The sequence below is a fragment of the Fundulus heteroclitus genome, unplaced genomic scaffold, assembly GCF_011125445.2.
Source record: "Fundulus heteroclitus isolate FHET01 unplaced genomic scaffold, MU-UCD_Fhet_4.1 scaffold_604, whole genome shotgun sequence".
NCBI classification, from domain to species: Eukaryota; Metazoa; Chordata; class Actinopteri; order Cyprinodontiformes; family Fundulidae; genus Fundulus; species Fundulus heteroclitus.
This window is the reverse complement of record NW_023397038.1, coordinates 11121-72581: the sequence shown is the minus strand read 5'-3', so window position 1 is coordinate 72581 and position 61461 is coordinate 11121. Positions and strand designations below refer to the sequence as shown.

At 41.8% G+C, this 61461-nt stretch overlaps 1 long non-coding RNA gene and 1 pseudogene across 1 annotated transcript; both read left to right on the top strand.

Annotated features, from left to right (window-relative positions):
• Window positions 1–2056: 2056 nt before the first annotated feature.
• Window positions 2057–4116, top strand: LOC118561302 (annotated as a pseudogene).
• A 21154-nt stretch (window positions 4117–25270) lies between these two features.
• LOC105937722 lies at window positions 25271–56455 on the top strand. Its single transcript, XR_002429180.2, has 4 exons — window positions 25271–25355; window positions 29118–29186; window positions 29317–29516; window positions 56309–56455. It is a non-coding gene; the product is annotated as an uncharacterized LOC105937722 (long non-coding RNA).
• Window positions 56456–61461: the final 5006 nt, after the last annotated feature.

The window sequence follows — 61461 nt, the reverse complement described above, 5'->3', positions numbered from 1 at the left end:
CCTCCTCCTCCTCTTAGAGCCAACGCAGAATGGAAAAGCCGCTCACACCTTACGCGCGCGCCCTCTCCCTCCATCGGCCGGCCTTTCACATCTGCCCAATGAATCAGGAGCGGATGCGATGTATCCTTTTTCAGCGCAGTGAATGGCCAATGGGAGTTGGCTTGTGGAGCAAACACTGGGCGCTGCGTTCCCATTCATTCAGTGCAGAACAGGCCCACAGAGCAGAAGGGAGCGCACAGAGGACACAGCGTTTTTTTCTCTCCCTCTCTCTCTATCGCTCTCTCTCTCTCCCTGCTTCTTCCTCCGCACCACAGCGCGCATTTCACTAGAATTAAAGGCCAGAGCGCAGTCGCTGCTCCCAGCAGTGTTGGATATAAGCTCGCATTCTTCCCGGACGCGCGTTTTCGTCTTCTGTGCCACTCTTTTTAAACGGGACTTCTTTAAACTGCTGCCTCACAAATCGGCCTCCCAAGTGCGTAGCAGCTCCCACGGCCACGGGTGACTTGTGTCTTTTCTTCATCAAGAACTCCGCCGTGGATTTATGCATGCGCACCCAGCGCTGAACTTTTACTCCACGCAGACACCGAAAGCAAAGGGAATAACGCAGAGGAAGGAATATTTTTTTCGAGCTTGGATTATCCATGTTATGCGCTAGGACCTCGCAGTCTGCGCTTGGACATTGACCCTTTCCCGTTTTATGGAGTTTTGCTAAATCATTTGGTTGATGGATTCCACGTTATGGATGCTTGCATATAGGTAAGCGCTCTCCTACCGGGTTTTTTTTATATTATTTGGGTGCAGTTTTTCGGTTATCTGGTGGCCGGTAAAAGCGCAGGGAGCGCGCTGGGTTCCAAGCTAAAAGGTCCGGGCACAGTTGCGCACCAACGCTCGGGAGTTTTCCGGGATATTTTCACGGTGTTTTCGGCAGAGTGGGTCTGCACGGCCGTGTCGCCCGGTGCTGCGCTGTAATAAACACCCTCCCCCCCACGCACGGCGTTGTTTTCATTCATAAGTTCCTCGTGTCTTCGAAGCGTCCTGATCTCTGCCTCCCGAGTGTTTTTTTTCTCTCTCTCTCTCCGCGGGATCTCGTGTTTATCGCTGCCTTCTGCTCAGCCAAACGCGCTCGGCGTTGATCATCCAAACGAGGTGCGCAATTTCACGCAGAAGAATAGACCATGAAAGATTGGGCTTGTTTGCAAAGCGACAGAAATCGATCTTTTTTTTTTTTTTTTTTTTTTAGTGTGCTGACTGCAGAGTTCAATAGACAGAGAGGACGCTTGGTGTGTTTTTGTGTCAGTCTTGCAGCTCTCGGGCCTCCTGCAGGTTGACTTTTGCTTCAGAACACCCCTGAAGGCTAAAACTCGTAATTCCTGCCCGTATTTATGGTGTAAACATCCACATCGAGGGGAAATATTTGCACCATTATACTCCCCAAATCGACTATGCCCGAACAAATTTGAATCCTTCATCAGTCCAAACCAGAGAGGCAGTTTGCCCTGACCTATTTATTTCAAAATGCTGCAGTTTTTGCCCCCCCATGTCTCTGGGCTTCTCCCGGGTGTTGTAATAGAATACTAAGTGAGGCAGCTCATTTAGTTCCCTTGGATCGTGTCCTCATTTCGTCGCGGCGCTGCATTTAAATGTTAACTAGTCCATAGAATGTAAATGAGGAGGGGGAAGTGTTTGTAGGGGCCTGTTGAAGTTCGGATCTGTGGTGTGTCGGGGAGGAAAAGTCTCGTTAATACTCAACTTTTCCTCCTCACGGTCACAGGATCAGAAGTTAAGGACTGTTTCAGGGATAATACAAAGTAAAGGGTGATGTTTCTGCAGGTCCCATGATACAGGTTTTGGTAACAAGGATGCCAGGATGACAGTGTTGGGTTGTCGATAACCGAAAACGATTGTGGGGTTTGTCGGCCTTTTTCCACGAGGACGGTGCTGGTTTTCCAGTTATGCCGTGTTTGAGCTTCCTCTCTCCTCTCTGATCACATCCCTTCTTACCTTCCCTCTCTCTCCTTTGTCTTCTCTTTCTGACAGGTTTTCCAATGCATGTCACGGTGAATGTCGGAAGTGGTGATCCCCCCAGATGGAGCTCCAAAGTCAACATGGCCCCGCCGGATCATTAGTGGTGATCCAGCAGCCTTCCCTCGACACCCGGCAGAGGTCGGATTATGAGCGGGAGCTCCAGCATGCCGCCATACTCTCCCTGGAACAAATCAAGGCCATCCGCTCCAGCATGAGTACACAGAGGGGCCCTCGGTGGCACGGAGGCCCCCAGCGCCCCGTGTGGCCCCCAGGCCCCAGGACAAGCAAGAACGGACTCATGAGGTCATCCTCGTCAATGTGAACAACAACTATGAGCGCCAGCCATCGAGCCATCACCACCACAGCGGGGGTGGCATGGTGGTCGTGGCTGCAGGGCAGCACTACAGTGGCCCTCGGGCCCCGGGACTCAGCCGCTCCACCAGCACAGGAAGTGCTGCAGTTCGGGGAGCAACAGCAGCGCCTCTTCGGAGCAGGGACTCCTGGCACGTTCGCCGCCGCAAAGGCCCGGGGCGAGCTTGCAGCACCACCACCGAGCAGAGCGGCCCGTCCGGACTCAGCCCAAACCCAAGCCCCTTTTGCAGTCCCCAGCAGGGACCTCACCTCCACCAGCCTCCCCTGGAGGCGCCGCTCAAGCCCCCCACCAAAGGTGAAATCAGACTTTGAGGTAGTGGCCGCTGCCGGGCACCAATTCATCTGCGAGCGCTGTGGGAAGTGCAAGTGCAGCGACTGCACGGCTCCCAGGAGCCTGCCCTCGATGCCTGGCATGTAACGGCCAGTGCCTGTGCTCTGCGGAGAGCGCCCTGGAGCACGGCACGTGCATGTGCCTGGCCAAAGGCATCTTCTACCACTGCTCCAACGACGACGAAGGGGATTCGTGCGCTGACCACCCCTGCTCGCTGTCACGCTCCCACTGCTGCTCCCGCTTCCTGTGCATGGGATTAATGTCGGTACTCTTCCCCTGTCTGCTATGCTACCCACCTGTCAAGGGCTGTCTGAAGGCATGCCAGGCCTGTTATGACCGGGTCAACAGGCCCGGCTGTCGCTGCAAGAACTCCAACACTGTGTATTGTAAACTGGAGAGCTGGGCCCCACAGAGCCAGGAAAAGCCTTCCTGATCGCTTCCTGTGTGTGTGTGTGTGTGTGTGTGTGAGTGTGTGTGTGTGTGTGTGTGTGTGTGTGTGCGTGCACAGGGCGCTCCTGATGTGGATCATATGATAACAGTAAAAAAAAAAAATAACAGTGACAGTCACAGATTAATGTTTATCAAACGTTCTAAGCACCTCCCACACGACTCCTCTCCTGGCTGCAGAACCCGAAGGAGCAACAAAGGAGTAACGAAAACCACTCGATTCTTTTTTTTTTTTGTTTTTGTTTTTGCTTTCTCTGGATCAGGACCGTGTTTTTACAGACCAGTGTTTGCCTTAATTCTTTCTCTGTCCTCAGATTCCCTGAATAACGCTATTTTTGTACTCTAGTTAAGAATGAAAAAGTGCTTCTTCCGTTTGAGGCGGGCAGCTTTCTCCCGGCCTGTGCCTGTTCGGGGCTGCCTCCCACCAAATCTGTGAAGGACGATCTGTTTAGGGCGATTATGTAGCTGTTACCTGGTGTTCGTAGCCGACAGGTTTGTTGCTGCCACGTTAAAGCTGTGGCCGCTCTGCTCGCGTTGCATTAACAAAAGCACATCCATCTCATAGTATTCTCCACTCGGATATGTTTCTCCTTCCACCCGTCTGGACTGTTCACACACACTCTGTGGCATTCTCCCATGTTTTTTTTTTTTTTTTTTTTAATTATTATTATTTGTGTAAATTGTATGCTCCGTAAGAGGAATCTTTGGCTATTTTTTAAAAAGAAAAAAAAAAATGTCTGTTAAAACATTTTTTTTTTGTTGTAAAAATATTTATTATGTGAAGCTCTATTATTTTATGATATTTATTGCAAGAGACAGTCTTAAATTTACTCATGTCTGAATATAACAAAATATCAAAATACTTACTGAAAATTAAAGGGTGGCACAAAAGAAAACTATGTTAACTTTAATGCAGAAAATATATTAATTAATGAAAAATACGGCGCTGTGTGGTGTCTTGTTTGAGAAGAAGTGACTTGTGGCTGATTTTGAAGCTGTTTTTGTGTGTGTGTGTATGTTTATGGCGTATGTGGGGAATTTCTGGCAGAGAAACAAGAAAATGAACAATATGCATAAATGTCTTGCAGCTTGAGAAGCCACCGTTTGCATCCTCCAAGAGTTGCATTGCAGCGATTCTCCTCACTAAGCTTGAAATTTGATCAGCACAGGTCACTGACATGATTAGCTTTGCATCTGCGGGATCTTTTTGTTTTATTTTGTACAAAAAGATTAAAAAAACCCAACAGGTACTCTGTGGTCTACTCACACCAGCCAAACAAGTCACCACAAAACTATGCTGCGCGGTTTATTCCCCCGACTTCAGTGCAGCTATATTGGGATATTCCCTAACTCCCTAATGGTCTCCATGTTGCAGGAAGGCCTTGCAGGAATAAGAGCAACGATTACGAGTAGCTGGAGCCACCTGTTCAAAGATAATAAACTGAGGCCATCAATGCTTTGTTTTTATGACACGGTTCCTGCACTAAAGGCAACGACAGGGGCCAATCCAGCCACTACGCAGACCCACGCACCCCCCCCTACTCTATTCTTTTTTTTTTTTCTTTTTTTTGTTAGTGAATTTATCACTTTGGAAGTCCATTGACCCTCCCACCCCCACTGACACCCACACACTTTTCTACCTCCGGGCCCCCAGTGGATGAGATCATCACTTTGAGAGTTGGTTGGTCAGGAGAAAACGGCAGCAGGTTGGGAAGCGCAAACTATGGCCTGGAGTCTGCTCCGGCCGGGACAAAGAGCAGAAATGTGCTGCAGCTGCCTTGTGACATGGAGGCGATGGGGGCCCTCAGGTGTTTCAGGAAGCAGGTCTGGGGATCTCTGGGCTTACGGCTTTAGTAATAAACGGTTCGGTTTTTTTTTTTAAGCTAAAACCCGAGCAGGCAGGAAGTGTCTTGTTTTGTTACTCAGGATCCTCCTCCCTAAATGAGCCCTTCTGTCCTCAGCATGTTTTTGGTGGAATGTACCTTTTGTTGCTCTGAATAGTTAAAAGAGTGGATTAGTGATTTGTCAATTTCCTGTTACCTTTCAGACCTGTAATTTGAGCGGCCATTTGCTCCTGGCTTCTGGATAATGGCAAACAATAGGAGGCCTCTTTTTTTTCAGGTTTCACTGTAGTTCCTCTGTATGGAGGGGGTGGGGGTGTCTAAACTGTATTCAGGAGGCACAGGGCAGGAAGTCTTTACTTGATATTTTCCAGCCTAAGTAGAAGCAGCCGTGTTTTACCTGCACCATTTCAAGAATGTCTTAAAACCGCGTGTCTAGTCAGCTGAGACGTCAACGCTGAGGAAGATTTTACTATTCCTGCAGGGGAAAATGCTGCACATTTCTCCTAGTAAATATGCTTCTAAAGAGGCTACTGAAAAATTAACTCATACGTTGGCAACTACTCCAGTAATCCCTACATGCTAAAATATTTAAAAAAATATCTGATTAGATAATCAGGTGTGTAAGAAAGTACAATAAAGAGAATAAGTCTTTAACACATGAAGAGCTCACATAAAAGCATTAAAAGTTAAGGAACGAGCTGAAACTTGTCAGCATTTGTAAAAAAGACATTTAAACATTATTATAGTTTCTAATTATTAAAATATAACACTAGAAACCTCACGATGGGTCAAAGCACAGAGCTCTCTAAGACATTCACAACCTTGTTCTTGCAAAACATTGATGGCTGTGGTTATGGATGCATTTCTAAACCTCTAGTTGTTCCAGAGAGCTCTGCTGAGTTAATAATCTGGAAGTGGGGTGAACATTTAACCATAAACCTGCCGTGGCTAGGTACTCGTTGGAAAGTCTCTGACTGACGAGTCCAATAACTCCTCAGAAGAGTTACCAAGACTCACGGAGCACTCACAGGCAGTTTAAAAAAGACATGGAAACAACATAAATCATTGTTTAACAAAAAAAATAAATTTTTAGAATGCATGCAACTGCAAATGACTTCTGTGCACTCTGACCGACCAAGACTCCACTGCTGAAGAAAAAACATGTTAAAGTTTGCCGAAGGACAAGCCAAATGAAATACTGGGAGAACAGAGTCTGGGTGAGATGAGACCAAATTGAGTTTGGATGAAGAAGAGCACTGATCATCATCCAAAAAAAACAAAAAAACAATGGGGACATCATGGTATGGGCTGTCTCTGAGCATTTGGTTCAGAATTGATATACTTAAAGGATGAAAAAGTTTTGGACAACTTGATAAGAATCTGAAGACGAAATGCAAGTTGCTTTTTCTGCAAGATAATCATCCCAAGCACACTGTCAAGAAACTCTGAAATGGTTTCAGTAAAGCTGCAGGAATGGCTCAGTGAGACAACCAACTTCAATTAACTTGAAAATAGATGAAAGAAATGAAGATCAGACGCCATAGTAAAGACCCTATGACCCTTTAAGATTTAAAGATGGTTTGCAAATGGATCCCGATCATACCTGAACAATGCATAAAATGATTGTGTCCATAAAGGAGACATTTTGAAGCTTTTTCTTTTACCAAAAAAGGCGTTTCTAACAGGTGTCAAATATATTTTAGCAAGGGGGTTTAATACTTTTTCCCCTTTGCCATTCAACTTTATTATACATAACTTAGAATTCAGAGACTAATGTGATATTTTTCTCTGTATCTGTGGATTTCCTGAATTTTTGCAGACATTTGGGGTGAATTTCATGTCACAAACCTCATTAGAAGTATCAAACGATAAATATGTTGATAAAACCATACTTATTTTCTCCACTGCATGTGAAAACTGACATGGGACTCAAACAGCGACACTATCCTCCCCTTCTTTCTGCTTTCTGCACTTGTTCCAGAGTATATTTGGCAGCGCCACACGCCCACGTAATGCTTTCAGCCTCGGCTAGTCCTTTACTGCAACTTGAGGGTTTTTTATTTTTTTAGGGGGCCTGTACAAGTGCAAGCTTGCATGACTACCAAGTGAGTCACGATGGAACCTCCAGCCCACACATCCTTACCGGGGCAGTCCTTTTCTTAGCCAGGGCACCTCTGCTGGCATGGTAGGATATAAACAGTCATCACCTTCCACAGCATTCATCACCAAAAAGGCCTGCTTCAGCTTTGCTCCCCACGCTCATCTGGTTTTCATTATTTCCACTCACAGTGTATAAATAGACATAAGTAATCAGGGTAAAAAAAAAAAAACCTGAAGATGGTGGAGATTGGAAAGGAAAGAGTGTAGTTTTTTATTTTTTACACCAAAGGTTATGGAAGTTATCTGCTCAGTTTTCCGGCTTTGGTTGAATTTAGAGAGCAAAACGTGACACACATGAATGAAGTCTGAAGAACATTGGGTTAAAAGATTTGAGTTCTAGTAAAGGTCCTGATAAAGGCCGGACCAAAAGTTCAGCTACTTTCAAACACCAGAAATTAATGCTTTGCACACGGCCAGATGAAACATCCCAAAGTATAAACACTACAAAAAGAGACACATCTTTGCTTCGCAGCTTCACTTTTTGGAATTTACCTAAGAAGATCAATGAGCCCCCACACAACCTTTCAACTACGCCAAAGACATAAAACTTCCCCCCCAACTTGAAGACTCAGTTCTGTCAGATATTATTACCACAATAAAGAAAAAAAGAGGCTTGTACATTTTTTATTCTCCAGAAGGTCTATGCCCCTGTCAGTTTAAGACAGATCTCATCATATCTGCTTTTACTCAGCCTGACTTTGACATCAGTGAGGAACTAGTATGATTTAAAGCAGACTTAAAAGCAAATAAACTCTCTTGTGTTGAGGACTTTGACTTCACTTTTAGACTTTCATTACAGAGTTTAAGCTAATGCTTCACAGGGTAAATGTGTAGCTTATCAGGCAATTGCTAAATGGGTTTTCTACATTGGTGCTTCCCTTTATTCCTATAAAGTCTAACTTAATCTAGGTAACAAGGAGGACTAAAGCTTTGTCTCCATTAACAACCAGATTAATAAGAGGCAACTGGTCGTTTGCAAGGCTTCACATTTTCTAATGTGTGCTGTCTCTTTCCTTTTCCCCCATGTTGTATTTTTGCAGTTTTGGCTGTCTGCCATGGAATATTTCATACTAATGATGTCCTTTCAGGCCTTCATAGACAGCCAACATCCATTCATCCATCCATCCATCCATCCATCCATCCATCCATCCATCCATCCATCCAATGGGCAAGAGGCAGGGTCCACTCTGGACCGGTCGCCAGTTCATCACATTAGACAGCCAACAATTTTAAACGAAAATGTTTATATAACAAATACTTTGAATTGTTGGCTGTCTAGTTTTTTTAGACAGTCAACAATTTAAAGTTATTTTTATATAAATTATGTGGCATCAGTAGGTATTATTTACCAACTGAAGGTCCTTTAAATGCACTTTGGTGCGATAAGGAGTCATGATCTGTCAAATCTCAAGTCAGTTGGCCCATTTAGTGGTCAGAACCATAACCAGTGGAAAATGTGGTGATAAACAACTGTCAAAAAATAATGACCAATAAAATATAATACTTTAGTAAGAGAAATAAACTAAGGCACAATGAGGTATGTTCATCAGAAGAAACTGGTTTGCTTGCAGGTATGAAATAGAAGTATGAAATGTTTTTTGTTTGGGGGAGGGGGTCATGACACAGAGCTAGAGTTTAAAAATGTAATGAGGACTTTATAATAAAAAAAATCCTCAAAGCAAAATCTATAATTCAGTGCTTTGTTATTTTCATAAAAGGTCATAATGTCCACTGGTCAAATGTTTTCAAAGGTCCTACAGTTGCACAACATGTCAGGGTTTAAACTTGATGGAATGATGGGAGATAATGAGATTAAAATGTACATTCTTCGAGGATATCAAACAAAAGGTAAGTGAACATCAGCAATAAATGACTTAAACCAATGAAATTTCAACATGAATCCAATCCATGTAGCAGGATGGTTCAAGCAGTGAGCATATTCTTAGATTTGGTGCAACAATTAGCTCCCAGCTGCTTCCTGTTCATCAGATGAGCAGCATGTGAGACGACAAACAGTTATTTATGCAGCCTTTTTCCTCCTCCAGAACCGTAAAGGGCCTTAAGGGGCAACCCGGTGTTTTATCAGGTGTCAGGAGCTATTTGGGACGGAGGGTTTTCACCAGGGGCTCAAGCCTATAATCATTTGCTTGTGGGTGCACACACCCACAGGAACCTAAACCTGTAAAACTGTCACACACCCTTCGGTGAGTGTTCATGCTTCATTATACCAGCCATCAGATGCCGACTTATCTTCTGAGCCTTCTGCCCGTCTCTCATCTCCGTTTGTTGAACAAAGAGCAGCAGGAGCGAATGATAATCACAGCGAGAGGTAGGAAGCCAGAGGATCAATACAGCAGCACACGACCCTCAGCAATCATTTACTGAGATCCTCCGGTAATTAATTAAAAGTTGGCTTTGCTATTGATCAGCGGCTCCTGTTTCATCACATTGATTGACTTAAAGCGTCTGCAAAGTTGATGCGACAAATGGCTTTGCCAGTTCTCAGCCGTGTTGCTGCAAGCTAATTCAATCAGTCGCCTTTATTGTTGTAAACAGCAACTTTCCAGTCATCGGCTCTAGTCCGTGGTTTCGAAGATACGCTGCCTTGATGTTCACATATTTAAAAATTAGCAGTTTATGCTACAGACCCACTCACAGTTGTGGAAGGAAAATAATGCATGGCTTTCAAATGTTCTTACCAAAAAAGTCCCAAGTTGTAAGGATGCGTGTGTACAGCTGCTTAGTGAAGGCCTCAGACGTTGGTTAGAAAACATTAGTGAACAAAACGGCGTCATGACGAGCAAAGAAGACAGTGGACAGGTCAGGGGGGAGTTTAAAGCATGGTTAGGTCATTAAGTCTATATACCGTGGAGCACCATTCCATTATCCAGGACCACATTAATCACAGAAGCAGCCAAGTGGCCCATGGTGACTCTGGAGGCGCTGCAGAGATCCACAGCTCAGGTGGAATAATCTATAAAATATTGGAAAATTAAAACCAGACTCTGATTCAAGGGGGGGCAAGAAAAATTTACATTGTTGGAGGAAAGCTGTAGCTTCAGGACAAAGCAGCTACATATATGTTAAAGAATGTGGTCTGCTCAGATGAGACCAAAACTGATCCTTTTACCCTAAATGGGTGACAGAAAACACTGCATTTCATATTGAAAGCACCATTCCCCCGATCAAACATGGCCGTGGCAGAATCATGCAGTGGAAGCTGGTCAAAGGTGACAGAAAGAAACACAGGTCAATCCTGGTCAAAGACGGCGGTTCACGAATGCTCCACATCCAAACTGACTGCACTTCAGCTGTTTTGAAAAGAAGAATGGACGGGGGAAAAAAATTCTGTGCAAAGCTGAAACACAAAGTGCTTTTGCACGCCATGCTTTTGAGATTTTTTGATTTATAATAAAAAAAGTAAAAAACCATTATTAACCTCCCTTCACAGTGCTGTGAAAATGGGGATTCTGTGTCAAATAAAATCCTGATAAAATGCTTAAAAGTTGTGATGTGAAATAAAATGAAAACTGTACAAGAGGTATTAATACTTTTGCAAAGTAATAAAAAGCTTAAACAAATAATAATCTGAGCCTCCATCACATATAAATCACCTCTCTTCCAGCTTAAAAATGTCTCTGAGGTTTTCGTTTTTTGTCGTCTGGTTCTGACAAGATCGCGTCCTTGTTCCTCTTTAACGGGCCCCCGGGGGACAATTTTTTATGTGCTCGCTGCATTCCAGCCCCCCCCCCCCCCCCCCCCCCCCCCCCCCCGCCAGCACCCACTTTTGTTCTGTTCTCTCCTTTGATATCTCAACCAGCGACAACAAGAAAAGCATCAAACATGCACGTCAGGTACACATCGAGAGAAGATACACAGATTTAGCAATGAGGAGGAGGAAGGTTGGTCTTTCTTTATCCTCTCACCCCCCACCCCTCCCCTCCCCTCCCCCCACTCCGTTCCCTCTTTTTTCTGAGATTAGACTACGCATCCAGACAGATGGTTCCCGTCTGCTGGCTTTTTTCAATTCACTTCCTCTCGTCACAGACAGCCACTCTCCCCCCTCCTCCTGCTGTCGCTCTGCCCCCCCCCCCCTCCACCCCCCCTCAACGGCTCCTCTGTTATGTGGCTGGAAATAATCTTTTATTGCCCAGTTGTTCGGAAGTGACCTCCTGCCCTTGATTAGATAGGGCCAAGTCCTATCACACGATTGTGTTTGAGCTGGCGGGACGAGCCCCCCCATCACTTCCCAACGCTCACACAAACCAAACCCACCCCCCTCCCAGTACACCATCCTTTCCCCAGGCCCCCCCAGCCCCCCATCCCCCTCTTGCTGCCAGGGACTTGGTGATCCCGTGTGAGGGGACAACAATGGGGGGCTTTAGTCCCATCCAACTCTTCTCGGCTGGGGAGCAAAAGGGTGGGGGGGTCACGAGGGACTTTCTTTTTTTTCCCATCACTCAACCAGTGACCGACTGGAAGTCCCAACCCTTCAACCCTTCGACACAACCCCCCATGCCCAGTGCCATGGTTAACCTCCCAGTTGCCGGATGCTCACCCTTCGACCCTCAAAGCCTCCTTCACCTCCCTTTCCCGATGACCCCCGCCGCCCTTTAAGAGCCTGCCCAGACACAGATAGATAGACTTTAATCTCCTACACTATCAGCAGACCTTTGAGTCTGCTGTGTGGTCCACCAACAGGTGGGCCTGCCGACATATTTTGGCCTTTTGTAGAGCTTCACATCAGGCTGGCCTTGATCCTGCTAAATGCCGAGTTCTCAACACATGCTCAGCTCTGATCCCAGGGAGGTGAGGACTCCAAATTAGTCCAACTATTTATTCCACCTGACTCGTGATCAGTTTAGGAGATAAAAAAAACTGGATTGTTATGCCTGCACGCAACATTATGCAATTTTCTTTAGGGATTTTTTTCTTTTTGTCTGCTAAATATTTTTGTTATTACCTCTATTGTTTTTCTGCCGTTGTATTTTTTCCTTTTAGGTACTTTTTTTCTATATTCCACAGTGGAAGACAAATCCTGTTTGATTTATTTATTTGTTGCTGCTATATCTTTTTGCTTTGTCTACATTTATTTATTTATTTATTTTACATTTTCCACAGCAAGTTGGATGTTGCTTTTATGAGCAACCAAAGACAAAAGGCTACTACTCCACAATCTATCTACAGTTTGTGTGCATTAACACGTTTTACTACTTCACACATTACCAAATGAACTTAAAATATAACATGTAAGCATAACTTTCTAAACTATATAGGTTTTTCTTTGTATGCATTTACCTGGTGGATTTGTCAAAATGTCAAATACTCCAGAGTTCTTCGGTAACTGCAAAATTTTACAGGCCAGCCTTGTTTGTTTCCTACAATTTCTGGCATTGCTTGAAAGTGGTAAAGTGGGGTATATAGTAGCATGTTGTACCAATGTTATACTCTATGAGTCCACCAATGTTGATTTGGGACCCCTGGGAGCTCATGTTAAACCGATGTGGGTTTTAAGATAGACGGTGATTTTAAATTTGAAAGTCAGATTCATATGGACTCATTTCAGGCCTTCCTTCTCGGTCCCTCAGGTCGGCCCAACAGCAAATTCTGCAGGCACCAAGATCCAGGAGGAAGATCAGAGAGGGCAGAACTTTTCTATTGCTGCCCCTCAACTACGGAATAATCTTAATAATAATAATAAACTTGTCCTAAAACCCATTTTTATTCTTTGGCTATAAGCATATGTGAAAGTTTGACTTTGTTTGTTTTCCATCAAGTTGCCAGTCCACCATAGGGCAACATATGACAAACAACCATGTACACTCACACCTAAGAGCAATTTTAGAGACCAAACAACCAGATTGATCTTTTTGGAGTGTGGGAGGAAGCTGGAGTACCCAGAGCAAACCGCCACATACAGAGGGAGAACTTGTAAATACCATGGAGAAAGATCCCAAGTAGGGATTTGAACTCAGGACCCTCTTACTGCAAGGCAGCAATTCTACCAGCTAACCCTGTGAGGCCCCTAAAATAGCTTTTATGTCATATTTTTCATGTTTTCTTCTTTGACTGTATGTTTATAGTTGGCAGTTTGGTGCAGCACCTTGTTTCAAGTGTTTTAAATTTCTGTTCGCTCCGAAAAAGGCCCCCAGCATGATGCTGCCGCCACCATCCTTGTCTATCGGTACAGAGTTCTTAGGTTTGTGAGCGTCACCTTCTGACCAAACAGATCAATATTTCTCTTTTCTATATATCTTTCTCCAAATTAATTTGTTTTGTCCACTTAGTTGACTGCAAATAGAAGTCACACTTGAAGTTTCTGACTTTGGAGCAGTCTCTTCCTCTCTTCTGACTTGGTGGGACCAAGGAAGAAGTCTCACCTGACAGAAGAGGCGAGTTTTAACTCACTTCTCCCTGGAGAAAGTCTTTGGTGTTCCGGGAGCTTTCAGTTAATTTTGGGTTTGAGCTTTGGTGGTTCTGGTTTTGTTCTTGAACATTCTGATAAATTCTCTCTCTTTTCTGAGGGTGACTCTGTGGGTCAGATGGTTGGAAAATGGTCACAGGTCGATGTTCCAACAATGGGGCTGTTAAGTCGTGACGTATACTTCCGGGTCCAAGCCGGTCGAATCCGTCGTTTATTCAATGTGCTGCTGTGCTTTGGTTCGTGCTGTCTTAATAGATCGGGGACAAAAAACAGACTCCAGCTGTCATTTTTATCGTTTCCCGTGCGATTAGAAGGAGAAGAGAAGATGGCTGCAGTTGAGGCTGTTCTCCAGAAAAATTATTAAAATGGTGCGATTTTGCTGACTTGCTGCATTAGCATTAAACTAACCTTTCACATCTGCTAACTGGAGTACATACAATGTTAACATTTGACATTGTAAAGCATAAATACAAGTTTGAGAATTAACCCGTGACGTCAGACTTAACAACTGGATGATCCCAAGCATGAATCAAATGTGGGCTTGGAGTGGTTAACGCAGGCTAACATCAGAGCTTCTGGAATTACCTTAAACTCAACGCTTTTGGAAACATAACGATTGAAAAGCTTAAGAAGCTTTTTTACATATTAGCAAAGCATCCACAGGTCTTCTAAATCCGGCTTTCACAGGTGAGTCAGTTACAGCTCGATAAATCCTGTTGCCTGTTGAGGTTTTATGAACTTGGATCAAACAGAAGTAGTTTCCTAATAGGATGCAATGACACGAGTTCCCAGTTTGCATCTATTTCCTCTGTGGTTTTCTTCTTTTCAAACTAGTTTAATTGATCTATAAACACGGTCGAGCAACACGACTGCCATTTTTATTAAAAGCACAGACCTCAGAAGTATGTTTCCATGTCAGTTTTACAGCAGAGCTCCAACACCAAAGGTAACACTGCCCTTCTTCTTTCCCCTCTATTTGTCTCCTTGTCCTCTGGAGTTGTAAACCCATAACAAAACCCTCGGGTGTCCAGTTTCAGTTTGGGAGTGAAGGCCAGCTTCTGTGAACAGGGCAAGAATAGACAGGAAGAGAACTCTGATTACCTCCATAAAAGAGCTGACCTTACGTGACTCTTCTTTTTCCTTTTAGGGTGTTTTAATTTGCTGCTTTTCTCGGAGTGAAAACCACCAAAATGCTCAGGAAGTAATGCTTGCAATGCCTGGTGTGTGGACGAAGAGGACCAGACCACAGATGGGGGTAGTTTTACATTAAATTCCTTTAAAAATACTTTTTATAATCGCATCAACATGTGTTTACAGACAGTCTGTTACAGCGAAGGAATCAGGCCCAGGGGAAAGATTGCATGCATCTGTTTAGCAGGGCCCCCTTTCCCTTCTTCAAGGCTCTTCAACGGCAGACCCAGAACAGGGTCCTGAACAGGAACCGTATGAGTACAACCCCCCCCTCCTTCAGCACCGCTGAGGGTCGGCGGTTAGGGGTGGGGGAGGGGGGCGGGGGCTTTAGATCAAAGAGTAGGGACACAGAAATTGCTTATCTGTTGTTGATTTTGGGCTTAAGATCAAGCAGTGGGTTCTAGACATGTGTCAAGGAATTACAGGGTTGGATCCCCGAATCTCTCTCTCTCTTTTTTTTCCACACATTCATTTCCCACCATCTTTGAACATGGGGGGGCATTTAAGAGTTTTGAGAGGGGGCTTTAATGAAACTAAGAGTGGCAAACATTAGAATGAAAACAACTCATCGAACGTGACGTAAAAATAGTTTTTTTTTTTTAATCTGTGGTGGGATCTGGAAGTTTTCCCTCTCGCTTGTCAAAAAGACTGAAGATAATTTAATCATTTCTTTTCCCACCCTGCTCGCTCCTTTACATTTCAATTTAGAACTCTGCGAGAGGTGTGATTTCTATCTCCATGCCCCACAAAGGCGGTATTATGCCAAAGGGGAAATCGGACCTTAAGGGCCGGCACTTTCCCTGCTGTAGATCTTATTAAGTATGTCCCCCAATAATACAACCCAGCTTGACTCCTGCAGACCACACCTCTGTGCAGAGAAAGACCTGTCCATCACCGGGCCTGGTGAGACCCTGACATGGCTAACCGTGGAATGATTGGCACTTTGTAGGATATATGCAGCCTCAAGGGGAAAATAGAGAAATGCTCCTGCAACTTGTAAGCTTCTGTTAAGTTGCAGACCTCTGACGCTGGCTATCTGATATCGTATATAATTATTATTATTTAGATAAGTAACTATCCAAGCTACTTTATGGGAAAGATACAGCCCCTCTGAGAGTAACAAACATCTCAGTGGACACATGTATCTAAAGTAAAATTATTCTTGGACTGTTGCATAAGCAGAATTAATATTTAAGGTGTGGAAGTGGTAGATAACATCTTTCATTCTGGTTTTCTAAAGGGGGAATACTTAGAAGAACCCCAGGAGAGAGGACTTTCAGTTTGGCATCATTTCAATAGTTTAACTTGAACCTTTCTTTAATAATAGTTTAGAAAATCACGTTTGCATCAAATAAATCTGTTGCTGCTGTATCATCAGTGGACCAGTTTCAAATCTGGTCCATTTCAGAGGTCCACTAGAGGTCTGGGATTACCACAACTATAAACACTACTTGAACATAAATCCGTCCACAGTCACTTGCCTGCTGCGGCCCAAAGGTCTTTGTCCGCTTTCTGTCCATCGAAAGCCTCTTGAAATTATTATTGTGTAAATAAATGACAGAAGTTCTCTCCTGTCCCATGGTTGTTGTTGTCTGAATCCCTCGTTTGCATCATGTGTGACATTTGCTCCTGCACATCTAAGTTGCCAGGGGTGTGACTTTGACTGATAAATGATTCTGATTGGATGAAGAATGACACAAAAAAAGCGCTGACTGGGTTTAACTAACCAATCAGAGCTCAGCATGAAGTCACATGGAAGCCAAAAGTACCAAAGCATTCACACACTTGTATGTTTGGTTTCCCACGGCCCTGAAACATCACAAATAGGAAGCCAACACTAAAAAGTAAAAAAACAAAACTTAAATAAACCCAAAAAGGAATGCGAAGGCTGTAAAATCAAAAGTCAGACACATTTTATGAGAGAATATTTGTAATAATTACTTTTTATTTCATAATGTATGTTGTCTTCCTTTTTTAGTGTGTGTTTGCCTTTTTTTCCTGCAATTTTAATGGGGGTGTCACCCTAGAACCAGCTGTCGACAAGCAGGGGGCTCTAGGTTCTGGTTCTGAACTGAAATTTCTGTTGTTCAGTTGGATAAAATAGGATCGAGTTGGACTTGACTAAACTCAGCTGGACAGTGATGAGTTGAACAAAAATGGGCTGAGTTGATTTGATCGTGAATAGACTCACCTTGTCCAGACCAGGCCAGTCAGAGTGGGTTTACCTGACCTTATGGCAGTGCACTACACATAAAAAAATGAATAAATGTGTTTGAATTCAACTAATTTACTTGCATATTTAGGTGATATCAAATCCAAACCATTCTTTTGAGAATATTTATTTAATAAAACATGTGTAGGACAAAGTTGTCACAGATGAAGTAAAAATACAAAATAAATTTGGCACAAACTTTACCGATCACTGTTACATTTTTAAAGCTCCTCCCTCCCTCTTTTCCCCCACCCCTCCCTAACTCCCACCCATCAAAAACGAGGAGAAAAAGAAACATAGAAAACAAAAAGAAAGATATTAATAATTACTGAGGCTGTAGATCCAAACTCTCACATCCCTGGAAAAAGAAAAGTTACGAAAAAGTGAATGAATCCAGAAAATGATACTTACACATGTGCAAAAGTGCTTCAAATCTGGTTAAGAAGGCAGCAAAAAGGGTAGTTTGCTCAAATCTGACATATGAACATCGCTCCAAACAGATTGAAATTCAAAACAGCTTTATTTAACAGTCTCTGTCCTTGCTAGTAACATCCCTGATGCCCACAGTCAAACATTTTAAATGCAGATTATGAGCAATAACCACAGTCACAACATTTTAGGAATACTGTATATGGTGGAGTGAAATATGTGCATTGCATGTTGTTCCTCACATAGTGAAATTAACGTTCAAGCGGACAACAAGTACAGACGGTTCGCTCCAAATGGTTACTTCCAACTGTGGCGGAGACAGGCCTCCGCGCCTGTCCCGGCGTCCGGCTCAGAGGACGGCCAGCTGTGGAAGACGTGTGAGAAGTTGAAAGGGAATCTCACAACATTACTCAGGACGACTGAAAAGAGGTGGACTTTGAACAAAAGAAAAAGCATGAGAGGAAGAGGGTGAGTGAACAAGTGAAACCAGCTGTTGGGAACTGCCTCATTTACTGTGCGCCACAGAGCAACAGTGAAGGCTGATATTCGCGTGGAAGTTTGGGCACAATCAAACGCTTAATTTACCTTTACGGGAATATCCAAAGCCTTCCGCCACGCTGATTTTTATAAACAAGGGAGGGTCAGACGGCTCTTTTATATTTGTCCTTTTAAAATATATATGAGGTGTAGCAAGTGGAGACAACAAAGGCCCTTCTAACGCTTTTCTCTCCTGAGGGGGCTAAAAACACAGTGGGCCCACATCAAGCCTGCAGACTTACCCCCGCCGTGCTGTACAGGTGCAACTTTAAAAGAGCTCTCACTGAAGGCAGACAGAATGCCTGCAGTAAAGGAAAATAAAATCTGCCTTTCTCAGCACTCCTTCCTTTTATATGATCATTTAAAGGTCGGAGTGATGTTTTGTTGCATCTGATGCCAGGGGACCAGGGACTCTGACTTTTGCATTCCTTCCTATCAGCTGCATGATGATAGTTATTAAGGGATATTGCTGTTTCTGTGCAGCGGTTCTGACTCGGTGGGGGCGATCAAAGAGAAATGTCAACGTGTTGCACCACAAATATGCATAGAATGAATCAAGCGGCCTCAATGCACAGAGAAGGCATTAAAGGGAGCATATCTGGGTTCATAAATCTATACTGGATAAACTCCGGGACACCGAGCTTCAGGACAGACCGTAATTCTGCAAATCTATAAGTGGTGCTCATAAAATATATAAATATTTCCCGACAAGTGAAGCATAGACATCGAGAGGACCTTGTGTTGCATAAATGGCAGGAATGAACTTTATCTAGAATTACAGCCTGAGAGGAACTCAAAAACAAGCAGACACAAATTACCGTCTGTCTCCCTCTGTGAGCGCTCTGCAGCTCTCCCTCGTGTCCACGGACGAGCCGGACGGTGACGTCAGTCCTGCCACTCTCAGGTATTCTTTGGACTTTGTGTCCGTAATCTGCGTTCCAAGCTGCTGATAGCGAAGTTGTCAGGATGCCCATTAAGATGGCAGTGAATCATCCTGAGCAGATGGAACTGTTGCTCGTAATGCTAAAGGTTGCTACTTCCCTCGGCCTGAGCGGCAGACATGTTGAACTACAAGTGACCTAAATAGGTCTGAGACAGATAAGCTATCTCCTCTCCTCAGGAAGTACAGCCTACAAAGAGTTTACAGTATTGCAAAGGTTGAGCCATGCTGCAGATATGAGGTTTTTCTTTTTACTGTTAGTCTTTATAAATTAGATGCAAGGAACATCACTACATGCACTCATTATCATGAATGCCATGTTAGTGATTTTTAAGTATTTAATTGAATCCTTTGTTATCAGGGTTGACGTGTTCATCCTGGTGGATATGAAACCTTTTCTTGGTAGAACTAGGTGAGTTTCATTTGGATTGGTTTGTTTTTTTGCAGAGACCCAACCTTTAGGAGGTGTGCACAGGTTTCCAGTTTGACTGTGTTCTTGGTCAGTCCAGATGTTTAATGTTAGCCTGTTTTTTTTTATAGTTTCCAGAATCAGTTTGGGATTTTTCTTCTTTGAAAACCCAACTGTGCCCAAGTTTATAAAACCTAGGCAGCTGCAACCTCCTGGGTGCACGAAGGTTATCGCAAGTTCTTTCTGCAAGCAGCTGTTAGATGTCATAACCATCGTTGCTCCCGACAAACACAACCATTCTTTATTTCTTACAAATAGTCTGTTTTTGTTTTTTTAACATTACAGATATCATTCTCTTCCTTTTATCTCCTCTTTCTTTCACCTCTACTCTTTTTTTTTCTTTTCTTTCACTTTTTGTTCTTCCTTTACTCTCTCATTGTCATGTCCATATAATTTGAAATTCTCCTTGCAGGAATCATAATAAAGCTATTTACAAGCATAAATCAAGTGGAGCACTATGGCGAAAGCTGTTTGCTCCACTTGTAAAAGCAAAATCTGTCGAGCTCTATCTGGCATTGAGATATCAATTCCTATTGCCATAGTGCTAGACAGGACACTGGGAAAAAAAAAAAAAAAAAAAAAAAAAAAAAAAAAAAAAAAAGTGCATATTTTCAAGAAGAATAAAGAATCAAAAGTCTTTATTATGAAAACAACTTTGTATAACCGTAATGCCATGTTGGTGAGACACTGGTTCAGAATTCACATATAACACACAGACACAAATAAAAGACATCCATGGAAAATTTAAAAAAGGTAATCCTACTCTAGTTGTGTATTTCAAACCCAAATATGCTATTTTAATAACTGTACACTATGTTCCTCAAGTAAAATTAACCTTACATTCTTAGTTCTTAGTTATGCATCTATCTATCTATCTATCTATCTATCTATCTATCTATCTATCTATCTATCTATCTATCTATCTATCTATCTATCTATCTATCTATCTATCTATCTATCTATCTAGTTTTACACTTTGCTGCTGGTATATTAGAATTTCCCAATGAGGAACAATAAAGAACATTTCTATTCTATTCTGTCATGTTTATATATTTTGTATCTGAATATATTTATATATTTTGTATATGGATTTGTTTATATGTTTTAAACCAAATGGTTTGCAGTTTTGAGGAGCTCTTTGTTTCCGCTGTGGCTGTTTCAAAGCGTTTTATAAATAAAGTTAGTATTCTATTGTTGATTTAAATTTTGAAATTGCCCTTCTGCATAATTCCATCCATGATGAGCGCTGCAACAGCACCGTGCTGACGGTCTGACCCTCAGCATGATGCAGCCACCACCATGCTTTATGGTAAGTACAGTGCTCTTAGATATGAAAGTCTCACATTAACGTTGCCAAATATTCTTCTGGTCTTTGTAGCCAAATGCTTCAACCTTTGCCTCATCTAACAATAAAGCCTTCGTCCAAAAGCATTTGACTTCTCCATATGGACAGCTGCTAACTTCAGTCAGTTTTGAATGAGGGCTTACCTTGTTCACTGGGATCCTCTTGGTTGATGTTTGATGTAAAACAGGATTTACTCTGGACAGAGATGCCGATTTTCCAGCAGTTTCCAGGTTTTGAAAGCTTTGAACTGTGGTGGTAATCGGGCTGTTCCTGGTCATCTTAATCAATTTCCTTTCATCAGACCTAACACTTTGGACTCAAAAGAATTTAATATTTGACACAGTTGGGTGTTTCAGGATCAGTGATCCTGAACACACATTAAAACTGGTTTTGGTGTCGATCAAGCTGACTGACATGAAGCTTCTGGTATGGCCTCAAACCCGGCCCCATTGACAGGTCAGGATGCGAGCAAATTAAAAGAATTTGGGCAATTCTGTTAAGAACAAAGGTAAAAGATCAGGTCATATATATACAACTAAATATTCACAGGGGTGTATGTGCATATTTGAGCCTACATGTGTAATTCAGATCTTCAGTGGATGAGAAAAAATACATAAACAAATTTAAGAAAAGTAGATCAAGTAAATCATCCAAATCCCAAAATAATCACAACTCAACATAAACTCATGACGAGTTGATGTCCACTTCTGACTGGAGATAATTAAAGAGGTTCTCTTGGTGGTATGTTTTCATCAAAGTAATCCATCACAGGACGATTTCCTGCTTTCTTTTGTCTGCATTGTGGCCTTGAATGTTCAACGGTCAGCTATTAACGAAGTAAAGGTCGCGCTCTGTGCCGAGGAAGTGCACGGCTACTATCAATCTGTTTCCAAGACTCCGCATCAGAAAGGAGCTGGAGGTGGTGGGCGGCGTAAAAAGTTTACTGCACTGTAGGTGCCAAACAGTACATTCAATACCTTCACACCCCACCGCCGCCTAAATCTGCATGACAACGGCTCCCGCTTGTTGACTTGGTATGTTCCCCTTCCACAGATGTAGTGTCGTTGTCATTTATCATTTCTTCTCTGTCACATTGTCAGTCCCCCCCCCCCAACTCTTTTCCTCACATTTTACCAGCTCTGCTGTTTGATTCAGAAGAAAGAGAGGACTGCTGGACGAAGGGCTGAGTGAGGAGGAGGTGGAGTGGAGAGAGGGGGCGGGGTGGCACATTGAGTTTGCCAGCTCAGGCAGAACGATCGACAGGAAGCCAGGCAGGAAGGAAGACGAGCCCCTACCCATGAAGTGCCATTGTTTGTGTGATGTGACTTGAAGCGGCCAAAAGTGACTGATGGTGGGCTCCTCAGCTGCTCTGACCCACTTTCCAAAGCGTCACCGAACACACGCCTGCTGCAGATGGAGAGCGCGAAAGGAGGAGCTCACCTCCTCAAAATGTGGCAACATTTGGTCTAACTCTATGCAGTTTATAGATGCTTCTAATATCAGAGTTCTCCAGATTACTGGATTCAGTGTTTCTGTTTTAGAACCCCTCAATTTAACTTTAAGCGTTTCAAAAATGCATTTTTAAAGTTAAACAATTTTGTTGCACTGATTTTCCCCCCCTGTTTTATTACTTAAAGTTTAATGTGCATTTATGATGATTTTGATTCTGATTTATTTCTCATTCTCTTTAAACCTGGGGTGTCCAAACCTTTCGGTACAAGGTTTAAAATTGTTATGTCAAAGGAACTCGAGGGCCAAAAAAGTAAGAATATGATCATTTGGAAAGGTAAAAAAGATGGTCATCCTGTAACGAACAGAACCAGAGGACCCAGAATTCAGCCAGACAAACAGGTAGCGTTTTGAGACAGTTTATTAGAAAGCAGACAATGGGTCAGAACCGGGAAGGCGGAGGCAGACAGGATGATCAAGGCGATAAACCAGAGTCCGTAGTCTGAGAGCCAGTCCAGAGTCAGAGCCAGGTGATCAGAGATCCAGAGAGAGTCCAGAGCAGAATCCGGGAATAAAGTTGGGATGCAGAATCAGGTCAGACAGGGATGAGGCAGGTTCAGAGAATCAGGAGACAGAAGCGGATCGGATCACAGGCAGGCAGACAGAAAATGCTGGATAAGACGCACCGGAGGTTCGTAATGATCTGGCAAAGAAGAGTAGGCTGAGGTGGGTATAAGTAAGTAGGTGAACAGGTGACAGCAGTTGAAAACTATTTAGCGGCAACAGGTGGAGCTGATCTAGAGAAAGGTGGTGGCTGGAGGTCGACTGAGCTGATTGGCTAGTGGCTGAGAGGTGAACATGCTAGCAGGAAAAGTTTTTTTCTTCTTTTCCATTTGTTGTCTTTCAGTGACGCTCCTTTTGCCATTTGATTTTAATCTGGTGATACTGTACATGGTATGTTTGCACACTCCTGGACTCCACATTGCTTGAAATGAGCCAGAGTAAAGCTAAGAATTGGCACTACGTTCTGTCAGAACTCTGAATTTAAAATATTCGGCTTTCAAATAAAAATTTCACTTGATACAGATTTCTACCAAAACTCACATCTGGCCACTTCTCAGAACAAACATCCATCCCATGTCTCTACACAGCGACACAACCATGCAAACACACAATTAAGAGATCAAACCAGAGTAAGTATTGTGCTGTCGCTGACAATATGGCATATTCAGGTAAAATATTAAATATTCAAGTTAAACAGAGGAAAAACAGCAGCTGATTTACAGAACAATGGGAGAAAATATGCAATATGTTTGAATGTACAGCAACGCCTGGGTATAGCTAAAGCGTGTGCAAGTGCACCTTAACATCTGAGAGACTAATGATAATCAGATAAGAAATGCAAGAAATACAGCAGCCAATTTACACAACGATTTGTGAGAAAAAATTTTGCAATATGCATGATTGTGCAAGCAACACCCAGAGTGGCAAATAAATATGCGACATTAGCATCTGAGAGACAGTGTAAATGAATCATGATCAGAACTTGTGCAACCATTAGCAGGTTGTAAACACTTCTTGAGTTTGTTGTGAGCAACAGAGATTATAAAGTCTAACAGCAGAAATTAAGGACTTTGGGTGCAGCACGCCATGCAATCCGAAGGAAAATAGGAAACTATAGGAAGGAAATAGTACCATGGTGGAGATAAAATCTTGAAATTAAGCTTTTAGGACTGTTAAAAAGAAATCAAAACTTCCTTGATTGTGAAAAGTTACAAGCGCTCATTAAAAGTACTATTAACACAATTAAAAGCGGTCTATTGGGGGAACTTCTGCCACACAGAGGGTAGAGAAACAAACATGTTAAAACTTTGGGGAAGTTTAAAAAAGGATGAAAAGAGTTAAAAGTGAATATATACATCCAGTTCTGAAGCACAGAGATGCAACTGCTGTGACAGAGCAAGTGACAAATACATTAGGGAGAGCAATTAACCATCATGTTTTTGGACTATGGGAGGAAGCCAGGGTACTCCCAGGGAGAACATGCAAACTCCATGCAGAAAGACCCTGGGCCAGGATTCAAACTAACAACCTATGCACTGCAAGCCAACATTGCTACCAACCGCAGCACCATGAGAGATGACAGAATCGTCTTAGCTTTGAGGTGGATTGAGGAAGTCCGTCTGTTCAGAAGATTAGTTTGCTCTGATTCCAGTTCATCAATATATTAATTGAAACACAATCATCCAGACAGCAGACCGGACCTTTTGTTGTAAATGTAATAATTACTGTACAGAATTTAAACAAAGGGACTAATAGTCTTTTATATGGATACCTTTGCACGTAAGAATAAGAAGAAATGAGCTGGTAGACAAATTTGCAATACAAGCTTCAAAAAGCAGCCAAACTGATGTAATGGTACCATTCCTTAAAGGAAAAATCAAATCACTCTTTAAACAAAATATCAAAAGGAAGATAGCAGAAATTAGGGAAAGAAGAGAGAACTGTCCGGTGGCTTTATAATAGCCAACGAAAAGTTGACATAATGTGGAAAACAGGACGGAAAAAGAAAGGATGAAAAAAAAACACATCCCGATTATTCTTTGGTCATACAGGGTTGAACAACATTATTTAAAATTGGAAAAGATGTTACAGGAAATGTGACTTTTGTTTTCAAGAAGGGACAGTGGAACATGACTTATATGCAGTTAAGAAAAGGGAACAGGCACGTAATCCACAAGACAACAAATATTTAAAGTAGACATACAGGACCTTTTGGACAAAGTTTGGACAATCTTTTTTGTTGTTGTTGAGATATCTTTTGAAGACTAACTTGATGGATATAATATATTATGCATATGCATATCTTTCTTTTCTTGATATATATGCAAACATGTAATTTATGAATAGGTTTATTGCCTTAATTCACACTCCTTTCCTGTTGGTGGCAGTAAAGAACCAAAACATTGTGTGCAGACTGCAATTAAAACAAGAAGAAGAAGAAGAAGAAGGTGCTGGGATTAGCAGCAGGTGTTAGTGGGACAGCAGAAAGCAACAACAGAGACAGACTGAATAAATAGTCTCTGTTCAAGTTCTGAGTGCAGAACTTGAACATAAAGAAACAAACACTATTATAATCATAGTGTTGGAAAAGCAAAAGATTATATTCAAGATCATTTGGTGAGTGTTTGGAAATTTTTTTCGACCTAAAAGTCTCAAACTGAAGGTGTAATTTATTCCAAAAACCACTTAACACTGACCTACTGCAAATTATCAGGATTATTTAGTGTGCCGTCTGAAAGTATTCAACTTTTCCACATTTTGCTACAAAACATCAAACTTGATTTTGTCTAAATGGGATTTTATGTTGAACACAAACACATAGTAGTGATTGAACATATGTAAAGTAGAAGGACAATGATGCCTGTTTTTTTAAAATGCCTGCAAATAAAAATTTGTAAAGCAAAGAAAACACATTTTAATTAGTCCCCCAGTGTCAATACCTTGTGGATGCTCCTTCTCCTGCAGTTACAGCAGCAAGTCTTTTTTTTGCGTAACAGTTCTTCACAAAATAGCTGAAGCTCAGATTGCATGCCACAAAGGTCGTGACTTTGACTGGGCCATTCTAACACGGGAAAGATTTTCCTCCAGGATTTTCCACCACACATACTGTCTCAGTGTCCGACCAGAGCTTCTTCTCTCACTTGTTTCCTCTTTCTCTTACGTGGCTTATGGCGAGCTCCAAGCTGGACCTTGTAAAGGCGTTCCCCCCCTACTCTACCAAAAAGACATTTGTAAAGTTCACAAATGATTGTTGTCTAGACAACAGATTGGCGCTCCTGCTTCACACATAGCTGCTGCTATCACATCTGTTTAATCCGCTATTTCATATTTGGAAAAAAAGAACAGCAAGGTTGTTGTGGTTTGCAATGATGTCTGCTGCTTATGTTTTAATTTGATACCGTGATTGGCTAAAACCAACCTTTGGTAGGGGGGCACTAGGAGTCGCTTTGCCCAATCAGCTCAGAGATTTCTGCTGAATCTCCCTGCTTTCCGTAAATGGATTCACATGGAGCAGTCCCAGATTGATAATATGTAGAACTAGAGTGCTACACATTATCAGTCTGGGTGGCCAGGTTAGAATGTGCAAAATCCTCCTTGAGTTTTGGATCTACGATTATTTACTAATCCATTTCCTACAAAAAACTCTGACAATATTTAATTAAGATTGATTGATTTGATTTGATTTTAGTGTCATGCACCATATGTGCCCAGCCCACATGGGCTGGGCACATAAGACACTACACACAAAAAGATACAAAAACATAATAGCCACATCCAAGTCACAGGTGTCATAAAATTTCAATACATCTTTAAGTGTTTATACTCAACAAGGATACAGCACTGGTCGTCTTCTACCCCAAGCTTTACAAATAAAAGTAGCAAATGCAAAAATATACCTGTCATACATCCCACTAAGAATTTTATCCTCAGGCACATCTGCATTACATCTGTTATACATTCACATAAGGAAAATCTTAAATCAATATACAGGGGACAGTAAAAGACAAACTGATATTCGTCTTCCACCACATTAATTTCACAGAAAACAAAGAGTCTCTCCTCTACAAATTAAAGTATTACTGGCTTAATTTATTGTTGAGACAGTAAAAAGAGAAAGTTGTCTTTGATATTTAGTTTTTCCAAAAAATTTGGTTTTGGCCTTCAATACACTTCATATTTTGGCTTGGACACCACTCGTCTTAGTTGGTTTGCAGCTGAGCCGAACTCTTTCATTTTCAGGCTATGGATCAAGCCGAGCTCTGGGAGATGCTCAAAGCTTGGGATATTGTTTTATTTAACTCTGCTTTAAACCTCTCTACAGCTTTCCCTCTGACATTGATTCAATTCAATTCAATTTTATTTATACAGTGCCAATTCATGAAACATGTCATCTCAAGGCACTTTCCAAAGTCAGATTCAATCAGATTATACAGATTGCTCAAAAAATTTCCTATATAAGGGAACCCGGTTAATTGCATCAAAGTCTTGACAAGCAGCATTCACTCCTGGAGAAGCGTAGAGCCACAGGGAGAGTTGTCTGCATTGTCCATGGCTTTGCAGCAATCCCTCATACTGAGCAAGCATGAAGGGACAGTTGTTGTTCTCTAACAAACCTCTGAGGCCAGAAACACAACTCTATGCACTAGAAACATCCTTTATTGTATTGTCCTTCAGTTGGGAAATCAATCGGATGTAGAGATCGGTCGATCTCTACATCTGATAATAACCAATGCCGATTATTCTGACATCAGTCTAACCGATACCCGATAAGTGCAGCGGATTTTTTTCTTAGGGCCGATAGTGTTTTTTTCTTCCTCCATTTACATGATAAAAATAACAATGATAAAAATTGTTAGATAGGTCTTAAAACTTGACTCTAAACCAGCTAATATTACCAATCAGCTTCACACTGCAGTTTGAAAAGTACACAGGTGAAAAATGCATCACGACTCTTATGACAGCATTTTGTTTTGTTGACGTGAAAAGAGCTTCTCTAGTTCAATGGGTTGAAGGAGAAGAAAAAACACTGACCACCGCTGCACTGTATGGACATTATTTTATGTAAATTTAGATGCCGTATGCCTAGTGATTGGTAATTACTTTTATGTGGATACATTATTCTCCATGGGAACACCAGCTGCCGATCAGACGTGGGTTTTTAGATGCAGAAACAGACACACACTGATGTTTCCTCCTGCTCATAGTGAGAGAGCGCCAGACTTTCAAAGGCCAGATTCAGCTAAATTACACTTAAAAAACTATATCTATATCTTACTAAAACTATATCAAAAGTTGAAAATGTACCCTTGTTGTTGTTGGCACCCAGTCTTGCTATATTACCAGCCACTCTTTACCAGGCATGGAGTGGCAACGTGTGCGCTTCACGTGATCTCAAGGCATGGCTACTGAATACGCTAACGAATCGTTATTGGCCGATATGTGCATGCGTATCGTCCGATACGATACAGGAAAAAACCTGCAAATATCGGCCAAAAATATCAGCCGACTGATATCGGTTGACCTCTAATTTGATGTATTGTTTAGGCAGTTGGTTGTGCCATGTTGTATGTAGGGGCATCATAGTAGAGGGGACTAAATAGAAATAAACATACGCTTCTCAGACTTTTTTGTAAAAAAATTTAATGTAACTAGAATTCTTATACCTGGCAACATTGCTCTACTTTGTGTTGGTCTATCACAAAAACTACCAACAGAATATACAGATTTATGCACAAGTACCAATCTTCTTTAATGCCAAATCCTAAAGCAGATTGTAAACTAAATGTTATATATATAAATAACCCTTCTGCTCAAGTTTGGCTTTTACATTTTTTTTAAGGCAACAAGGTGACCTTTTTTTTATGTATATATATATATAAGTAAACTGTAAAATACATTAAGTTACATGGTAGACAGGAATGTCCAAACTACATTCTTATTTAGTTAAACTTGCTTTTGTTGCATTATTTTGCAAGAAGTTGCAGCTCTTTGCCCCTGGTTGTAACTGAATCACGCCCTCACAGACAGATGTGGTTCTCCTCGGATTGTTTTTTTCCAGTTCACAATCAAATTCTGTCTGGGATCCACTCTTCATACAAAGTAACTCACAGTCAGGAATCTCATTACGATTTCAAACGTAAACAAATTATATTCCTGGCTGCACGTCGGGCTCCTGTACAGCTGAGTAATTGGGTTTCCTAGGCCAGAAAGAGCAATGCCTCTGAGAGCACTGGTTTTTATCTTTCAGCGGCCGGTCCGATTCGGGGCCTTCGTTTTCCCAGCGATGTGTTTCTGGTTTAGTTACACCTGTTGATGATTTCAAAACAGACAAGAAATTGATTCCAGACATTTCGTTTCATGCTTCCCGGTTCTTTCCAGGCATCTTTCAACATCTCTGGAGCAGCTCGGAGAATGTTTGTTCCCACGGGAATCCAACTGGGCTCTAAGGTAATTTTTTAATGATTCCGTTGGATTTCCAGGAAAAGTTTGATCTTAATTGTTGCGAAAATATTTTGAAGCTTCTGAACAAGATCAATTCTCAACATGAAGAGAGGAACTGTTGTGTCTGTGTGCTCAGGGTGTCGTGAAACAGTTTTGCCAGGACCTCCACCTGGACTACAGCAGGAGGATGAACTCTCCCATCTGCCCGACAGTCCACCACTGGAACGTTCCTCTGGCCCCGTCGGGCCCTTGGCCTCATCCTCTCTGACTGAAGACCCGCCAGAGAGCGTTATTTCTGCACCAATCCGGCGCCTGGATCCATACCTCATCCCACAGGTAGCCTTTCCAACAGATGAGCTGGTATAAAGAAAGCTGCTTTTATTAAGAGCCAACCAATAGGAGAGCAGAGATGTGATCCAGCAGCAATATGGGGCCAGCTCATGCTTTCTGCTGTTTGTTCAGCTAATTCTGACCAAGGGTAGGAGGTTTGTTAGTATGAAGCTGCTGAGCTAAAAACTGACTTGGTAAATGTTTTCAATTGATACAACCCAAAAAACTGTTTCTTCTTTTAAAGTTTTGTTGAATTATTGGAGTTTTTTTCCCATGTGGAAACCATAAGTATAATTAAGTTCAGCCTAGAAAACCTGACAACGCCACATCCCACTATGAGCTGTTTTTTCTTGTGTATTAAATAAGGTGGTTGTTGAAACCATGGTAGTTTATTAAAAAAATCAAGCATTTACCTCCCGCAGCTGCTGACTTTGTATTTGCAGATACATCATAGATAAAAAGTACAACTACTTTTCATTGGACTTTATGAATCAGGATTCAAGTGAAGAAAATATATTCTACTCAGTAATTAAATGGGCTTAGACAATATCTGTGGAAGATGATGCATTTTTGTGTTTTTCCTCCATCCTCCGACCTCAGTTAGGGTGTTAGATGAGGATAATTGCGGGAGGCTAATTAGAAGTCTGAATAATTCTTAGGGAGGATTATAGATACTGGCTACAAGTTACTTTTGCTGCACAGGCAACATAGGCTGAACTTGATTATTTTACCACACAGGTTTTCCATTTTGGCTCCGGTTTTGTGCTGTACACAATGACGGTGCTTTGTCCTTCATAAAACCATTTACCCCTCGATTATGTGAGCTTTCAGCTGGTGTGGGTCTTTCTGCAGAGCACTTTGTCCCTTCTTGACACTTTTGGAAACATTCCCTTCGCTTTGCTTGGATGAACTCTCTTTCACCCTTTGCGATGTCCAGCTTGATGCTGAACCTATCTGGGTTCAGCATATAAATTTTATATATATATATATAAAATGTATTTAGTATTGTTTGACTGAACATTGTCTTTGCAGACGACAGACCCTTGTAGTTACCTTGTTGATGTAAATGCCCCCTCTGCTTCCAGTATCACCCCCTCTTCTCCACCTCTCCAAACTGTGTCTGTGTTCAGCAGGGACCCGACAGGCGGCCCATGTTTGTTTGCCCCCTGGTCTTTCCTGATTTTCTGACCAGCAGATTCCGGTCACCTCTAATCTACCCGTTAGGCAGTTTATCAGCTAGAAACCCCATTTGACACACATGCTTCCACTTTTCTGTTTGTTGCCTCCCACTGACGTCGGCTTAATTCGGACAATTTTGCCTCCATTAGGCTGCATTTCAAGCTGCGGGGCTCAGGTAATGCAAAGCATTTCCCTCCTCTTGCTTTGGTTGCTAGGAAGTAGAGGAGTCTCAATTGCAGCCATTTCCTCGCCAGTGTACCGAGAGGTCCTATTATCGCCGTTTAGGTCAGGGCAATTCGTGTCATTACAGGCAGCCAACTTCCCTCCATCGAGGTAATGAATTAGCCCAACCTATTTCGGCTGTATGATTGCAGTTGCCAGGGGAGATGAGTATGAAGTGGGGGGATAATTATGGTATGTATCCCTGAGCGGATGTGTGTGCTGCTGTGGGCCAGCCACGGGGGCGGTTTCCACACTTGTGTAATGGCTTAATGTAGCTGCTGACAGGCGGCCGGGCAATATGGAAAGGTGCTACTGTGCTCTGCTTGTGGACTGTGACTGACGTGTCGGCCCATGCCAACCTGCTTTAGCCCCGTGGCTCATTTACTTCAAATGACTCAATCCAACTTCCAAGACTTATTTCTGTTTAGAAAGGCACACCAGGGGAAATAATACGTTCTTTTTTAGGGTAATTTATTTGGTAATTGAGGGTAACTTTATTTTATCGGGCAACAATAAATTTGGCTCAAATTTAATTAGGACCTCCAATTCTCTTCAAGCTGTTGAGAGAGGCAAGGAAGCTATTAACTCTTGGAACATTTATGAATTACCTCTACAATAAAAAAAAGACTTTGCTTGTGTGGCTCATTTATAAACGGAAAGTAATAACCAACAGATTTTATTCTTTTACACCAACTTCTGGGGATGGGGTAGAATAAAATAAATTGCCTATAAACCTGGATTGACATATCCCTTAATGCCTTTAAAAATTTGAATGAGCAAGTTTTATTTTTTGAGTGTGCGTGTGTGTCCTGTACAGGGACCGTAAACCAACAGTATGGGGGGGCTGGTTCCCTTGCAGTGTCAGCGCAGATTTGCATTCAAAATGGGGAACACAGAATATTCTACATGTTTACTATATGAACCAGATGGTTCAGGCAATGTAGAGGTCAGCGCAGGACACTTATGAATATAAATGACAAGATCAGTGGAAAGGAAAAGGGTTGGTCATAAATATAAATAAAACAACAACAGAAAACAAAGAAAGAAAACATGGTCTCACTGGCCATTTTATTAAGTACCCCTTGCACTACCGGCTTTAACAGTGTGTTAGTGTTTGTGCTCCAAAGCTTTGGTCCACTCTATTTGCACCACAATATTGCTGAAGATTTGTCTACTGCGTAGCCATGTTGCATATCTCCCATTCCACCAAATGACAAAGCTACTGCACAAAAGTGGGATCTTTTGACTGCGGGGGACTTTGGAATACAGTGAACTGAGTGTTATGTTCAATAAAAGATTGAGGCGATATGAGCTTGTCACATGGTGCATAGCCACCAGATGATACACTGGTGATAAAGGGCTGGACTTGGCCAGCAATTCTCAATTGGTGCTGAGGGTGGCTAAAATGTGTTAAGAAAATATCCCACATGGGACGATTGTTGGTTAACGGTTAATTAAAGTTTTTTTTTCCATCCGATGAGTTCCGCTTAGACGGACCTTCTTTGTAATATGGCCTGCATCCACACGAGGGCGCTGTTGGTCATTCTGAAGCAGAGCCAGTCCGTCATGGCGGAGGCAACATGAAGCAGTCCAAACGGAGTCCGGTGTGGGATTATTTTTGCTCTGTACAATTACGACAAGGATGCAAAATGCTCTTTATGTGGTTCAGTTTTTAAATGTAAACACTCAACAAGCTCCTTATTGTCAGCTAAACGGCTCCATTCAGCCGGGCTGCGTGGCTGAGCAGAGTCAACTTCTCAACCATGAGTCACCTATGTGTTCAGGATGTGATGACAGAAAAGTGGAGGGCGTTATGCGAAAAATGGTAACATATTTTCTGTCATGACATGATGCCATGTTTCTATTCAGTAACCTAATGGGTTACAGTTTTGTTATATTTTATAAACATGTCCATGTTTCATAATGTGTGAGAAAACCACAATTTCTGTTTATTCAATACAGTTGGCACAATATACTGTTAAAATATAATGCTGTGCCGCTTGTATAATTCAGCATATTGTAAAAAAATATGTTAAGGAATGTTAAGGAAAGTCCCTCTTGATACAAGAGAAAACTTGGGTTTTTAAGAAAATGGCTGCTTATCAATTAATCTTTAGTCGATCAATAAGCTCAATCAACTTTAGATTAACTCATTAAATGATGACTTGCATCCCTGCTCCCACACCTAATTCAGCATTGGACACAACAGATGGTGGATAAGGTAGGATTTAAGGACTAGGTTCACTGCTATGGTAGCCTAAGTCCAAAGAGACCAATGTTTTCTGTAGTCGGGTCGGTTCGAGGTTGTTTGGCATTCACACCGGAAGTAAACCCCAGCAGAGTCCGTTTGGAAGCGGACGAAGACCACCTCAAAAAGTTCTTCTTGGTCTGGTTGTTTGGTCCAGACCAGAGTTGGCTTGAGTGTATTCACAACTGTACAAAAGGTCTGGACCAAGGGAGGAAATGAACTTTGAAGGGGACCAAATGTGGCAGGTGTGAACACACCCTAAGTTGCAGGCGTTAGTGCATGCTCAATACCTAGATTTCTGCTTGCTCTTTATGTAGCGTTAACGATCTATACTTCCTTTTGCCATGGCAGCAAAAAACTAATGATGTTTCATTATTGTAAATGAATCCAGACAGTAAGGGGTTAAAGTAGCAGCTTTTATTCAAAATGATGTACTTCATACATGTGTTTACAAAATAGAATTAGTATGCAAGCTTTCCCTAATTTGTTAAAGGAAACGTGAAGGCCAGAAAACTGGGGAGTGCGGCTCACAACTAAATCACAAGTGCAATGCATGCTCGTGGCTGGAAGAGCTGAGCAGGGGAGGGGTGGGTTGTTTTCTGAATGGGATGTCGAGCGCTGCAATAGGAACCATGCCAAAATAAAAGGCTTCACCAAACAAAGAGACCGACAGGAAATAATGCCGGTCGAGGCTTGTTGGACCATCTATGGGCTCCTTTCCAAGCCCCTGTAACCAGCTATAAGTCTCTTTATAGGGACAGCTCTGAACAGGGGGCCCTGTCAGGGGGCAGGAACTTTTACATTTCTGCTTGAATGCGATCTTAGCCCAAGGCTGAGTTCAGAGTGCACTTTCCAGTCATTTCATCTAACTACTTTGTGGGTTTGATAGGCTGGCAGCAGAGCTCGAGACCCGAGATGATAATCAGATTTTTTTTATAAGGAGTCCTGTTTGAGGCGGGAGAAATGCACAAAACCTTCTAACTCGGGAACTGTTTGTGTGCATGCACATGTGCACATTTAATTTCTGGCTCTCAAGCATTCCTTTTGCTTTCTTTCTCCATCCTGCAGCTCATATATCATGTCAGCATGAGGAGGGGGAAAAAAGTGATTATTTCACAACACAAACACCATGTGTCTGGTTAATCCACATGGCTGTCATTCTGCTCCTCTCTGCGTTTTACTTCACGGCTCCAACAAAAACTCTCACCTTCGGCAATCATCAGAATTTGTTACAACCTAAACAGTCTCACTTGTTTACTCAAGTTCCGTTTAAAATAAATTTTGTTTCTGTAGGAATATGAACGCCGTCTGATGTATCTTCACTATATCTAGCTGTCGAAAGAGTTGGAGCGTGTTTGTGCAGTAATCCAGCTTCGTCCCTCAAACCTTACTGGAACTGAACCAAGTCTTCTTACAGACTTTCCACATCACAGTCCCTCAATGGTTTTGATCAGCAGATGAAAGGAACTTTGTCGACTTGATGAAAAAAAAGAAGCTTGCAGCCTCATGCTACGACAAAGTTACTCTTTTTCAGCTGCACAACGGCCCATTTGCAGAGCAGCTGTATATCTTACCAGAGATCAGCACTAAGCCAAACTTTCATCCTGTTGCTGCTGGTATAAGCCACTGTTGGTGGTGTCCTGCCAATTGGCACCAAAAAAAACCAAAAAACTGCACTGGAACCTTCACACTGCCACCTGCTGGTCTTCAATGTATCTTAAGTTGTCTGAGGCTTTATAGTGCCTTGCAAAAGTTTTGAACCGTTTGAAAGTTTTGAAAGTCTCAATGTATTTTGCTGGGATTTTCTGTGATGGTCCAACTCAGTAGTACATAATTGCAAAGAGGAAAGAAAATTATATGGGATTTTAAACACTATTTAAGAATGATAATCTGAAAAGTGAGGTGTACATTGGTGTTTAGCCTTCTTTGACTTTATCCCCTCCCCTCAAAAATTTAATCCAGTTGCTATTCGAGTACATCTAATAGTAAATGGAGTCAACCGGTATTGCTTAGTGTACAATTCGTTGTTCTGTGAAGGTCTCAGAGTTTTGTTGGTGAACATTATTAAATAAATAATAAATAAATTGAACTTTATTGATCTCACAGTGGGGAAATTCACTTCTGCATCTTAACCCATCCCCTTGGGGAGCAGTGGGCTGTCACTGTGCAGCGCCTGGGGAGCAATTAGGGGTTAAGGGTCTTGCTCAGGGACCCAGAGTGCAGGCAGTGGGGATTGAACCGGGTAGTTGCAACCTTCTCGGAGCACAAGCGCACTGCTCTAACCACTAGGCCAACACCTCCCCCTAGAACAAAGGACCGCGGGTCGGAGTCGAACCCGGGTCGACCGCGTCGAGGACTAAGGCTCCTGTACATGGGTCGCCCTACCCGCTGTGCGACCTGAGAGTAAGACTGACAATAGTCTTAACTTTGATGCACAGTTAAAATCTGTGGTCCGGTCCGGCTTTTTCAAACTGAGGCAGCTGAGTAAAGATTTTAATCTATGCTTTAATTACAACTTGCTTAGATTATTGCACTCCAGTTTACTCTGGGCATAACAAAACTCCAGTGGCTTCCCTGCAGCTGGTACAAAATGCTGCTGCTCTCCTTTTAACTGGTTCCAGAAAATGAGAGCACATTTCTCCCGTTTTAGCAGCAACTCATTGGCTAGTGGTTCACATTCCGTTTGATTTTAAAATTCCGTTATTTTTCTTTAAATGTCTTCATGGTCTTGCTTTCCACTATGTGCCAGACCTGATTCATCTGCTCACTTCCTCTCGTTTGCTCAGGTCTGCAGATACGTTTTTATTAGCTGTTCGAAAAGAGTGCAAAGAGATAACCGCACTTTCTCTGTCGTTGAACAAAACTCTGGATTCAAGCTTTACATATCAGGCAGGCCATTTCAGTTTCTGTGTTTAATGTTCTCTTAAAACAGATCTTTTTTTGGCCTTTAACCCAGTTTGAGATGTTAGCTTTTGAAGTTTTAGTCTGTTTTACATTTTGCCCACTTAACTGTTTATTCTGTTTTGAATTACTAGTTTTTAGATAGTATAAATAATGTTGAGTTGAGAATATTAGCTTTTTAAAAGGGGAAATAGGGTTGTTTTGCACAGTTCTTCAAAAACAGCTCAACAACATAACACAATCTTTTTTCTCCTGACTTTAATAAGAGAATATTGTAGTTGATTATACAAGACACAATCTGAATTATCAGATTTTATGTGTGAGAAATGCCATGTGTGGCATATGTGTGTGCAAAGTCAGGGAATTGCATGTGTCACATGCTCATTGCGTGAGAGTTGAGAACCCTGAATAGGTGGTAGCACTAATATTACTCGGGAGGCTAATGGCGCTATGCTAGCGGACATTCAAGCTCTCTGTGGTCGTAATGAGCGAACCGGACAACACAAACATTAATGTCCCATCAGTGTATAAAACCCTTATGGAAATAAAATAAGTGTCAATGAAATAATTCTTGGAAAAAATTTATGTTTTTTCTAACAGTTAAGATAATGTATTTTAAATTGTTTGGTTCACGTTTTGAGATTTGTGTAAAATGATTGTATTTTATTTCATGTCGAGCTATTTTTTTTGTTGAAAGTTATTGCGAGATTTGCGTATATGTGAAAGAGATTTGAATAAACAGAGAAGGAGCAGAAGCCTGGAACAGAGCTACGTGTAGCAGCCTTGTGTTTCCTGTACCTGTCAAGGTGTTTGTAGTTATGTTTGTAATATTTTGTAAATTTATTGGTTATGGTGTTTTAATTACTTAATATTTTAATTTAGAGTGGACGATGAAGAATTAATCTGTTAAAGACCTCCGAAGTGGAAGGCAGTTACGAGGTAACTTTTGTTAAAGCACGTGTCACCTGACTGTCTATAAATGTATCTATATCTAAAGCTTTGTCGTTTATTTCTATAGTTTCTTACGGCGTTTCATAAAGAGCCCGTCTAAAGGAAGCCGTGCCAGTGTTGTCACTTTGGAGTTACATAAAGTTTGTTATAACTCTAAATCACATCCGAACACATCAGCAAAGCTTTGTTTCAAGAATGCTAGCAGGGCTGCTTGGCCTGCTAGCTCCAGGTTTTGAACCTCAGGCAAAGCTTAAAACAAAACTGTAAAAGCCATTAAAAATAAACCATTTGACTTCCCTGCCTAACTCTGCCAAACATTTCTGTGCTCCTGTGTCAGTTCGGTTGACGTTGGGCCGCTGGTTGGAAGAAGCTGCTCCAGGGTGAAGCTTGTTGTCTGGCTGTGGTGACAAGGCAGCCGGGATGAAAGCAGTTCAGGCCGGCTGGTCTGTGAATTTCGGCCTGTGATCAAAAGGGTCCTTCCTGGATTTCTGGGGGTCTGAGTTCGTCCTGTGAAGTGGGGCTGCAGCGTGGGGGTCTATGCACACCTGCAGGATTATGGACTCCTCTCTCCTTGAGGATCCACAGGGTCCACAGGCAAAGACAACAAAATGTTGTTTTGTATGCACTCTGTACATACAAAATGACAAAGTTTGTCTAAGTCTAAAGCGAAAGATAAATCCGATGGGGCTTGGTACATAGCAGTGTTGGCAGCCCCTGTCGTGATGGGCGGTCCCTTGATGCCTGTAAAAGTCTCACATTTCAGTGGCTTTAAACTTACAGTCTGATTTTATTCCCCATGGCTGTTGCACAATAAGGCTATAAATATACGGTTTAATGAAAGCAGGGTTTGACCTTCAGAGAAGACGACGCTGGTATCGCAGCTTGATGGGTGCTTCCACAAGCTGATGGTAAAATAAGACAATTTCATGTGGTTGGGAGGCATTGTTTTCATTGTGCCGCGGGTTCTGCAGAAATTAGCACAGCTACTCGCTGCATGATAGGGATGCAGCATGTCTTAGTGGTTATAGCAAATAAGAAAGAAAGAAGAGCACGAGTGTGTTTGTAGATGTGAGCTTCAAACCTCTTGGGACAATTTTAAAACCACACTTTAAATTTCAAAAGACTTCTTTGGCAAATGTTTGTTGTAACGAGGGAATTATGTGTTTGAGCGTGGCCAGTAAACAAAAGCTTTCTGATGCAGGCAACAAAACAGTTTCCCATGAGTTACTGAACCTCATTATGATGCATGGCATTCACAGGAAGGGAACAATATATTCCCATAACCAAAACAAAAGAGGATTACTCAACTCCATTCAGAACATCATCAACAGTCTCAAATATCCCCAAACATGTTTCTCATGTCTGCAGAAAACAGAAATAAATAACTTATTACGTTCAGAAGCTAAGAAGGAAATTGGCTTATTCCTCTGAGAAAAGACCTCACTCAGCATTCGGGTTATGTCTGAAATAATGCCGGAAAACCGATATGAATTTTAAAATCAAACGTTAAAGATGGTCACTATCAAGGATCCTGCATTTCCTAATCTTGTTATCTTCCCGTTCCTTCTCCTTCAAAGGTCTGTCCGTCCTTCCGTCTTCTTCCGCTTATCCGGGGTCGGGTCGCGGGGGTAGCAGCTTCAGTAGGGAGGCCCAGACGTCCCTCTCCCCGGCCACTTGGGCCAGCTCCTCAGGAGGAATCCCAAGGCGTTCCCAGGCCAGCCGGGAGACATAGTCCCTTCAGCGTGTCCTGGGTCTTCCCCTGGGTCTCTTCCCGGTGGGACGTGCCCAGAACACCTCACCAGGGAGGCGTCCAGGAGGCATCCTGACCAGATGCCCGAGCCACCTCAACTGGCTCAAAGGTATCCACACATTATGATCTTCTGCTGCTGTCTGGCCCTGTCCCAAATGTCCTCCTAGTTCACGCCAAACCTCTGCACATTTGTCTGACTTTTAAACTACAGCACCAGGATGGGGGGGGGGGGGAGCAAGCATAAACACTTCCTGGCCCAATGAATATTGTCCTCCCCTCAATAATGAGACAGTGGGAAATGTTCAAATGTGTGATCACTTTAGCTTCTCTGGACAATATTATCTAAACACCTTCCACATTATAACAAATGTGTAAAGCCATTGGTTTCTACTATATTCACGCAGTTGCAAAATGTTTTGGGACAGTTACAGAGTATAGAGAAGGAATACATTGGGATGGTTGATGTGGGGTGGGGGAGTGCAGTTCTTGCTCTGTCTCTTAGGGGGACAGTAGGAGGCAGATATAAAACCCACAGCACAAAAAAGCAAACTTCACTCACCAGCCACTTTATTAGGTTCACCTTGCTAGTACCGGGTTGGACCTCCTTTTGCCTTCAGAACTGCCTTAACCCTTTGTGGCATAGATTCAACAAAATACTGGAAACATTCCTCAGAGAGTTTGGTTCATATTGACATGACAGCAGATGCTGCAGATTTGTCGGTTGCACATCCATGATGTGAATCTCCCGTTCCACCACATCCCAAAGGTGCTCTATTGGATTGAGATCTGGTGAGTGTGGACGCCATTTGAGTACAGTAAACTCATTGTCATGTTCAAGAAACCAGCCTGAGGTGATTTGTGCTTTATGACGTGGCACGTTATACTGCTGGAAGTAGCCATCAGAAGATGGTACACTGGTCATAAAGGGATGGACATGGTCAGCAACAATTCTCAGGTAGGCAGTGGCGTTGACACAATGCTCAATTAGTACTATGGGGCTCAAAGTGTGCCAAGAAAGTACCCCCCACACCATTACACCAACCTGAACCATTGATACAAGGCAGGATGGATCCATGTTTTCATGTTGTTGATGGCGAATTCTGACCCTACCATCCGAATGTCGCAGAAGAAATCAAGACTCATCAGACCAGGCAATGTTTTTCCAATCTTTCATTGTCCAATTTTGGTGAGCCTGTGCAAATTGTAGCCTCAGTTTGCTGTTCTTAGCTGACAGTAGTGGCACCAGGTGTGGTCTTCTGCTACTGTAGCCCATCCGCCTCAAGGTTCGATGTGTTGTGCATGTTCTGCTATAGCCCCCCCTCCCCAATAGTCTCAGATGGTATGTTATCAGCAGTTCAGCGGAGCACTAATTGCAGATCACCGGTGTCATAACAGGTGTGGGCGGGGGATACAGCGTCTTGTTTGCATAACATCCAGGAGAGTTTGAGATTAAAATAGTAATATCATCTTTATTGTCATTGAAACATGCATTACAATGAAATTTGCTCTCTGCATTTAACCCATTCCCTTGGGGAGCAGTGGGCTGCCATGTGCGGTGCCCGGGGAGCAATCTTGGGTTAACGGTCTTGCTCAGAGAGCCAGAGTGCCGGCACTGGGGATCTAACCGGGTACTAGCATCCTTCTCTGAGTGCAAGCGCGCTGCTTTAACCACTAGGCCACCACTCCCTCCAAGGCTGGTGCATTGGAGGCACCAGCCTCCAAGGCCAGCATCAGGCAGCCAAATTCAATAAACAAGGAGATTGTTTTTTCTCAGGCTGACAGTAAATTTTCTGTCAGCCTTCAAGTCTTTGCTTGTGCATCTCAGTGGCGAGTCCCAGGAATCCAGGGTGTATCCAGCTGCATGTGTCCCCTCAGGACAGTGTGGATCCCCTGTGCCTGGTCTTCTTGTTGAGAAAATGTAATCAAATGCGTTGAGCGACCAGCTAACCTGACCCAGGTCAGGAACCACTGCTCTAGGATATGTCTATACCAGATTTATAAATTTAGAGACTGACGTTTTTCCAAATTGTCTTTGTGAAACAGTTAAAAGCCACTGTTGCAGTATTAGTCAAAAATGTCTTTCTACTTTACATTTCCATCTGGAAAATGGCGAAGATATTAAAAAAAAGAAAAATTCTGGCAATGATTATAACTGTGAAATTTTTATAATTAAATAGTAAATGGCCTGTAGCTGTATAATGCTTTACTAAGTCCTGAGGACCCCAAGCGCTTCACACTACAATCAGTCACTCACACATCCACACGCTGACGGTGGTGAGCTACATTGTAGCCACAGCTGCCCTGGGGCAGACTGACGGAAGGGAGGCTGCCATACATCGACACCATTGAGCCCTCTGACCGCTGGCAGCAGGCAAAGCGAGTGAAGTGTCTTGCCCAATTAGGACACAACAACAAACTCAGAGCGGGGAATTGAACTGGCAACTCACCAGGTACAGGAAGAACTGCTGATTCTTGCACCACTGTCGCCCTTAAGTAATTTCTTTTTGAAAATGTGGAAATATTGTGTATATTGAGCCGATTCTTTTTTTTTTTTTTTTTTTTTTTTTTATAAAATGCTGTCATGAAAAATAAAACCTCTCCCCTCTTGCTAGCTTTCGTTTGAGAGGATTCTTCTACATGTTTGCCGGTTGTGTTATTTTGTTTAAGATCCATCCATTTTCTATACCCGCCTTTCCGTGCGGGATCGTTGGGGGGTCTGGTGGCTACCTGTCACTGGGCGAGAGGCAGGGGTACATGTCTTTAATTACATGTTAAAGACTAAATCAGAATCAGCTTTATTTCCCAGGTATGTGTACACATACGAATAATTCAACCCTGGATTGAACAATACTCACAATGTGTTTACTTATGCAATAATACAATAACACAATAATACAGTAATTAAAATTGTTTAGACATTTGTTCACACTAAACAAAGTGGACAAAGTTTCCCCCAAAACGCTTTCTGTACACACCTGGAGTTTTCAGCATCACAAATAAATTTTACTAGTTTTTGGACTTCAGGAATAAACTAAAGTGAATTGCATGAATCTGGGCTGGGACAAATGTTCAGTTTGCCATTTAGCTCTTAGTGTATTGCTCTCATTCAACTTGCTCTTCTTCCTCCTCCACTCGACCTATCCTTTAGTTATTTGACACTGCAGGAGACGCCAGGCATTCAGGGCATTCTTTGTCTCTGGAGAGGAAGGGGGCCGAGACACTGAAGGGGTGGGGTGCAGGAGGTGAGACATTGTGAGGGGTTCCACTCTGTTCAGTCTCAATAAGAGCCACTTTAAACACACACACATTTATGCCCAGCTCACGGAAGAGGCGGAGTTGAAGGCAGCCAGGCAGTGTGGATTTGGAGGAGAGGGAAAAAAGCTGCACTACGCCACTGCTGCCACCTTCACCCCATTCAAAGTTTCAGAGATGCCAGAATGCCCCTCTCTTTTGAGTAGAGGAAAATACTCATACCGTAGAGACAAGTTGTTCCCCCAGGCTGTCAATCTGATGAACGCTTAACGGTCAGGATACCCAAATTGATGCAGCGTTTATTTGGACCAATCCAATCCCCTTTTGTTGAAAATGTAAAGACAATTTTTGTATTTACAAGAAAATGTTTACTTTCTTTTTACTTTACCTTATTTTGTAGGTTGTACTTTAAAATGTCTTCATTGAGAGCCAAGTGGAACTGAATTTAACTTTGTGGTTGTATGAAGCAGCTTGGTGAGGGAACTGTTTCTGATTCTGGATTTTGAGAGAAAACAGAGACCCTCCGAGGCTTTGTACAGTTGGGGGGAGGAGGATCTGTTGATCTGCAGTGCAGGTATTTTTGGTTGTTGTAAGTGACTCCTCAATCCAGTTTCTTCTACACGAACCAGAGGACGAGGACGTTGAGGAGGGCGAGTATCAGCATGGAAGAGGTTGCTGAGGTAGATTTAAGATCACTCCTTTCAACCGGGAACCATGAGATTTACCCAGAGATGCTGGAGGCTCCTTATCTTGCTGGACTTTTATAGTTCAGTATCACTTGCCGGTCTGGGAAAAGACCTATGGCGGTTTAAATTTTTAAAAAAGTGACCAGAATGTGTCGTCCAACTATTAGAGGATCACACTTCTCAGGCTGTGATTCAACCAAGTTCATTTGGTTTTGTTTTGAATTTGCATTTTATAGTTTCTTTTCTGTCATACTTCAAATTGTATTTGCTTCAATGTGTTGTTTCCAATGAAAATTTTCTAGACCCCTTTCCATGTATTTTTTTGCAAAACACTTTAATTATTAATGCTATACAAATTAACCTGGCCGGCATTCACTTCCCTTCAGGGATTTTGCTTTAGTCAAAAGCGGGTCGAAAACAAATATGTGTGAGCCTCTTACTTTGGGGGAAATCCAGCTACAGTGTCCCAGCTGTGCATTCTGGGTATTTTGTTCAGGAAGCTGTTTTCTTACAAGTTGCTCATGCAGCTCCTCCCTCAAACCAAGTAGTTCATTTTCATTAATTTGTGGAGAATTATACCAAAGTTAACAGCTGCAAACATGCCCTTAACCATTCTCAACAATATGTTGAACAATTACAGAAGTGGTTTGCGCAGTTGTCAGACTTTAAATATGTAAACTGCAAATGAAAGAACACAAAGTGTAAGGAAATAAGACATTGATCTTTTCATCACCAGAGCAACGTCTATCCAGACAGAATATTCACCTGAAGACTTGACATATTAGATAAAGAAAAAGATGGGATTGTTATTCTTCACTTGTGACTTGAATGAAGACTTTACCGTAATCTGAGACTTGTGAGTTGGGAAGTGATAACACTGTTCCACCAACGGAACAATTCAATTGGTGAATTTGAAGCACTGAGTTTATTTGGATTCATGGCAAACTCAAGTAGCACAACATGATGCAAAGTTAATCCAGAGTTTGCACAGTTCAAACAGATTTTTTTATCCCGATGTAATTGCGTTGCATTCTTTCTTTTTCTCTTTTCCAATATCTCCCAGAACTGTAAAATGTCTCCAGAGCAGTAGGCTGCTTGGTAATGACATGGCAGCCATATTGCCTATTTACACATCTCTCTGTATTTAAGTAATGCAATTGTTCTTTATATGTTAAACAGGACAGGAGACAGATGTCCACAATTATTACAGAAAAGCAAAGCAGAAACCAACAAAATACTCAAATAGATGACACAAATACACACGTAGAATGTAAAAATACTCCAGCATTAAGTAATGCCACCTCTAATGGTCTTTTAAAGACAGGTTTTGGACAGCAATCCTGAATGTAGGCTACGTCAACCAGCCACAGCTTCAACTGAGACATCAAGGGTTGCATTGTGGTTTAAAAATTACAGCTGCAGCCAGAAAAACAGAATAACTAGTTTTTAATCTGATCTGAATCTCAACATTTTTCCAGACTGCTGCAGCACAGCTAAGTTTAAATAAAACCCTTTGGTCAATGTTAAACAAAGAAATTTTTATTGGGAGTGCAAATAGAAAATGGTAATAAGCCTTCCTTGACATTCAACGTTAGTACCTGGCTGATGTTTTTTTTTGTTTTATACTATAGCAGTTATGGTTTGAAGGTTAACAGATTTAATATTAGCTCATAAAGTGTAACAATGTTGACTTTTGTTGCTTCACTTACCTACTGTAGTTTGGCTGGTATGTGTTATATCATGTTTCGGTTCTAATGACAGATGTTTCCTTGCAAAAGCTTTGGAAATAAATTATTTCTCATAACAATCATAGCTGATGCTGTACTCTTATACAAATATATCTCTGTGTATGTATATATATAAAAACACATACATTTCAGACATTCAGCAGTTGAATTGAAAGAGTTTGAAGGGTGGTCCATAGTACTGCTGTCAAGAAACAGACCAACAGACCTTCAGCATGATTCTTCCTCCATTATACGTCACGATAGGTACATTATTCTTCGGCTCAAAAGCCTTACCTTAATCTCTGGAACCAATTGTGGGTTTTGAAAGTAAAATAAGTTGTTTTTTAATTTATGTATTTATTGCACCCTGGAAAAAAAAACTTCTGAAAATAAAAGTTTTAATGCATTATTCAAAGCCCAAAAAATCCACTATTTTATCCTTGGATGAAAAACAGTTTTAACAGTTTGAATAATAAACTGAACCTGACTGCAGTTTAAGTGATAGAATCAGTCTGCATGATTGAATTGAATTGATGTTTTTAAATTTGTTTGTTCTGAACGTGCTTTGAGCTGACATTTCTTGTGAAGTGGTACTTTACACTGTAGATTGGCAGAATTCACACCAAACTTCTGATGAGGACTGTGAATGTTGTCCTCAGAGCTTACTTTTCCCCAAATCAACTTGCTTAACAATTTCTTACAAGAGTTAAAAATTGAGATATTTTACCATTGTTCAGATCTTGGACTTTTACAGTCTGTTAAGCCAGTTTTTGGTGTATTTCACTTGCTAAAGGTGTGTTTCCATGTGGAGCCCTAAGTGTCTGTGTATATAAGGCAGAGAGGGAGTGAGTTCTTCAAGCATGTAGATAATAACAATGTTACAGGGGGAGGATTGTGGTCTGCTTTCTGCAACAGTTTATTAGGGGGAAGTCTGTAATTACATATTTTCTGGCTAAACATTAGCTAACCCCATATTGCAAGCCTCCACTTCAGCAGGAGCTTGGACTGTAATGCTTATGGTTTGCACTCATTGGCTCACTTTTACTGGAAAGCGTTACTACCACAGCAGCAAACTGAGCAAAACAGTTTGCTATTGTCTCTTTTCTTTTTTTGCTATGCAAAAGTATTAATTACATCACTTGGATTTGTACTCGCTGCTCTTAGGCACTGAGTGCTGCAGGGTTTTTACCCTTCAAAACTGCAACACCTCACAACCCCAGGTGACAAACTAGCATGCACACCACCTCCGTACATACATAACTACACACTGTGAATGAAACAAAATAAGTTCTGTTTGTAGCTTTGGAAAGGTTGGACAAAATTACTTTAGATCAGGAATCCCCAAGAATACACTTGGCTTATTTCTTATTATTAATTGAAACAATTAAGTCTTTCTGTATGTTTGTTAATGTACGAAAGAATTCTAGACAAGGATTTATTTAGCTTATTCCTTTGTTTTTCCTGTGTTTTTCTGTAATGTTTTTCTGTTCATGTACAGCACTTTGAGTCGTCTTGTTACTGAAAAGTGCAAGATTAATAAACTTACCTTACCTTACACACATATTTATACATATAATCCAAAAGCTTGAAGGTCATGCAAACACAGATTTAATGAAACCTGTCTATATTGATGGCAGATGCAGGCATAATTTAATAAAGTATATAAAACAATTAAGATGACATCTCCAGATATACTTTTTGTAGTGCAAGGCTGTCTTGGCACATGTAGGCAATCAGCTTATCCATATGGTACGCCTGAAATGCCACAATAGGACATTTAGATAGAAAAACATGTATAAGTTTCCGTTAGGACAGGGGTTCCAAAACTTTTCAGCCTGTGATCCCAAAATAACAGGGCCCGAGACTGGCAAGTGGGATTGTTTTTCTTTTTGTTTTCTTGTTTTTTTTTTTTTAATCATGAGAATAGTTTTTTATTTTTGTAAGAACTTTTACAGAAAAGTGCTGCTTTCCCCCCTGCATTAAATGAGGAATGTGGAACATCTTGTAAAGTTATACTTTCATACGAGTTTCACAAATAAGGAAATCATCCAACAGGTGTTTTGATCCCCACTTTTGCTGTATTCTATCCTTGAGAGCTTTTATTCTTTCTCTGTCATGGAGCATGCTAGATTCGGAAGCATTGGCATAATTTTAGACTAAAAGTAAGGATTCAGATATGTTCTTTAGAGAATACCTACACGGACCAATGTTAAACACTCTTATTTTTGATATAGGTGACACTTCTAATGTATATATGTTAAAATAACTCGGGACCTCGTTCGCAGCATTCCCATCTGTTACAGTTTGTGCTCCTTTCAGCAGCAGATCACGGAAGACCTTAGTGCAAGGTCAGGGAAAACGCTCTGCTTTTAGACTAATATACTCCTACTCAACCCAGCAGGTTAACCCCCTGCTGCTTCCAGCAGAGATTTCATTCGATTGATCTTAACTCAACAGAAAAGGAAATTGACTTTGATGGATCTCATACCGTGCAGAATAAATGTTACCTTCCCTCTACCCTCTAAACCTGTCTCTTTCACTCTCTCTGCCTTTTTGGTAATGTCCTCCATATTCCTATCACCGTATACAGTATATTTTTTCACTCTTTCTTTACTGGAATAATGAAGATGTTGCAAACATATATTTCACAGGTGAATTCTGAGAATGTAATAATGCATGTGCACGTGTAATATCTGTTCCTGCCTCCAGGAGGACGGAGAGCTGGGTCCAAAATAAATGTTTGCATCACTGAGCTGTTTCTGTCTCTGGGCGGATTTTCAGATTTAGTGAAAAACTGACATTAATATATTATTGCGGTCTTAAATTATTTAGAAAACATTCTGATTGTGAGGACCTTATCCTTTTTTTTGTATTGATTAAATTCATTAAATTGGGATTCCTCCGGAGGAGCTGGCCCAAGTGGCCGGGGAGAGGGACGTCTGGGCCACCCTACTGAAGCTGCTACCCCCGCGACCCGACCCCAGATAAGCGGAAGAAGACGGACGGACGGACGGATTAAATTCATTTAAATTTTATTTATGTAGTTCCAATTCACAGCATGTCATCTTAAGGCACTTTACAAAGTCAAATTCAGTCAAATCATACAAATACGTCAGAAAGTTTCCTCTCTAAGGAAACCCAGCAGGTCGCATCAAGTCTCTCCAAGCAGCATTCACTCCTCCTGAAAGAGCGTAGAGCCACAGTGGACAGTCGTCTGCATTGTTGATGGCTTTGCAGCAATCCCTCATACTGAGCATGCATGGAGCGATAGTGGAGAGGAAAACTCCCCTTTAACAGGGAGGAGAACCTCCAGCAGAACCAGAACCAGGCTCAGTGTGAACGCTCATCTGCCTCGACCCACTGGGGGTAAGAGAAGACAGAGCAGAGACACAGAAAGCACAGAAGCTCACATTGATCTAGGAGTACTTTCTATGTTAGATGGTAATAGCAGATGATCTTATTTGCCAGGCGGATGTACACGTATGAGTAATTGGACTCTGGATTGTAAAATGCTCACCATGCGCTTACTGATACAATAATATATTAACACTACGATGCAGTAAAAAAACAAAAATCAAATGGCTAATGTTTACTCTGGACTAGACTAAGCCTTTGATTTCTACATAGTCAAATATCCGGAAGAACCATTGATGATCCAACAGATTTTATCGGACTTTATTACAGTTTGCCAGTAAAATAAACACTTTTAATCATTAAATTGTTTGTACCCCTAAGGTAATGTAATCTATACAGTAAGGTCTTATAGACAGTAAGTTTTTAAAGAAAATTAAAAAAGTTATTGCGTATTTACACACAATAACACAATAACCTATGTAAACTGTTGCCTATCTTGGATTGTATAAAGTCAGGTTTTATGTTTTTTCCATTTTTATTTCTCAGAATTACATGTTGGAAGTGCTTTAACATGTAAACACATTCTTTAACAGGAAAAAAGCTTAAGCTAAATGTATACATTTCAGCAGTTTCCAAAGCATTCAATTAGCTTGCCCTCCTCTCTGTTTTGGTAGCACTTGTTGATACTTCAGCCCAAGACATACAACAGCTGGTTTATAATCTAAGCACTTTGCTTTGAATGTCTGAATTATTAATGATGGCGCTATAGCAGAGTGGTGCGCTGTACTCAGCTGAGCGTTCAATTGCCATTTGACCGGATCGGAGTTCAGATTCCTAGAGTTGATCACACAAAAGTGTTTTTTTTTTACCAAGAATTCAGTTTTTGCTTACTTTGAATTGGAGACTAATTTCAAAGCAGGAGGAGCCTTCATATATGTCTGTGAAGCTGGTCCTTTGTGAAATATTTTAACACATTTTTGCAATACGGCACAAACTGTGTATTTCTTTTCTTTCAAATAAGTGCCGAGCGTGGCTGGTTGCTCTTTCTTTCTTGTTGCTCTGCTTTCAGAAGAACAGAACATGTCTGTGTTTAGATGGGTATTTAAAACGGCTTTCAGTAAATGAGCCTCAGTTCCTAAAAGAGCGTAAAACCTTTAAGCATATGAAACAACATTTAAGAATCAAAGAGTATGTTTGATTTGCAAATACAGATGATGTACTGATGGGCTTAAAATTCAAATCTGAGTTTGAGTCGGCGTGTCTGTCGACATGGCAGTATTGGAACAAAGCGGACACAGTTTCTCCTCTTTCAGTCTCGACCAAAAGTAAAAAGAACCAAATGGCTCCTATTGTGTCCACATCCTTTGTCATGGTGTATTAGTATTATTTCCATTCCCCTGAGCCCATCACATTTGATCAAGGCCCATCTATACACACACAACACAAAATCATCCCATTAAAAAGTCACCTGTATGGTATTTAAATCAAGCTTTGGATTTAAGACTTCCTCTTTGCTCACAGGAATTCGCTCGGCCTTTTTCAGAGCTACCTTTGTGTGACTTACGTGCCTCCGGTGGATTAGCAGTACTCAAAAGCCATTTAAATTACAATCCTCTACGTTCCAAAGCAACATTGGAGGGACAATGCAGTGCAGTGAAGAAAAGAGCTTAGCGATCGTGAGGCACAGAGTTATAAAGCAGCTATATTTCCAAAGAAGGGCCTATGAATAAAATGCAAACCCCTCTATTAGGGGGATGTGCCTGAACTTGAGCTGAGAGGAATGTTTTGGATTTACAAGGAACCTGTGTGTGACATTGCATGTGTGTATATTTGTGTTAAATGTGCATTCTAAATGAATAGACCCCTGTCTCGTTGCATGTGCATGCAGGAATTGTGTTTAAAATTTGCAAAACCTGAATGCACAGCTGCAGCTACAGTAGCTTTGTACAGACATGCAATGGTCATGAAAGATGGTCTCTGTATACAAAACATCTGCGTCAAAAATTATGCATGCTTTCAGCTGTGCTATAACTCTAGCCTGTTCTGTTTTTATCATGAGAGCCTGTTTGTGTGCCTCTTTTGCAAGACTGTGTTTGTGCTTCACATGTGTGGTCAGAAAAAAAAAAAAAAGAGGCTGCTTCCTTCTGAAAAATGCCCCGAGCTCCGGGTATAAATCTCCCCAGCTCCTGGTGGGATGTCATGGAAAACGGAGGCCTTAAAGGCAGCGGGCTTGCAGCTCAGGGGAGGAACGCAAACATCAATCGTTGAATCCAAGGAGAACGTGTTCTGGGTCCTATTGGGTGCTTAAACCAGGACAGAAACTGTGTGTGCCTGAGTGTGCTTGGCTATTCTCCGCATGTGTGCTTGTTTTTGTGATGTGTTCCTGAAGTTGGATGTGGGTGCAGAGTTTCAGAGCGTGTTTTTGTGGACTTGCCTCTGAAAAAAAAAAAAAGCCTTCCCAGGCTCCCCTCTTCTTGGTTGGAAACGGGGCAATAAATAGCAGGGTATCTCCTGGCTGCAGTCCAGGAACCGAGGCTCTGGCAAGGAAGTGACTCATTTCAGTGGAGAAAAAAAAAGAGGAGAGGGGATAAGAGGATTTTTGTCTCTTATTATCAGTCAGCCAAGGCAAACCACACTGGCAGGCCAAAGAGGGAAGGGAAGGAGTCGTGGAGGAAGTGGGAGAAGGTGGGGAGGTGTTGGAGACGCCGCTTGGAGGAGGAGAAAACTGTTGCTCTGATACGACCTCTGCTGCTGGTATTCAGCTTTTTAGGAACTGACCGTTGACCCTTCCTGCGCTCTGAGCAGTGACCCATGGTGGCACTGTCTGAATGTACAGACAAAGCATTTGTTTCAACAGAGTACATTATAAAAAGTGTCTATTTTAACTTTCACACTCTAGTTTATTTTTGGGAAACTACCCAAATGTCCTTTATTTTTTCCCTTAGGGACAGTGTGTAACTAATTTGGCTTTTAATTAGCAAAAAATAAGTTTTACTTTCATAAATGCATATTCTGGCAAAGTCTAATAACTTCACATCAAAAATGAAAATCTTCTCATAACTTAGAATTAGTAGTTTATAAATACATAAATGTCGATGCACCCACTGGGAGGCACCATGTCGTTGCGTCGCTTTTTCTAATTTTAGTAGTGAAAGGGGACAATTTGTCAGCCTTGCGCGTTTTCCCTATCTGTCTTCTGGATGAAAATGCGCTGTCGGTGGAGTAGAAAGCAAGTAAAGATGACCATAGATTATTAAATTTGCCGTTTTCTGTTGAAATGGAGGACCATTCATACTCTTTGCCAAGTGAGAGGGAAGAGAAAGTGAAAAGAAAAAGTAATAACCGGGAAAAAACCAGAGTCTGTATTGGCGCAGCTATTATTACCAGGTGGAGATAATTCATGAGGGAGCGCGGACTCAGAAATGATGCAGAGGTTTCAGGGTTTCTGCTTGACAGGTAGGTTAATTTAATATAACAGTGAAGTTTATTTTTGCCGTCATGTTAGAAACACAGCAGTGTAGTCCAGCAACTACTCACGGGTCGTTTTGGTCACGAGAGAGAAAGACGTCATGGAGAGAGAGAACATGTATGTACAGTATGGGCAGCGATATCATCAACTAGCCCGTTCACTGTCTGTAGTACAGCAGAAAGATCAGCTTGGTCTCTTTACTGGTGTGTTTTATAGTCGCTTGTTTTAGAGCCCAAATAAGCGACTGCACGTTCGGAAACGAGCCCAAAAAACACAACTCACGGAAATGACAAGTGATTGTAGAAAAAAAACAAGCAGACTTGACAACAGTATCAAAAACCATCTCATGTGAAATCGTAGCTGTTAGCTATTAGCAGTAGCTAATGCGTGGAGGAAATGTTTACATTGGGTGTAATCTTAATGGAGCATTTCTCAAATCACATTTTTCCTGAGACAGCTCGGTTTCCTGGCTGGTCGGACAGGAAGAGTGCAAATTACATTGGCATCAACCGCAATACTAATCATTTTGGAAGATGGCGACGTCCCAGGAGCTTCATTTCAACCTGCTTCAATGGAAACACCCAACATAGAGCAGCTGAAACATTGGTTGTAATGTGGAGAGCTCAAAATAAGCGGAAAGAAAGCCGTATTAGTAGAAAGGTGGGAGAGGCTGTCCTCTCCTCTCTCACAACGGAGCAAACCCGAGGAAGAAACCCGCTGAATCCATGTAGAATTACAGCTCATACTAACAAAATACATGTATTATTAATTTATTAGAGAACTCATTGCAGAAAATTGGCTTAAAAACTGCTGTGACCCCCTTTTGGAAGGAGGGTGTCCTTTTTTTTTGGAAATTGGGAGAATAAAGTCATAATATTGCGAAAAAAAAACAAAAACCATCTGATTTTCATAAGAACTTTTACAAAAAAGTGCAGGAAATACTAAACCTTTTTAGCACATCGGCAACAAATCATCTTGTGACCCCCAAGAGGTGTCTCACGACCCCCCAGGGGGTCCCGACCCTCGCTTTGGAAAACCTTGGTCTAGACTGAGCTACAATGTTAGAAATGTGTTTTCCAGATGGAGCTTTTTGCATGTAGGACAAAGATTTAATCTCGGTCTCATCTGACCAGGGCACCTTTTTTTTTGTAGCGTTTTCGCCGTGTGCCCTAAGTGGCTTGTGATAAAATCCAAACAATATTTCTTACACACTTGAATTAATTTGTGGAGTGCGTGACCAACAGTTGTCTGGTCAATGGATTCTGCGAATCTCTGCAGCTCCTCCAGAGTTATCATGGGCCAGCCAGTCGGTTTCTGTCAGTATAGGTGGAAAGTTGTGTCTGGGTAGATTTGCAGAACAGCTGCATTTATACTCTGATTAGATCACACAAAGGTGGCTCTATTTACTGCTTTGCTGATTTTTGAAGGCGGATGGTTTAACTGGGTTTTATTAAGAGGTGTCACAGTAAAAGGGGCCAAATGCATATGCCACATGTCTGATTTTTAGATTAAAAAATGAGAACTATGGATCATTTTCCTCAACTTTACAACTGGCCTGTCACATAAAATCCTAATAGTATCTTTATTTTCATTATTTTGTCATTATTTTCAGTATTCATCTGGTCTGAGGAGGAGAACGTTTAACTTCATAATCATAAGCCACACAATGAGAACCCCCCCCCCCCTGTCAGGCAATGAACACTTAGCGCCACTTGGAGCCATCTGAGTCCCCAGGTGGGTGTGCAATATGGCAGACCTTTGTTCCCTGTGTGTGTGGAAAAGCACACACTGTCAACACGGGAGAGAAAAGCTAATATTTACCACGTATGGCCTCGGCTTTAATATTAGCTGGAGGCGCAGGTCGAGGGAGAACAGGACTCTCATTCTGGTCTTACTTCCTCTCCAAATGTAAATCCTAAACATTTATTTTTCAAACCATTACAGTTGTATTTTGAGAAGATCGAAGTTGGATATATAAAAAAAAAAAAAAAAAAATGAGCTGTTTGAGCATCAGAGACGTACTTGTTTTATTCGGCATCTGGAAAAATGTTCCGTGTCGGGCTTTTTAATAATTTGGAGGTTTTGTTGACTGTGAAATGTAAAAAAAACAAACAAGAAACAAAAAATAAAACAAAGCAAAAATAATTATTTGATGATACAGCCTCATAAAATATATATATATATATATATATTTTAAGAGGTCATAATGAGCACAAATCTCATATCAGTTTGGGGCGTTTAATGATATTTTTTTATATTGTTACGTTTGGGAGTGAAATGATTATAAAACAAACAGCTCCAGTAATTATCTACAATCAGAATTGGATGCACCTGTGGGAATATATTTAGGCTTTTTCTCTGATTCACACTCGGTCAAAATCATGCAGCTCACATATAGTTACAGCCCTCCTTAAAATTCAGTCCCTCGGCGGGCTGCAACTCGACCGCACACTTTTTAAAGCACTGATAATCAGCTTTGGTTTTAGGGTGGAATGAAAACACAACAACTGACTTCAGTCTTCTAACTTTATGTCAGCTGGTCTTTTCCATTCTCAACCCAGTCTGGTTGCAGGTTTGGAATAAATGTCCTGTTGGAACACCCAACTTTGTGCTACAGTACTGGCGGTGAAACAGGCCCATAGCATGATACTACCACCACCATTCCTGACAGCTGGTACAGGTCTTCTTAGGCCTGAAACTCAATCTCTAAACATACTTCTTGTTCATGTGACCAGATTGCTCAACCGTTGTCTCATCTGACGATAAAGTGTTTCTCCTGCAGGCGTTTGGCTTGTACATGTGGGCAGCTGCACATTTGGGCAGATATTGGTGGTCCAGCATCTTCTGATTTATGATGCACTCTGACCATGATGGTGTCCCAGGTTGTTCCTGATCATTCGGCTCAATCTCCTGCCCTCTCAGGTTGACAGTTTGGGTCAGATGATTAAAGCTTGTGTACAGCTGGATGTTCCAACAGGACAAAGATCAAAACACGCATTAAAGCTGTGTTTTGGAACAGACAGATTGGGCTAACATTAAGCTTCTGGAAGGCCTCTGATCTGAACCCAGGTGACAGACTTTGCTTAAAACCAAGTCCATTCCAGGAAACTCTATTAACTGAACTCTACCTTTTCTAATAATGGTCAAATATCCAGCCAGCCAATTTCCCTACGTCCTGCCTGCTGCTTCAAGCAGGAAATAATCTCTGGGACCTTTTTGTCCACACAGCCTACATCAACAGAGTTAACCTTTAAGACATACTGGCAATGTCCGGTCTCAGGCGAGGACTCCAGACGAGTTCTTGTCCAAGCATTTTTGCCTTAATGCTGCATGAAATCGCCTGAGGTTTTCGAATGAGTCAAGCTGTTGGGCTCTGGCGTGGGACCCACATCAATATCCCACTTATGCTGGTGGCCAGGTGTCGAGGGGAAATTCTCAATTGAATATTGTGTCCAAGTTTGTGAGAGCTCGGGGAGCAGTATCTTGTGTGGATATTCATTTCACCGGCTCACTGTGCACCCTGTCTCCTCTCCTTCCGTCTTGTTTTTGGCATTCCTCCGATCCGGCCCGAGTGCAGTCTGCTGTGGCTCCCACTTGCACACCTGCCACGAAGAAACAGCTGTGGCCCGGCACAACATCATTAGTGCAGCTGAAAGAGAAGGAAGGGCCTGCATAGCCGTTCCCTTGCTCTGTTTGCTCTCTCTAAGAGTTCAACTTCAGGGCATCTGTACAATGAACAAACATTTTTTTTTTACGATAAAAACGTGCAGAAGTGGCCCACTCCCCATGCTCTTACTGTGGGGACGTGTAACACGATCATGATGAAACCTGTAGGAGATCAGGGGTGCTGAAAGGGAATTTTATACCTCAGGATGAATGTGTCCTTCTGGGGTGTTCGCTCCACAAAGCTGTAAAGTGGATGACTTTAAGTAAGAACATTATATGCATGAATAAAAACGAGACTTTTTCATGATGACAGGTTTTGGTAAAACATAAAAAAGAAGAAAAAAACAACCGTTGGGCCTCAGGTCTCAGCCCATGGCTGGATCCGCTCTGGCGTAGCTAGCTGCCAGCAGAGCCCACGGGCTCGTCCCTGTGGCTCCCGGGGGCTTCGGCGTTTTGGCTTTTTTGGGGGGGTTCCTGTGGCTCCTCTCTGCTTTTCCCTCGGATGTTGGAGGCAGCTTTCCCTGTGCTGGCTCCTCTTGGGCACCATTGCCCAGGGGGTCCTTTTGGGCATCTGGGGTTCTGGTTCCCCTGGCGTCTGGCTCAGTGCTCTGGGGGTCTTTGGCTCCTCACAACCACTATTGAGCATTTTTCTAATGGATAATCCTTACATACACAAGTGCACTCTCATAAACACCTACAGGTGCTTGGATCCAGGTGTTTACAGATACATCTCATATTAAATAATACTGAGTATTTTTCATTGATGGTATCAAGGCGTTGGTTGTGTGTACCTGTATTATCAGTTGATTTTGCTGTTCTTTTTATATCTCTCTTTGCAGGTGTAGAAGCAGACTCTGGGGATGTTATCTTGCTCTCTCCTTTTCCTCTCTATTTTTGTCACTTTTTCGCCCTTTTAGCATTTTGTCTTATCTGTTTCTCTTCTTTTTCCCCCTCTTCTACCTTCCTGTTTCTGTGTCCATTTAACATGTAATAGTCCCAGCATAAAATCTAATAAAGCTTCTTACATATATAAATCAAACAGAGAACTTTGGCGAAAGCAGTAAGGCTCCACGTGTGAAAATAAAATCTGTTGGGCTCCCTTTGGCATTAAGTGAACAATTCTTAATGTCACATTGCCAGACAGGACATGTCAAAAAAAAAAAAAAAAAAAAACAGAATAAGAAAACGGCTTAAATTTGAAGCTTTGGTCCATGCTGGAAAAACATCCCCAGAAATCTCTCGGGTTACACATTTCCGAGCAGTCAGGACTGGAAGGGCTGTAATCAATATGTCCTTCGTGCAAGTGGAGGACAAGGAGAAGGCGGAAGTTCTTCTATTGATTTGGGAAGATGCTGCAGTGTAAACCTGACCCTAAGACCATCTGTTCTTTCAGGAACACCGCAGGGAGATTTGACTCATGTGGGTACCAAGGGCTGCTGTGGTGAGCAGACACCAAGCCACAGGACCAAGCGCCCGCTGCAAGAAATGACCTGTAAGTCCTACAGCTGACGTATTTAACAGGGAACATCTCAGTGGTACGGCAGAAATATCTCTCCAGTGTACGCTGAAATACAGCAAGCAGGGTTTATAGGTGCTGTTACGATCAACCATGATCTCAGAAAGGAATTACCATGGATTAAATGTTAAGGTTTTTCTTACTGAAGTCCTGGTCTCCCAACAGAACAAAAATTACATTGTATGGATCCTGAAAAGAGAAATCTAAAATATTTCATCTGATGCACAGTGGTGGTCCATTTACACCAGCGCTGTTGAACTGAACTCCAGCTTGTTTTTGCTCGGAAAGTCCGGTTGGTTTGGTTCGGTTTGAATGTACAATTAAACTCTGGTGTGGATCAAAGGGGAGAAATCAAAATGCCCGCTTCGTTTTTCAAACTGTCTCGTGAAAGCAAACTCGGGCAGCGACCTAAAAGATCTCATGAAGATGCTTCCTGAAGCTGGTAAGAGACTATCAACAGTCAAGAGAACCGATAAGGGCTGAACGGCTAAATAGAGAAAAAAACAGACCATTACTCCAAATGCAACATAAATAGCCAGATAACAGCTTTACATTCTTTCAGGTACCAACACCCGCTTTTTGGAGTTATTCCCTGAGACCAAAAAGAAAATTTTGTAGGTTAGAATGGGTAAACTTGCAAATTTCAACACCATCCCATCTGTGAAGTACGACGGCATAATGTTGAGTGGTTGTTGCTGCAGGAGGGACTGGTGGTTTTTACAACAGAGAAATAATCATATGGATTCAGGTTTTCTGAATGGAGAATGGCCGCATAACGCCAAATAAGTTACAAAGAATCTCAAGGAAAACTAAGATAATGTTGCTGAGCAGCTTCTACAAAGCTCTGATCCTGGAGAAGGTGTAGGCAAAGCTGAAAAGGAATGTTTGACCCAGAGCGATTTTACTTAAAGCCGAGGGAAATTGATGCAATCATCATGATTTGAACAAAGCATAAAAAATATCATTGTGGGATTTAGGAAATTAAACTAATTTTGATGACCCTGACTGACCTGAAAACGGAAAACTTTAGTCCAACTTAATGTCAGATGGTGAGTTTTTATACAAACTTTTCTCCGGTCCTCTTTGCAGAATGACTCAAGCCGGACTTTGACTGGGCCATTTTGACACACATATGTTTTGATCTCAGCCGTTTACTGTAGCTCTGTCCGCATGCTTCGGCTCGTTGTCCTTTGTGGAGGTGCACCTCCTCCCAAGTCTTTAGTCTTTTGTAGCGTCTAGCTGGTTTTCTTCCTGTATGAGTCCATCTGTCTATCCCTCAACTCTGACCATCTTCTCCATCCCCACTGAAGAAAAGCATCCCCACAGCATGACTATGCCACCACCATGTTTCCCCGTCAAGGTGTACAGGATGATGTGTAACATTCATTTTCCATCACATGGCATGTATGCTAAAAAGTAAAATTTTGCTCCTTTCTGACCCGGATATCTTCTGCAAACTGCAAACAGGACTTTGTACAGCTTTCTTCCAACAAATTAAATCTTGTTGACAAATTCTCCCACCTAAGCAGAAGATCTCTGCAGTTCCTCCATACCATGGACTTCTTGGCTGATCTCTGATTAATGCTCTGCTTCTTGGCAGGGTGCAGTTGGGTCGTGCTCTTTCCATTCTCAGATGATGGACTGGGCTTGGGATCTTGTTTTATTACCTAACCCCGCTTTAAACTTCTTCAAAGTCCTCTACCTGACCTGTGTACTGTGTTTTTGGTCTTTGTGATGCTGTTTCATACCTCTGAGGCCTTTAAATCATAGCTGGATTTATGCTGAGATTAAACTGCACTAATTAGCTGACATCCAAGGGCAATTGGTTGTATACGATTTTATTAGGGGATATCAGATTAAAAGGGGCTAAATACATCACAGTGCCACACTTTTCATGGTTCTATTAGTTTTCAATCTATATTTGTTTTACATAGGGCAGTTTTTCTTCAACTGCAAGTTTTTATGCATAAAAAATCCAAATAAGCTGTCAACATTTGTTATAATGCGACAAAATGTGAAGTTGAAGAGGAACAAATAAGTTTGCAGGCCACTGTACACCAGCAAAACTTTCAACCTGAAGAAACTCTGCAGAGTTCCATGTTGAATATTTCTTATAGTGGATCCCAACCAGAAAATCAATCCGTCACCATGCACACAGGAAGGAAGCCTGGGCTGCAGAGAGATACTGCCCTTAATGACATGTCTCTGTGTGTCTGGACCAGAGGGGGAAGTAACCGGATATTTAAACAGAGATAAGAGTGTGTGCCAAAGGGGCCGGGATTGGATATGACTGAAGCCCCATGGCAACGGGCCGTGGCTATCGGATATGGAAAGGTAAATAGTAATGCAGCCGCAGCATATTTTAATGTTGTAAATTAAAAGCTCATGTAACATTGATGAGAGGCTGTAGGACGTCGGTCTGTGCCAGATATTCGGGAGGGCCCTTCTCCTTTCTCTTAGCAGCGCACTTGCTTAAATCAAGATTTGGAAACATGCATTTTGGCTGACCAAGATCTGTAAACGGAAATCAGATATGGTTTGTCTCCAAAAGCGGCAAGAAAAACCACAAAAAACTATCAGGGCAATACAACATTGAGTGAAAAAAATATCATCTACCTAAGGACAGGTTGTATGATATGGAAGGGCAATTCTTAAAGGACAAAATAAAATATGTTTAATAAAGGGTTTATGGCCCTCCAAGATTTACCTGATTTCTAGACTGATAAACTCTTCATTTCCCAGAGTGGCAGTAAAATCTCTGAAAGCAGGTATGAACTTGTTTTATCCTGCTGCGGGTTCGATAGTAACAGCTTAACCACAACATGTATTGTGTAACTGTACTCTATTTAGTCTATTAGGGATAATGTGTGTTATCTAGTAGTGTGATGGTGTTTTTTCTTTTTTCCAGACACCCTTAAGGATCTGGAGTAAACGTTTCACTAATCTCCAGAAAATGGATCCATACATAGGCTGCCATCACTTTGCCCACTCCACTTACGTTTAACCCTTTTGAGATCATTTAGGGCCATTTTACAGCTTTGTTTGGCTGTAATGAATTAATATTGCTCAAATTTGCTAAATATTTAAACATAAGTTGTTCTAAAATGTCTAATCTACTAGGGGAGAGAAAGACTTTGTCATCTAGAGGCTGTGCATTTTTCATGTCTCTCTGTCAAGTCAATCCTTTGCCATTTCGTGTTCCCAACTCTGACCTAAACATTAGGGTTTCCTTCTATTTCATACCATTTTACTTTGCCATTGGCCGTTTATTTTTCCTGATAGTTGAGTATTTTGATGAATGATGAAATCAATTAAAAAAATGTGCAAATCTCAGCTAGAATTTATAATTTTGCACTGTATCTCCATGAACTGCAGGTCTGATCCTTAGTTGGTCCAGATGACGTTTATCTAGTTTGAGAGAATATGAAGCCAAATCAAACAAAAATAACCACAAACAACTTCCTCCCACAAGATATTTTCTATAGGATCTGGTGGTTATGAGTATACCATAGAAAAGGCTTCAAAGCCGGCAGGAAGTGATTCAGCGCCAGGCACAAATCAACGAAGGGTCAGTGCAAAATGTCTTGTGGCTTAAGGTCAGTTGGGCACAAATTTACTAAAAGTACAAAAGTAAGGCAGTGTTTTTCCTGAGCCGGATAGAACCACTTTTATTTTTTTGTTTTTATCCTTTATTTAATCGAGGAAAACCCAGTGAGATTAAAAATCAAATTTACAAGGACGTCCTAGCTAGGATGACAGCAGCTCCAAAATAGCAGCAGAGGGGTGCAGGAAGTAGGGGTTTGCCATGTAAAACCGATGGGTTGCCGGTTCAAACTCCCGCTCCAACTGTTTTAGGCATTGTGCCCTTGGGCAAGACACTCTACCCGCTTTGCCTGGTGGTGGTGGTCAGAGGACCCGGTGGCGTCGATTCTCTGGCAGCCTCCCTTCTGTCAGTCTGTCCCAGGGCAGCAGAGAAAACGGTGGAAATCTGTGGTTAGATAACATTTTAGCTTTATAAACAAACTTCTGCAACTGATTTACTTTACCTCTGTTGCTACATTTCTGCTGATTCTACTTTTCAATGAATCGATATAAATTCATTGATATGGATACAAATTAAGTCCTCCTATTGATATTTCTGATATGTAACAGAACCAAAAGATTTTTTTTAAATCCACCATAAATCAACTATGCCATGCCTTACTGTAGAAATTAGCTATTTAGCCGCTGTTTAGAAATGTCTTTTTTTGCGTATATGCCTTACCTAATTGTACATGTGACACTGGTCAACTTTGGATTTGACTTGGTTTATTCATCCGCTGTTATTAGAACGATTGTATAACAAAAAGAGAGAAGGGATAAAAAAAGAGGGCTATGGATGCACTGTCTACCATAACTGTGCACCATCAGCATGTGAATGTGTGGGTGAATGACTGAATGTTGTGTAAAGCTCTTTGGGGTTGTTGGACCTAATAAAGTGCTATACAAGGACAGACCATATGCCATTTAGTAGTGGAATAAAACACACAAACATTGTTTGTAGGCTCCGTGGGTAGGTTGTAGGTTTGATTCCAGCTTCCGGCTGTCGCATGTTGATTTACCCCAAGTTGCGTACTGATCTGCTTATCCGTGTATGAACGTGTGTATGTTAGTGAATGTGGCTCTGGTGTAAAGTGAATTGAGGGGTCAGTATAACTAGAAAAGCGATGTATAAATTCAGGCCAGTCACCATCATGGTCTCTGAAACTCTTAAAATGTGTCCAAGGAGATATGCCAATCAAATATGCAAAACTATAACATCCAGATTTCTATGTGTTTACAAGTTTTACGAGTTGCTCTAACTCGGTGACAAGTTTCCTTAAATTCTGTTGATTTTGGAGACGTGTCCACGAGTGAGGAGCAGAATATTTAAATTTAAATTTCATTTAAATTTATTCAAGTTTTTTTTTTTACCCATCTGATAGAGCTTTTGCCACCATCATTACCAACAGGTCACTGAACAAACATGATTAATGTATAAATGAGGCTAT